This window comes from Trifolium pratense, linkage group LG2 (genome assembly GCF_020283565.1).
Source record: "Trifolium pratense cultivar HEN17-A07 linkage group LG2, ARS_RC_1.1, whole genome shotgun sequence".
Taxonomy (NCBI): Eukaryota; Viridiplantae; Streptophyta; class Magnoliopsida; order Fabales; family Fabaceae; genus Trifolium; species Trifolium pratense.
In genome coordinates this window covers 9,260,816-9,332,904 of record NC_060060.1, presented here as the reverse complement: position 1 = coordinate 9,332,904, position 72,089 = coordinate 9,260,816, and the positions used below count along the sequence as shown (strand labels likewise).

Below are 72,089 nucleotides of genomic sequence, written 5' to 3'. Positions count from 1 at the left end.
CAAAAACCGTCGCATAAAACGACTAACAAACCAATAACACCGCACTTAGGAGAGAAAAACATAAAAAATAATAATTCAAATATATGTGAATAACACTTATTTAGATAAATAACAAGAAAAACGATGAAGATGAGTGGTTTTGAGTCATTAATAACCCAAAATCACCCCTCTATGATGAGCGAATAAAGAAAAAAAGTTGGAGAGAAAAAATTAGGGCAGGCTACTTAAAAGAGAAGAGAGAATTAATTTGTCCTTTCTAAATAACAAACTTTGAAAAACATTACATGTCACCCTGTTTACGTATGATGGCTAACACATTTTTATTATGCAATTATTCAATTTTTTTATGCAATATGGCTAATACATTGAATGAAGAGACTGAATTTTAAGCTTGCTCTAGATTTCAAACCTTATAAGCTGGCTCCGGAAAAACTTTCACAAATTTTGTAGTTTTTTCAAAAATAATTGCTTGATATTTAATCTACTATGTACTTAGAGTTTCTGCAAGGCCAAAAGGTTGATATTTAAGAAACCAATCAAAATCATCATTGACCAGTTTTTTTTTTGGAGTATCTTTTTCCTTATTCTCTTGGCATATGTAGATTTGTACTGTTTTTCAAAGAAGAAAAAAAGTATTTCTTTTTTTTTGGGGGGTTAAAAAAGTATTAATTTCTTTATTGAAATGAATTAAAAAAACAATATTGTACATTTAAAAAGTTTGAATTGGCTTATTTAAATCTTATCAATAATTTACTTACTATTTTCTTTTAAGAAGCCAAAAAATATATATTACTTACTATTGTGCGATTCTTCTCATTAGCCAATCATATACTCCTTCCTTCCGTCTTTGATCTTTGATTTTCTTTAGCATTTTTTTTCCAAAATTTTGGTTATTTTAGAAAACCAACACACGATTAATTCCTTTTGCACCTTTACAAAAACAAAAACAAGGATTAAATAAATAATTCTTTAATTAAATGAATTAAATGTAAAATTGTACGATCCATCTAAATTTATTATATCAATATTTGTACATACTTAAAAGAACTAAAGATTTGAAACGGAGGAGTATGTCATTTAGCTTAGCATATTAGTGTTTTGGACTGGCTGAAAGCCTAATAAACTAAAGGCCCAATTATACATAGGAGATATTATCCACCACGACCACAAATGGAGGAAACGCGCGTATTGCTCCAATACATGTTATATCAACCATCAATAAATGGCTCTCACAGAAGATATTTGTGACTCTTTTCTTGCACATGGAGGACCCCATCATACGATTACTCCTCGAATATCACTATATATACATGCATGAACCCACTCTAAAGGTACACACATGCTACCCCAATTTAGCATCTTCTCTCATCTTAAAGCAAATATTGACTTGAGCGTGCAGGTACTATTTCCCCCATTGGTACTAGAAGATCACACCATTCATCACCAAGTACAGATCTAACCATTCACAATCACCAAAAGAACATTCTCATTTGAACACTAAGTTCAATTAGACATTTTGTTTAAAATCATAAGGGTAGTTTTGGACAAAAATAGTTACTGAATGGACATTAAACAATACCGTAAAGGGAATTTTAATAAATCCTTTGGGATAGTTTTTTTTTTTTTTTTGAACCAAACAAACTTACTGCATTTCATTAATTATCAAAAGTTCAATACATGAAGGAATAATCTCAAATCTATGGAAACTAGTCCAGGAATTGGCCGCCCTAGCTAAAGTGTGAGCAACCGAATTCACTTGTCTCCTAATAAACTTAACTTCAAAGTTCACACATGATAACATAACATGAATAATTTCATCAACGATTGAAAGAAACTCTGAATTGCCTCGCCGTTTGGTACAAATAGCATCAACCAGCACTTGAGAGTCACTTTCAAACTGGACGCTTTCAAAACTTCTACTCTTAGCTTCATTCATAGCTTGCAATAGTGTCCATGCTTCACCCTCATCTGTTGATAAAGTCAGTTGCCGCCACTGCGTAAATCCAGCCATAAACTCACCAGAATTATTACGAAAACAAGCACCCATCGCGGTCCTACCTGCATCGACAAAAAATGCTGCATCTACATTGCACTTTAACCATCCTATACGAGGCTTTTCCCACCGAATGGTGCTAACAAGCGGAACATCATGATCATCGTTACCTCGCAACTTATGGACGGCAATCCACTCGTTCCACTGATCAAACGCAGCCCGGCCTATTTGGTTTGGGCTTCTAACATTATCGTTCCAAATTTTATCATTCCGGTTATGCCATATACTCCATAACAACATAGCCACTCTACCTATAGTAGCGTAATCCTCGTTCCGACACAAGGCAAACACTCTATCTGCTGCACTACCTTGCTGACAAGCTGCGGAACCCAAGACAGATGACAGTCCAGCTGCTTGCCAACTGGATTGAGCAGAGGAACAGGTGAAAAATGCGTGTACATCATCTTCTACCTCATCTTCACATAATGGGCAATGAACATCACAATCAACATGACGTTCTAATAACCGACGCCTCGTTGGAATACATCCCCTACATAATCGCCAAAGAAGATGACGCGCTTTATGTGGAGCATGCGCTTTCCATATTTCTTTCCAATTACCTTTCACATGGTATTTATCATTACGGAAAATACACTTCATAGCAAGCTTGTACCCGGATTTGACAGAGTAACACCCATTTCGTTCCTCCTCCCAAACCATTTTATCCACATAGACCGACCCAATGAGAGGTGTCGCAATGATCCTTTGGGATAGTTTAGAAACCCTTAAAATGAAATTTATGTTTAAAAAAATCAGATTGTGGAAAATGTTTAGTTTTGGACTTTTTACTTTTCTTTAATAAAAGAAAAATATCAAAATCGAGTCTAAGTTTATGCAGAGATAAGCCACGAAATAGATCATCAAAACCAGCAAATATAAGATTATAGTTCTATTTTTTGCCTTGTTCAAAATCGGAACGAATATGAGAATACCCGAATTCTGTTAGAGACGGGAGAAGGAACTTTGGTATAGGATGTGAATGGATATATATTAAATTATGAATTATGAAAAATTAAGGTTTAAATTTTAGAAGAAAGCAAATATAGTCATTGAAAGCTTCCCAACTAATTTCAAAAGCAATTAAATTCGTCGTTGAAAACGTGTTTGTTGACGTGGAAGGACGTGTAAGCAATTAACGTCACATGTCATCACCGTTAACATCTCAAGTTAAGAGATGACTGATTTGATATAACTTTCACAAATTGATAGATGTTTTAGCTATTTTGATAAATTCAAGAATGAAATTGATTTATATGTGAAAAATCAAGGAACTAAGTTGTTTTAATTTATCTTTCTCATATCCTTAATGAAGATTCATTTTCTAAGATAAATAATAATTTCTCTTTTTCATATAAAAATAATTTTTTTTTTTATAAAATAGTTTAGAGATTAGAATTTTTTCATAGAATAAATAAGTGAATATTCCGAATTCAAACCTCAATATTTATATATTGCAATATCTCTATACCAATTAAATAAGTATGTTCACAAGAACATAATTATATCCATAGTTTTAAAACTCGGACCGGTGATCGACCCGGTCAAGGCACTGGGTTACTAGTCGGGCCAGTGTGTCACTGGTCGGACCGCATGACTGTTGATCCGGTGTATTATTCAATAAGAAAAAATTAATAGTTTTTTTTAAAAAAAAAAAAACAATTAAGTTTAAAAATACAATTAACAAGAAAAATAAAATTAATAAGTTTTTTTTTTTTACAATAAAATTAATAAGTTTAAAATTACTAAAGGTGATGGTTAGGAAACAAAAGAAAAATAGATCTTTTTGTAAAAGAAGAAAAATAAATCAAGTGTGAGAATATTGATTTGATTGTTTCTTAATTAGTTTCAAATCAAATATATGGAATATGCATGCATCATAATCACAGAATTTCACCTAGCCAAGTGGTAAGGATACAAAGCTTTATGGAGAGGTTGTTGGTTCGACCTATCGACGAATATTTTGTAATTTTTAGACATTTTTCATTCTATTCTCAAACCGGTTCGGTTTTGTGCAGGTTAACCGATTTGACGGTTTGACCATTGAACCGACTGGGTCACACCGGGTTTCACCGATTTGTTTACAAAACCGGTTCTGCAAGTTGACCAACCCAGCCATCCTTCCTGTTCCCCGCCAGACCGGTCCGATCGGCCGGTTCGGTTTTTAAACATTAAATATAATATTTAAAGAGGGTGCGTAAAAAAAAATATTTAAAGATGGAATGTAAAAAAGAAAAATATATTTAAAGACGTACGATGGAATAAATAAGTATGTACGACTGATATTTTGAGCCTATAAAATCTAAATCATAGTTTATGTATGGCAAGTAGCTAGGACGTTTACTCATAACAATAATTAATTGTGTGCTTAATTAGGTGATTACATTTACGTGTGTTTTGTTAGTGATGAGATGATTAATGTCTTTATCATTGCATCATTTTCAAATTTGAATAACGAATTGTCTTTTTTATAGATTATGTTCTAACTTAGGTGGACAACATAATATAAAACCAACCATGAAATTGCGTGTAACTATTTTATTGTTTACTATCTAATCACCATAGAAAATTATATAATATTAAAGCATAAAACAACACACTTTTATGGTCTTGTTATTTTTTTATGATTTTATAGGTCATTTTTTTATTATACCGTGTTAGAACAATATACCATATGATAATCTTATTAAATAAATTGGTGGATATATAGTACCGATTAATTGAATGAACATAAGTATAAAAATGTATACTTGATAACAATTAAAAGATATTAAACAAGCATGATCTTTAAACGATTTAGAGGTTTTAGTAATTTTAATGTGATTTAGCATTCACCTTTGGCAACACATGACGAGCTTTGAGTGAAAAAGTTAAGGTTTAATGTCTAAAATATGCGTTTGGAGAAGACTAATTACTAGTTGTAATTAAGTGGATTGAGGATTATTGCACACTAAAGATTGAACTTTTTCTTCAACATTTTGCTAACTGCCTAATTATAATGATGATGTGGCATGTCTATGTGTTCACCAACAACGTAAAATATGGGAGGTAATGTAATTGTCATTTCACACGAAAGATTCTATACGTATATTTCACCATATTTAGAGACAAAAGGTAATTTTTAGAGTCAAACAATAATTTCACTTCGATCAGTAACGACAAATAAATTAATGATACGATGGTGACAAAAAAAAATTAAAAAATTGTCAAAAAGATAAAAATAAAAAATTAATGATGCCATGAGACTATTCTAGGCATACGCCAGCATGAACAAGATATGATTCTCATTTTAGTAATCGTATGTTTGGTTCCATTTTTTATTTTTTTAAAGATAGTTTAGTGGTTAGAAATTCTACCCTTTAAATTAATTAGTTGTTGAGTTTTAAATGTGAGTGATTGAGTCTCACATAGATTAGAAATGGAAAAATGTTTTGTATTTATAAGAGATGTAACTTATTAACCTAATGTCTTAAGTTTTTAGGTAGGGATGCGACATCTCCCTCTGTTATGATTTTGGAGGATTTAACTTGATGTTTCTCCCGAGCTCCTCCAAGCTCTCCAACAAGTGGTATCACAACCGTGATTCGATTTGGTAGGAGAGGTAGAGTGGATCATGATATTAGATCAACTATATGATATGAGAACTCATAATTGGAGAGAGGTTGTTGAATTTTGAAGTGTGTGGTTAAATCCGTCTCACATCGACTATTTAAATTTATTTTCCAATTCATTTCTATGAATATATATATTTAAACATAAAACATTTTACTTTCAACTCATTTTTAAGCTCAAAAATAAAATTTTACTTTTATTAAAAATTAATTTTTCTCCTTAAAGAGATTGATACATCAAGTGAGATTCATTTATATTTTAACAAATAATAGAATGACTCAATTTGTATACGTTCCCCACCAAACATGCCTAAAAACCACACAAAAGAGTCAAAGTAGTTCGAATAAGAGCCTTTGCATTATTTATCTTATTTCTTGGCCTATTCTTTTTTTGACAAAAATTTCTTGGCCTCTTCTAAATGTCCTAAATTGGACAATTTCCTAACACGAACCTAAAGTCTGTTTTTATATGTGAATACAAACTATTAAAAGCTGACTTTTCCTTCTTGCTGAGCTGTAGGGTTAATTTGTGGACCAATTTCTTTAAACTCTATTAATCTATCCAATTTAACCAATGTCTTGGCCCCAACTTTGCCATCATAACCTCTTAAGGTATTCACTTGACTTAAAAATTTTAAATATTTAATTTCGAGTCAATAGTGACATCTGTTTTTTATTAAGAAATTTAAATTATGTTTAATATGTAACTTAAGAAATCAAAAACAATTTTTTTTTTATCATCAAAAGAAGGGCAATGTTATTAACTCTTTAATAATGAATCTCTTAATAATAAAAAAAAAATTAAAAAGAATAATCCTTTTGTAAATGGTAGATAACATAGAAAATATTAATTCTTGTAATTAACATAAAACAATATTCATATTCTAATAGTAACAACAAAATACTTTTTTGCTACTTAAAAAAAAAAAGGCTTAAATGCACTTTTGATCCCCCTATTTTTAAAAAAATGAAGTTTTGGTCCCCCTATTTTAAAAACCAACTTTTTAATCCCCCTATTTTTATTTTTTTTGAGTTTTGATCCCCCATCCTATTTTGGGGTTAATTTTGTTGATGTGGCCTTGTAACTAATGATGTGGCAACATTCATGTGGACAAATTTAATATCCATGTCATTATTATATATTTTTAAATTCAATAAAACTTTATTTATAAAATATTTTAATTGTTAGAATTATATATTCAACTGAAATAATAATTGTTAAATCTTATAAAATATGAAATTTGAAACCCTAATTATCAAACCTTCAACTACTAGAATTTTATTCACCGTCGGAGAGAATCCTTCCTTATGGATTTCACTAATCCTATGGTTTCCGTTCAAACTAAACAGTTTTTGGATTTTTAAAAACGAAAAGAAATTAGAGATGATTTTGTGTTTCAATAGAAATTACTCATACTCTTTAAACTATCTATGACTTTGGATGAGTTTGAATGAAAACCCAAAAATTGTTTTAAGTTTGAAGTTTAATTCTAGATTGGTTTTATATAAAGTTGGATGATGATGAAAGTTGAAGGTTCTTGAAACACAAAACTTGCTTTCAATATGCAATTGTTTGATATGAATCAAAGAGGATCATGTCCATGTTGTGATTGTTTGTTTTTTCTTAGGTTTAATAAATTAGAGGTTGTGAATTTTTGGATTTTTTATTTTAATGAACTTTCTTAGGTTTAATTAAATTATTTTATAAAATAAGTTTTATTGAATTAAAAACAAATAATGACATGGATATTAAATTTGTCTACGTGGACGCTGATATGCATTAGTGACAATGTCACATCAACAAAATTAGCCTTAAAATGGAATGGGGGATCAAAACTCAAAAAAAATTAAAATTGGGGGACTAAAAAGTTGGTTTTTAAAATAGGGGGACCAAAACTTCATTTTTTTGAAAATAGAGGGATCAAAAGTGTATTTAAGCCAAAAAAAAATTATTTCTAGTAGAGTTTGAAATAAACTCATCAATCAAATTTCATATTGTACCTTTTTTTCTGTTCATTTATTTTTGTTCGGAAGCCTATCCACTTTGTAATTATTTTTTACCAAAGACAAATTAATATTATATATATATATATATATATATATATATATATATATATATATATATATATTAGGCCCTTTTATTATATTTTTTAATCAATGTTTTCATATATTTTGCATATTCTTCCCTTGAGATATACTATTATATAAATTTTTTAGCCCCAAATAATGGAGGTCCGGCTATATATAACACACTTTGCATGTGCTAGTCGCCTTGCGTATATGTATGCCCTCTAACTCTCTAAGAGCACATCCAATGGTAGTACCTATTAGGTACTTATATAGGTAGTTATTAGGTACTATCATTGGAGCAATACTAATTGAGTTTCTAATAGCTATTGCTTCTCAAATAGGTATTCTATCTCTTTTCATTATAATATATTTTTGTGGGACCTACTTATAAATATGTAGAATGTTCGTCTCCTGCTCTCTATTGCTGCGAATCTATTGATGAGATATAGAGTTATTAGTGAGACTCATTTAGAAGTTTATAAGAAGTGTTGAGTTGGAGGGATTGAGTACTTATTAAATACTATTATTAAAAAATAATAAATGAGTGATGTATACATATGAGGCTCAGTTAAGTACTCAAACTTGGGGAGCTCCATTGTGGATGTTGTAAGTTATAGGTAGTATCTGATACCAAAATGGACCGGCTGGTTGATTTTGTCTAAAAAAAATTACAGTAAGGATTTGTTTGCTAGTTTAACAGAGAAGGAAAGATTTTTCATGAAAAAAAAAAAGAAGGAGCAAGTTAAAATAATAGAGTAGTCTGGGGAGAGAAGTTTTGACATTTTATATTTCTTCATAACACAAAAATCTCCAAATCGGTTGAATTCAAAAATCATATTGAAAGAGTTTTTAAATACCTATATGACTTCTTTAGAGTTTAAATTTAATTTATGTTGTTATAATAATGTCAAAATTAAAAAAGTATATTATTTATTAACTTTTATTTATCATTTTCTATTTTATTTATCACTCCAAAAATGTAATAAATTTCTCTATTATTTCTAGTGATAAAAAATTTCTCTATTAGTTCAAAACTGAAAAATCTTAAAACACTAATGATAAAAATGTGCTAAATTTCTCTATTTTTGTCTCTAACTTCCTCCAAAAATCTTTCAATACTTAAAAAACAAAACCAAAAACAGTTTCAACCTGTTCTGTCATTAACCAATCTGTCTCATTAACCGATCTAAAACAGGGCACGAAAGAAATGGGCTGGTTGATTTTGATAGGTGAGTGTAAATTTCACCCTATTTTGTCATGGGGTTTCTGACTTGTCTCATCAATTATCAATTATAAATATAATAAAAACTTTGTACCATCAAAAAATACAATAAAAACATATAAAATGTGTTGAATTTTATACATAATGACATGTCAAGATAGAAAAAGATAAACTTTTAAATATAAAATGCGCCTTAAACCTCTAATGATAATATCATATTTTGAATTTCCTACGTTACTAATAAGTGGTCTTTATAATTTAATGTAAATACTTTTACAATACATATATTTTGCTTCATTGATATAAAATTATGCAACTCATATATATATATATATATATATATATATATATATATATATATATATATATAGGGATGGATCAAATTACACAGGTGTAATATTTGAGTAATGTTACACCGCTCAATAACGCTTTAACGAATACAAATTTTATAAAATTCACTGTTGGATTGAAAGCTTATATCGTGTAGATCATTTATGTTAAATTTTACAAAAATCTAAAATCATTTGATATGTTATTAAGAACGATCAAGATTAATGATATTTAATAAAAACGCATAAACCGTTAATCTTGACGTGTCTCAATTGTATTGTCAGAAGTGCTTCTACCTGGTAGAAAACTGCTTTAGTAGGGTCCAATAATAGAATCAAGAATCGGCCCGAGGCGGAGAACCAAGACTTTTGTAATAATCTTGTAGACAATGTTGCATAAACTGATAGGTCTAAAGTTTTTAAAAGTAGTGGGTGTGTCAATTTTCGGGATGAGAAATATCAGGGTTTCAAAAATGCAGGGTTGAAATAACTTGTATTTAAGACTGTTTTGACTAGATTGAAGATGTCGTCCCCCACAATGTATCAATATTAGGCTTAAATATGCAAAAGGTCCCTGCACTTACGGGTCATTTGAGTTTTAGTCCCTGCATTTTAAAATCTTTTCATTTTGCCACTGCACTTTCATTTTACTTTAAAAATGGTCCCTGAACCCATTTTTTGTTGAAGTGACACATTTTTTTTATAATGTGTCAATTTTATTTTACTTTTAAAAAATTACTTATTTAAGGGTATTTTGATCGATTCACTGCAAAATTAAATGAGTCATCAACTCTAAAGTTCAGTCAACAGTGACGGATCAGCAAAAATGTGTCATTTCAACAAAAAAACAAATGTCTGGGGACCATTTTTAAAGTAAAATGAAAGTGCAGTGACAAAATAAAATATTTTTAAAATATAGGGACTAAAACTCAAATAACTCGTAAGTGCAGAGATCTTTTGCATATTTCCTTCAATATTATTTGAAGAAAATGCACCGAAAACCATCTAGACCAGGGGCCTTATAAGGCTTCATAGAGTTAAGGGATGCAGCCACCTCCTCTTTAGTGACAAGTCTAAGCAAATATTTTTTCCCTTCTTCATCAATGGTTGGGTGTAAACCATTATAGAAGGAAGAGTCATGGTTGGATTGGTTGCCACTAAAGAAATTCTTGTAATATTGTTGCGCCTTGGGGAACGGAACTGTCAGATAATATTCCTGTTTTCTTTCATTGCCAAACAATTATAGTCTACTCTTTTTCAATATAATAATAATAATAATAATAGTCTACTCCAATGGTGTTGATTCTTCCGCAACCGTACACATATGACTTAAAAATTGCTTTTCCGAGTCATTAATCTTTGCAACAACTACAATTAGCAAACAAATCTAGAAGATTGAGACAATTATATTTCGGGTCCGTTTGGATTAACTTATATTTTATCATATGCAAGTAGTTTATGTAATTTTTATGTATTATTATAAGTTTGTCAAGGTAGTTTATGACAAAATAGCTTATAAAAATAAAAGTTTCACTAGTGTGAACCTAAAAAATATAATAAAATCTAATTTATATTGCATAAGCTGTTTACATAAGCTCAAAAATAAGCTAATTCAAATGGGGCTGAGTATATGAAGTCACCATAATGATTAATATATAATAATTTAGACCTTTTAAAAAATATATATAAATGAAGTCGATATAAAAGTGATATATAACACAAATGGTCCGTTTGAATTAACTTATTTTTAGCTTATGCAAGCAGTTTGTGCAATTTTTATGTATTATTATAAGTTTGTCAATGTAGTTTATTATAAGTTTGTCAAGTTACTTGCATAGTTTTATAAAAAAAAATACTCACTTGTATAGTTGGAAAAAAAATATTTCCTACCCCAACAATTATACCTCTACCCCTACGAATCTATTTTTCCAATTTTATCCTTTACTTTTTTTTGTTAGAATAATTTTACTCTTTATTATTTGAGATTAAAATAAATTTGACTTATAGTGACAAACAAACCTGCACTCACTACAACATTTATAGCCTCTGGCAACACTTTTATAACCAACAGGCAAGAATTGTTGCCTAAAACTGATATAGGCGACATTTTATGATTGTTCTTGAGTATTTGATTGCAACGCCATAAAGCGTACCCTAAAATATAATAGGGGACGATTTTCACGGGTAACCTCATACTCCCTCCGTCCCAAATTATAAGAGAAAAAATCTCTTTTTTTTGTCCCAAATTACAAGGGAATTATCATTTTTAAGAATGTTTTTTTCCTTAGTCTCATAAAATTAAATGCAATTTTAATTTTTTCTCTCTCTCCCCTTTTCTACAAAATAATATTTTTTTTATAATACTAGTAAGAAAGGAAGATTATTGAAAAAAGTTAGTTAGTTTCAACCAAATTTTATGCTTGCACGCAACTCTCTTGATTAAAATATTTAATTAAAGCAATGTAATGAGTCATGTTTGATTAGGTATATGCCTTTGAAAAAAAAGGGCCTTTGAAGATCCACGGTGTAAAAGCAAATAGCAAGGTATCGTTTTGAATAGGAAGGATGCAATAGGATTCAGCCGTCTAATATAAATTCAGTAGGAAGGTATACCTTAATAATTTTAATAATAATATAAAAATATATTTGTAATCAATTATTTTATTATTATAAAAATTATTAAAAATATCGAAGGCTCATTTATGTCAGAGTAGAAATCAAATTTAACGAGCGCGAAAACGTTGGTTGTCACGGGACGTTGATTGTTATTTTTAACCGATATAAAATAGACTTTTACATCTACCCAAAAAAATAAAAAAGTTAGACTTTTACTCTGGTTAATTATAAAACGTATAAAAGTTGTGCTTTTACATTAGTTAATATAACACCCGATGCAAAAGGTCCCATCTCAATCATTAAAAGAAATAACCATTGTAAATTATCTCCAATTTATATAATGGATTAAATGGTATATTCTACGTATGAAAAGTCAATTTAATCGATATAAAATAATTTTTCTGCAGTAGAGCTTGTGCCAACACTCACCAAGAAAATTTAAGTCAATGTGAACTTAATTCGATCCTCCTATTAACCAAAATAATAGTACAATAATATATTTAAAAATATTATACCACAATCAATCATGAACATGCAGTGTGAAACAAACAATGGATAATCTTGTATATTTCCATATATTTTTTTCTTACATATAAAAATTCATATTTTTAAACAATTGGCGATGTAACTTCATAGGAGAATGGATTCTCTTAATTTCTTTTCCTTCATGTTTTTCAATTTTTTCAATCTTCACCTTTCAATTCACCTTTTTATTTCCTTTTCTCTTTCCACCCAAATTAATGGCTCAAAAAAAAAATTATCCTAAACTAACATGCGAGAATTCACTCTCAAATTATAGAGATAAGTTACTGAGAAAAATAAAATGATTTTGTAAAATTGGCTGTGAAACGTAATTTGACAAGTTGGGTCCCGTTTGATTTTGCAAACTTAAGTTTGCTAAAAGACACCTTTTAGTTTTTTTTTCTTTTTCATTTTAACAATTAACAATGTCATTTTATTTATTTTTTGACAAATAATGATGTTTTGAGAAAGTTTCATATGAATAATTGAATATATGATGGAGTAATAAAGTTTTAACTTTGATCTCTACATATTACATGCAATGTCCCTATCAACTGAACTATGCTCACGGAAAATTTGTTGGGTGATGAAATTTTTATTAAATAAAATTATGAATTTAACCGATATGCAATATGGGTAAATACATTTTACTTTTTTATTACGATCGCAAGTATTTTCTTACTGGTCGATCCATCACAATGATAATTCATTAAGAATATTAATTTTTAAGGTGCGTTTGATCTGCTAAAAAATTGAGGATTGGACTAGACCATTTTTGTTGTATATATTCTATTTAATTTAGGAATCAACTATGAAACCGGACAAAATAGGTAATAAGAGACGGGTGTACCTCACTGAATCACGAGACAATTTTTTGTTCATAGTACAACAATAAAAAAAAATGAAAATATCCATTTCAATTTTAAATTTAGAAAATATTATCTCTCTATCTCTTCTGATACAACTTTATCCTATCATATATTCCTCCGTCCCATAATGAGCGACCCATTTTGACTATATACATTATTCATATATCTTGTTTTGACCATATATTCCTACTAATAAATAAAAAGAAATATTAGCATATAAGATATTGGATTCGTCTCGAGCATATAAGATATTGAATTCGTCTCGATGAGTATTTTCAAAATATCAAATTTTTATAATTTTTACTATTATATAATAAAAAATAGTAATCGTGAAAGTTATGCAATGAAATACATAAAACAATCAATTGGGTCAGCAGGTGCAATACTATTTTATTCTATCATATACTATTGAGTGATTGATCATTGATCGTGGTTTTTTATGACAATACAGTAAGATGTTATCTTGTATTTCATTGATCTATAATAATTCATTGATCCATCAATCACAATGATAATATACTTCCTTTTTATAATGAACACTTAGGGCAAAAAATTTGGTCCTTTTTATAAGAAATTTTGACCAATTTTTAAATGTTTTAAATGTTCAATTTCACTTATGCCCTTATTTATTATGAGAGAGAATTTAAAAATAAGTAAATTAGTTGAATAAAGAGTAATTAAATAAGGGTATATATGGAATAAATTTAAATTTATAAGAGTATTAAATGAAAATAATTATGTTAAATGTGATTCCTTGATCTGTGTGATTTTTTCAAATTGTTCCTTATAAAAAGGATCGGAGGGAGTAATTCATTAAGATACTTCTGTCCTTGTCATTGATAGTGGTTTTTTATGAAGGATGAATTTTACTTTACCACTTTTATCCTTTAATAACTTCTTTAGTAATTAATTACTCTTTTAGCTAATAGTACTGCTATACTCTTTCTTTTTAGAGAAATTATTCATGAACATTTATAGCCGACAACGTGTATCAATAATGTCTGTACAATTTATTGATTTTTCATGTTTATTTTGTTCCACCTCGGTTCTTATGCATGTATTTGGAAGAGAAAAATGCATACGGCGTAAGGAAGTTGTCAACAATTAAGTTGTTCAAATAATAGGTCTCTCTTTTTATCTGGTTATTTGCTTTTTGCAATCCTGGTCGTAGAATGTGTTGAGATTTATCAAATGTGAGTTAAGTTTCATATTGATTGGGAGAGTTAAGATTAAGCATTTCATAAGTGAGAAAATTCATAAACTCAATACCTAAGGTTTTGGGTGAAAGTGTGGTGGCAAAGTCATTGTCCGGTTGTTAATGTTCAATGTGTTGATCCAACCTAGTGAAGCTCCCCCCTCACAACCCAACAGTGGTATCAGAGCCCGGTTGGAAGAGCGAGTGGCGATGAATCGTGGACACGGAGAAACTCACTTGAAGAGTATGAACACTTCAATTGGTAGTGAGAATGAATTGAACGTGTACCTGAACCCTATGGTACGTCGTTCGATTCCCACGAAAAGCAAAAACTCTACCATAGAGAGGGAGATAGAGAAGACCGTGAGGTACAACACCGGGATTAATGCCTACTAAATACGTGGAAAAAGGATTCGGGCTGTTACAAGATGACCCATAAACCTAATATTATAAGGTTTTAGATGAAAGTGTGGTGTCAAAGTCACTTGTATAATTGCTCAATACCCAATATATTGATCCTACCCAAAGGAAGGATACACTCACCGATGAACCAAACATCTATGGTGATAAACAAAAGATAAACACACTGACTTCAAATTTGAACGTTTGTTTTACCGAGGCCAAGGCCAAATAATTTATCCTCAAGCATGTAGGTTAAATGCCCTTTCAATCATTCAATCCTGTGACTTAGGCCTTGATAAAAATAACTTTCAATCCCTCTCCCAAAGAGATTAGCCTTGGAGCTTAATGGAGGTCATATAGCTAGAATATCATAACTTTATTATTTTCATTTTAGGATCCGTTTGGTTCTAGGATATGAGATAAAATATTATAATTGTATCATATTTTGGTTAATTTAGTATGTGATGAGACGTCATGATACGATAAGTTAATTTTTAAATTTATCTTATTTTGTCTCTGTAGATAAGATTTCTTATTCTCAATTTGAGTTAGGCCAAAAACCAGCAATTAATAAAATAAAAGTGCAATTAATAAAATATAAATAATAAAATAACTCAATATTAAGTTAAAATTAAAATAATTAATTTTAAAATATATACAATACGGGAGCAGGTTCTCTCCCGTGTAAATTTTTTTTCAGTGAAGATCTATCCCTTAATTTTTTAGTGTTACAAAAAGTCAAAAGAAATAATTGGTGTAGATATAAACTAGACACTCTCCAGTGTAAACCCCATTGGAGAGGATTCGTTCCCTATACAGTACATGATTAGAATCTCAGACATTGATTAAAAAAAAAAAAACCTTAGATATTGAGCTATTAAGCATCATTCTTCCTTTAATTAATATTATGGATGATGGATGATGAATAGATTGAGTTTGATGTTTGATCGAATTTAATTATGTTGTTCATACATGGACTCTAATCAGATGAGTTGTAATAGGTTAACTAGACAGTGATTTGAGTAAATTTAGTCGACAATAACAAGAGTCGTCACGATTGTTGGTGATTGAGGTGCAAGGACTCTTGGTTTTGGGGGTTAACTAGTGGTGGAATGTCACCAAGTGGAGATAAATGTTTCTAAATTCGAGAATTTAAGTAACTTTGATTTGCTTAGGTAGATTCAACACTTAAATTTAATACGTAAATTTGTTGAATTTATCTCATTAAAATAATATTATAATTAACTTATATATGACACACACATATATATATATATATATATATATATATATATATATATATATATATATATATAGGGAGTGTATCAGGTGAGAACTAATAATTATGTGAGAAATGAGAACTATTAATAATAATCATCGGATTTAATAGACGCGTCATAGACGCGTCAGATTAAAATCTTCTCATTCACTTAAAATCTCATGTGATTATATTTCTGAAGATCGAAAAAATCTACCTACATATAATCTTTCCTAATTTATTGCAATTCCTTCCAAAATTTACAAGAATAAACTTTTACCTCTCTCTTCAATTTTTAATACTAATATAACACTAAGTTTTTTTTCTTTAAACCAAAAGCATTATGGTTATTATATACTTCTAGTTCATTTATCATTAGCTGTGTTTGTGTGACAATAGGTTTTGTGACTTCTTTTGTATCTTCAGGCATGTGTATGCCTGTATCAATTTAATTTTCTTTTCCAGAAAAACAAAAACAAAAGCTTCAACAATATAATAACCGTAATGCCTCTAATCATTTCTTTATTTAATTTAACTTTTTAAATAATTTTTAGTAAAATAATCAATTGTATAAATTAGGAAAGTTTATATATGAAGATTTTCTAATCTGCACAAATATAATCACATAAGATTTTAAGTGAGTAGGGAGATTTTAATCTGATGCGTCAATTAAATCTAATGGTTATTATTAATAGTTCTCGTTTCTCACAATAATTATCAGTTCTCACATGATACATTCCCTATATATATATATATATATATATATATATATATATATATATAAAAGTAGAATAATCCAAACTTTCAACTTTTTTTTTTTTTGACAAAATATAAAACAAATATATAGCAGATCATCATAAGTATCAAAATAAGTAAATTATCCCACCATATAATCGATGAAGATGGAAGAGTCAAAGAGACGTCGATGTTCTTTTATGTTAGTTTCACTTGTGAGTTGAAAATTTAAATATTGACTGAGCATCATTTTATTTTCAATTTTCTCTAAGGAAGGAAAGGAAATGAAAGCCTAAAACATTGCGTTTTTTATTTAGCTTTGCAAATTGGACCAAAATTTTAAATTCAAATTCAAACACAATGAGCAAATTTACTAAATTTCAAATCTACAAGAAAATTGATTTCAAATGTACAAGCAAATCTACGTATTAAGTCGCAAATTGGATGACCTTGATCGGAGGTAACAAAATAAGTTTTTTCTTGCAATCAGATCATGGAAGGTCTGATCAAATTTTTTATCCTTGCTTTATAAGCAAATCTATGTGCAAATAGTGGGGTCTGAATCCTGTGCAGGCAGATTTGTGACCATCTGATCTAGATTATACAGTTCAACATTTGAAAACTATCATTTTACATTTTATAAAATCCAAAAATGTTTTTAATATACTGTCTAATCGAGATCAGACGTTCACAAATCTATGACTACATGACTGCACGGAATCACTAACCCCACAAGATCCATATCGCCCCTTTGCCCAAATGAAAGAAAGTCTTTTCCTAATATACATTAGTCTTTTCCTTATATCCATTAGTCCTTTAACCTATTACATTAGCTCTGTAGTAGTAAAGCACATACCCAAGTGTAAGTACATAGTACATACCATGTAAATGTAACTGGATAATATTGAAAAAACCCAAAAAAAATATCATAATTGAATAATACAGTAATTGGCCAACACAAACTAAACGCTGTCATAAGTTAAACATTAAGTTAATACTTAACTTAGCAATAATAATACACAACCAAAAATATCCATTTGTTAGATTTACTAAAATGAAATTGCTATTTGATCTCTGCCTGATAATAATTTGTGCATCTCAAGGGCTCTAATAAGGAATGTAGACATAGGGACAAAAATAAAATTACACATTTGTGTATTAATGACAAGGGAACATCCGAGCTCACAAAAAGATCATGTTTAAAGGACCATCCATGTTTCTTATGAGCATAAATCCTAACTGGGCTATGTGAGTCACCTCTTACCACGAGATCCAGGTCCCCCTCTAGGACCAGGTCCACTACTTCTTGGACCACCTCCACTTCTTGGGCCTGGATACCGAGAAAACTGAAGCCGCAAATGACTAGACTCGGGATTGATTTCATCGACTTTATAGCCTGTGACAGAACCACAAAGTTAGCAAATGACGAATAAATACCTCAAAATCTCACTAATCATTGAGTGAACCAATAATGTTATCAAAGTTCAGGACAGTAAGCATATCATGTCTGTAAGCATGAGCTTGCATTCTAAATGAACAGCAGTTAGAGTGAATCATCTTTTATTTTCTGTTCTTGTCTAGTTATCTAAATTTCAGTTAAATATTGAATAACAAATTTGTTTGCAACAAAAATAAAAGGATGATCTGTTTGTTATATAATTTGAATTGAATTCAAATCCACTGAAAAACAAAGGGGGTTAAAAACAAGTATTTAAAGTTCCTTTAACTATCATTCTACAGTGATTATTGGAAAATTAATATTTCTGGCTATCAATGATAGTAATGGCAATAATATTTCATTGAAATTATTGGTAGAGAAATAGAAAAATAAAAAAGAAAATGAAATTTTGAATAATAATAGAACAAAACATATATGACAAGTAATAATATGGACCCAAAATACTGCTACTGACCCATATTTATACTAGAAAACAGTTTGTTTGGTGCCAGTTAAGGACACTGTATCTGATTTCCTTTGAATCATAACAGATTTCCTTTGTTAGTATCACTATCATGTTATTTGAATCATAACTGATTTCCTTTCTATTAACAGGTAACTATAGAAATGATACCTTGCAAGGCACTCAAAGCAGTTGCTGCACAAGCCGGATTTGCAAAGTCCACAAAACAAAGGATCAGAGGATCTCCACGCTGCAAGCAACGGGTATTTCAGCATAAAGAGGCATTTTAGCTTTCAAAATAAGTAGACATCTGTTACAAGTGATACACTTACATGTTTGGCCTCTTTGCTTACAAGTCTCACTTCTCTATATCCCACAAAAGGGCGGAAAATATCTAAAAGATGATGTTAGGGAATGTATATATATTTAACTGAATAAACATAAATAAAGCTCAAGATTCATAGGTGAAAGCAAGATGATAAAAATCTGAAGCATTGTATCATAACAAAAAGGATACGAGCCACTTCCCTTCTGGTACAATCAGAAGGTAGACCTTCAATATATAAAGTAGGTGAAGCATCTGGAGGTAGAAGTGCTGTCTCAGGTCCAGGCCTGGAAACTGGATCCATCGGTGGCTGAAAACCATAATTAATACCTCGCCCATTTGGTGCCAGATCAGGACCACCACCCCCATGACGCCCCATCATGACAGCAGGATCACCTAGTGAATGATTCGGTAATCCACCGACACCCCTTTGCAATCCGAGACCACCAATTGTACTGGCTTCCCCAGAAGTAAATGAAGAAAGTTGCTTCAAAACCAAACGAGATGGATTTTTCAGCTAACAATCAGTGAAAATTCCCCAAAATATATAGTAAAATAATTTAGCAAACATAAAATGATGAAATGTTACCCCACTCTGAAGGTAGCGATCATAAGCAGATCCAATTGTTTTTGTGTCCTTTACCATTGGGTGACCAGAACGGTCCTCTTCGCGAGCAAGATAATTATGCATCTCGTTGCCTGGAGGCAGACCAGAGGCAGGCATTTCTGTAATGTAAAAGATGGAAATAAATAACAATGATTATCATCTCTAGCAAAGGCACTGAAGCTGGATAACAATATACGGAAAAGATCTCCATATCTTATACAGTATATCAATCATATTCATACACATCTAAACATCAAGTATAATAGAACACTGTGCATGTTACATAAAATTAACTAATCAATCCAATGTCCAACCTAGCCCCAAGAAGAATTAATAAGACAACAAATCAACTTTACTATTATATTAGAAGATAACAATTATGAGAAAAGGAACAATATCATCAGGAAACAAAAGATATCCTATAAAAATAAAATAACAAGGATGCAAGGAGTAAGAAAAAAAACCAAGAACACATATGTTGAACAGCAACTTATTAAGCAAGAAATAGTACGTAGATTGACAAAGATGCATAATACTCATCAATAGTGGATTGGATAAAATGGCAGAAAGCCAATTATCTGCTATGTTATATATAGCAGAAGGTGCATCGGAATTGAAATAAATCAGTTACATACATACAAAAAGCAATCGATCTGTATACAACGATACAAACAACTTCAATTGTTCTAAACAAAATACTGAAATCAAAAACTAAAAATCTATTAGTCATGTTTCCCAGTGGGTTAACAGTTCTACACAATGGGGTCGATAGCAAGATATATAGAGTACAAAACCATTCATTAAAAATTAGTCATGTTTCCCGCAAACCTAAAAAATACCCTGTTTCCCACAATAGGTGCAGCATCAGCTGTAACCACTTCACCAGGTGACTGGTATCAATAACAGGTGACTGTTTGTTTCTTTAAACAAATCTAAAAAATATCCTGTTTCCCACAATAGGTGCAGCATCTGCTGTACCCACTTTACCACTGGTGGTTGCTAAGCCGGTTTTGCAGAATCTGCAATGCAATATTCGTGGCAGTGACTTCAAATCCAATAATGCAATTGCATTATGACCCCACGTTATGGCAGTATTCACAGAGAAATATTTCCTCATTCTTACTCATTCTAGGAATGTGATATCGATTCCCAAGGCAGCAAGCAGAGTAAACAAACATAAGTTAGCAATTTTTAACCATTATTCTCTTATTAAATTTATTTACCCCAGCCTAGGACTATCAACCCCTTTCTTCCACCCAAAATTCATAAAATGCTCATGATTTAAGACAATGTCATTGGCAGGTGAGATAAATGTGGTCTAGAACAGATAAAAACAAAACATATATGATACAGTCAGAGCTGCCAATGTTATGTTGAATGCAGAAGTGGACTTGGATAACTTGGATTGTTCGATCCTACTGAAAATATTAAAATATTTTTTTAGCGGCATTATCAGTTGAGCTACTTAAACTATATTTTAACATATAATGTCGTTAATTAATAGTATTGTATAATTATAATATAAATAAAGTTCAGGTGAGAGTGTAGATATGTAATTATGGTTATTTTATGATACATATTTAGTTATATTATATTAATAATGATTATGACAAGAAAATAATTAACCAAAACAGAATAGATCAGTTCATAATTAACAGATAAGCATATGATTAAAGAGTGGATGTATTTCAAGAAACCCCATCAAGTATCAAAAGCACCCAATCCAACTTGGCTGACGAGTTTTGGGGGAAAAAACACTTTCGAAGAGATGAAGTAGCATCCAAAAGTTATCATACCAACCAGAAGAAGTGAAGCAGTGACCAGAAAAGAACAAGGACAGAGAGAATGAAAATGCTTGCAGCATAGGAGGCAGAGAGAGAACGCTGATTATATATGCTCACAGGTTGTTGCGGCAGAGAAATTGGAAGAGGATCACAGAACAGTGGCACATGGCCGAGCAACAGAAAGAATGGGTCCAAGATAGGTTCAAACTCAAATACTGTCGCAGCAGTCGGAATCATAAGACGCTTGCAGCAGTCGAACTTGAACTCATATACATGTGACCCTGGTCATCAAACTCGAGATCCCACAAAAAATTGTTTGAGTATAGGAAAATCGTGATATCGTAACACGGATAGGAAGATCGCACCAAATAGACAATTATATTTAATTATTTATATATCACAATTGCATATCATAATTAAAGCACGTGAAAATTTTAAAGAAAGAAATGTTAAATATTAAAAAACAAAAGAATTTTTTTACAAAAAAAGAGTATTTAAAAAACGAAAAAGAAAACTTGAAGGTATGTTTACGGTTTTATCATTGGGCCTTAGTTTCTGGATGACTGAACCCATTTAGTGAACCGGGTTACTGCAACTGCCACTCAATTTTAGGGTTTCGCAAAAAATTGTGGCGGTCCCATTGATTACACTGGTAAGATCAGCAATCATTCCTATACAATTTCACCAATTTCCAATCCTGTTGTGATCGAGATTTTTTTCAATGTGACAGATTGTAAGACATTACGAACATACATACAAAAACACAGTTTTAACTACCATTATGAGGATAATAAGATCTAACACAACAACATTAAACCGCTAACATTAAAAGTGAAGTAATCAGCTTCATGAATTTACGCTTATAAAAGAGTTGTCCAAAGCATCCAATTATCCCGGGAGGAGATCGCCTCCAGTGTAAATTTTTCTCGCATGAATTCTCAACTCTCCATTTTTATATAATTACTTTATGGATTAAAAATTAAATATAATGAAAGGTAATGATGGGCGCTTTATTCTCTCCATTGTGATTGTCACTGGAGACAATCCATTCCCAATTATCCCAAATGTCATTGGTGTCGGTGACAGCTAAAAATCAATCCATAAAAAGAGGATTGGCAATCACCTTCGAACATTTTAAGGTGAAAAGAGAGTAATATTTCATTTTTTCAATCTAAACCCTTCAATCCAAACATGCCCTAAATAAATAAGGGGGACTTTGTACTAACACAACTTCGATTGGAATTGGAAATAAATAAGTTTCGACTAACACGGTCCTTATGATCAATATCTAAATTATATCACTTACTAGTAAATTAGTCTCTAAATTACATCACTTATAAGAAAATTAGTCTCCAAATTACATCACTTAATGTCAAACTAGTCGATACAAGTTAACAAAAGTACCAAATTAATACAAGTTACGAATTTAAAATCATACATGCAAAATCAGAAATTTTAACTACCATGATGACGATAATAAGATCTCACACAACAACATTAAACCCCTAACATTCAAAAGTGAAGTAATTAGCTTCCTTAATTTCAGCTTATAAAACAGTTGGAAACATTGTATCTATATAATAGAAAAGCATCACAAACGTCATTGCAACACAAAAGATAATTCCAAAATCCTTGCAGCACAAATTTCAAATAACTAAATCTATCCAAAAAAATAGGATAAGCAATCTCCTAAGAACAACTTAGGGTGATATTTCCAAACATACCCTAATAAAGCATAATTGAAAATCAACAACAACAATAAAGATGATGAATTTTACGAAACGAATTAGAAATTAATGATTAAGCATGAATGAAATTGATTGAGAAGAAAAAGGGAAACGAACCGTAGTCGGAACGAGGTCGTTTGTGCAGGCCGGAATGAGGGAGAAGAGTCTGCTGCTGGCGGTTCCAGAAGCCATCGGCCATGGCGAGAAGAAACCCTAATTTGGGGGATCGGAAACCCTAAGGTGCGGTGGTGTGGTGGTGAGTGATGGTGGTTTTGGCTGTTACTAATGCTTATTTACTCACTCACCACTTTCTCTACTGACACGACTTCGATCGGAATTGGAAAAAAAAATCAAAACATAAAAGAAACAATTTTTATTTTTCTTTTGTAAACAAACTTTTTTTTTTTTTTACTAAATTGTAAACAAACTTTTTTTTTTCTTTTACAGTAGGTTTAATCTGATTCGGACTTCTTGCATCAAGTGTTTTAGTCTCTCCTTATCGCATTTAAGGAAGTAGTAAATTAGTCTTTGAATTATATTTTAAACGACTAGCTGAATTATATTGTTTAGTGTGTCATACTAAATTCTTACAAGTTAATAGAAGTATTCAGTTGCTCGATCACAATCAAATAATTTTTTTTTTGTTTATTCGTAGATTTTAGATGTGTAAATATATGACCCCTATAATTACGTGGAAGAATTGATGAATTACTCGTTTTGTTTTTGTCTTAATCATCATTCTTTTTTTTTTGGCTTAAATGCAGTTTTATTCCTCCTATTTTGAATAAATCGGAATTTTACCCCAATATTTTAAAATCCGAAATTTTAACCCACTATTTTAAAATCCTGAATTTTACCCCTCCTATTTTGAATAAATCAGAATTTTACCCCTCCTATTTTAAAATTCGGAATTTTACCCCTCCTATTTTAAAATCCTTAATTTTACCCCTATTTTATAATTTTTTGGATTTTGCCCCATAAAATTCTGCAAAAAATCTACTTATAAGCTTCAACTTCAAAGTTTCACACAGAACTCAATTTTGATCAATAATTCACCAAACTGATACCAAAATGACATAAGTTTGCATAATAGACGCAGACTGACGCGGAACGCACATGTTTGACCGCTAGTCTTCTATACTATATATAAAGAGGATACAAAAATTTTGTTTATTCGTAGATTTTAGATGTGTAAATATATGACCCCTATAATTACGTGGAAGAATTGATGAATTACTCGTTTTATTTTTGTCTCAATCATCATTCTTTTTTTTTGGCTTAAATGCAGTTGTATCCCTCCTATTTTGAATAAATCGAAATTTTACCCCAATATTTTAAAATTCGGAATTTTACCCCACTATTTTAAAATCCTAAATTTTGCCTCTCCTTTTTTGAATAAATCGGAATTTTATCCCTCCTATTTTAAAATTCGGAATTTTACCCCTATTATAAAATCCTGAATTTTACCCCCTATTTACTCACTCACCACATATACATTTATTACCCGATTTTTTTAAAAATAAAATAAAATATAACTATGTGGTTAAAATCATGAACTAAAGTAGTTAAATGACCTTTCGTTTTTTTTTTTTAAAAAAAATCCTTTTGTTTTCTCTTCTCTAAGAAAAAGAAAACTAGAAAATTAATTGCGAGTTATAAACAAAATAAAAGGTGTAAAAAAAAGAATTTCGACAGTGACAATGAATGGAAAGTAAACTTGGTAATATTTTATATAATTTCTTTTTGCAAAAAAAAAAAAAAAAAAAAAAAACAACTACGAAACGGAACACTAGTTGTTTGAAACACAATGGATTCTTCTCTTCAATTTGAATTTTCTACATACACACAAGTCAAAAATTGAACCCTTTATCACTTGCTTAAGGGGTATAAATCTCTTACTACTTAAATCAATCTAGTATTGATTAGAACTTCATTTGAAAATTAAAAGTAAGATCCTAGTTATAAGTTATAACAATATTCTCAATTTGACTCAAATTAAAAAAGTATAAAATTTTAAATTCTTCTTAAACTGCCAAGGTACATGATTCAAGATAGTTTGCTAATAATACTAAGATAATCTCCATTACAATTAGATAAATAGCACAAAACCTAATACTATTCTACTATAGTGAAGTAAAATAAATACTACCAAATTGTTTTTGAAGAATGAATTTTCTAATCAAGTCGAGGGAACTCCATTCATACTATTTGACAATTCCGGCACAATGGACACCAGAAGAATGATCGTTGAGTAATGCATTTTTTGAGCCACTGCGAAATGCAATCTTTGTGAAAAATATGCAAGCACTTCGTCTTAACAAATTCAATCTTCGAACCACTTTCCAAACAAAATGTGCATTGTTTTATAGAATAACAAGAATCTTGATCTATATCAGCTTTCTCCAAAGAATCCACAATAAATTTAGATGCAAAACATGCATGTTGGTGATCTTCTTGATTCATATGACTATGATCTTTAATATTCCATGTAGTAACATCACCAACAAAAAGCATAATATCCATCTCCCAAGAGTCATATGAAGACATTTGCCTAGCACATTCACCAATATGAGGCAAAATTTCTTTCAATATTGGATGAAATATAGGCAAGGATGAAAAGTAGCCATATAAAGGATTATTGTTTCCCTTTTTTAAGATTGTTCTTCCATCACACTTGCATAAAATGTTGCTAGGAACCAACAATGTTTCATTGGTCACATTGATTGAGACTTTATCATTGATTTTTATGGGCAAATTTTCTTCGATGAAAATGAAATTAATGTGGAAGGTGCCACTAGATGCCATGGATGAATGAAGTATTTGTAACAAGTATGATCAAGGAAGCTATTTGGTTTCAAGAATGAAGTATTTGTAACTTTTTTAGGGTTTGTGTGATGGATTTAATTTGTTAAGCATAGACCATATTTATAGTGTGAATGCTCTCAAAAGAATAAAAGGATAAGTGATATATTTATTTGTTAAACAAATATTTTAAAAAGATTAGATTAGATTTTCTCAAAAAAAAAAAAGAGATTAGATTAGATATTTCCGTAAAAAAAATTTATCAAAATAGATTTTTTTTTATTTAAAAAAAAAGATATTGACAACAAAAGTTTTTTTTTTTTACTCAAACACGAAAGATTGTTTTGACTGGCGAAAGGACTTTCAAATATGTACATAATAAAACCACTCATTGCTTGTACATGTTTTAGTGCCCGTTTGATCTCCATATTTTAGCCTTAAAAGGTACTTTAAGAATAAAGTTGAAAATAAAAGCTTTAAACTTAAAGTTGTTTGCTATTTATTATTTTTTTTTCAACTTAATTATCACTTTTTAGTTAAATCTGTTTGGTAAAATAGATTAATAACTAATTTATCATAAATTCACGATCATCTAAATTTAAAAGATAATTATCCTAATAATATAACAAACTTAAAAAAGATAATAATAATAATAATAATAATAATAATAATAATAACTTAAAAAAAAGATAATTATCGTAATTTTTTTATGAAAATAAATTCTTTTGTTTAAGTAACTTATATTGTGTTTTTTTCATTAAAAATATACACTTCTTATTTTAATAAATTTATCAAAATTGTGTTTGACCCTACTTCTCCTTAAAAGAAGGAGAGAAGTAAAAATAAGGAGAGTCAAACGGGAACACTCAAGTACCTTGTCCACCATTAATATAATGGCTTAAATATGCAAAAACTCCCTGCACTTACGGGTCATTTGAGTTTTAGTCCCTGCATTTTAAAATCCTTTCATTTTGCCACTGTACTTTCATTTTACTTTAAAAATGGTCCCTGAACCCCATTTTTTGTTGAAGTGACACATTTTTTTATGATGTGTTAATTTTATTTTACTTTTAAAAAATTACTTATTTAAGGGTATTTTGATCGATTTACTGCAAAATTAAATGAGTCATCAACTCTAAAGTCCAATCAACAGTGACAGATCAGCAAAAATGTGTCATTTCAACAAAAAAAATGTATGGGGACCATTTTTAAAGTAAAATGAAAGTGCAGTGGCAAAATGAAATGTTTTTAAAATGCAGGGACTAAAACTCAAATGACTCGTAAGTGCAGGGACCTTTTGCATATTTAACCCTAATATAATTTGTTCTTTTATTCCAAAAACAAAAATATCTCAAGTGGCAACACCCAAAGAAAATTTTCCCCCTCCGGCCTTTCCCCTAACACTTTTATGGTCCCGCCGAATTTACATGTTTGCCGTTAAAAATAATATTTAAACTAAAATAGTTTGGAAAACACATTCTGAACTTTTTTTACTTAAAAACGTTTTACTTATATTGACTTTTTTTATACGTTTTACTTAAACTCAATATTTTTGTTTAAAAAATATTAAAAATTTACTTTAAAATTTAAATTGTCCGATCTCAATCTAATAACTAAAGATGAATCAATATTTTTTATTAATAAGTCAAACTAAAAGATTTATCGATTGTCTGAATTCATTAAATTATTGACAATAGGAGATTCGATTTCGTGTTAGCTAAGGACATTGCCACACATATGGACAATTTTGACAAAAAACTTTATAAAAGTAAGGATCAATTTGCAAAAGCAAAGACTTTTAAAATATTGATGGTCATGCAAGACATTAACCTTAAGTAATTAATAAATTCTCCTTAAAACGAATCATTTGAGAGAACTCAAATTTAATTTCTAATAAAAATAATTTTTGTCAGATTTTACTAATTTTTCAGTTGAATCATGAATTATGAGAACCCTCTCTCCTAAGAAGGTTAATTACTCATTGTTGAATTAATGGTGAAATGAAAGAAGTTGGCCAAAATATTTAACCCAACACTCTAACATAGTACATACCCTTCACGTGTTCTTGTCACTTCAATGTTTTTTCTTCTTTTTGGGTTCAACTTTGTTTTCTTTCTCTCGTGATGAACTATTTTTAGACCATAGATTTTTCACTGTGCTTATTACAGCACAAAATCTTACCATTCCTCTCATCAAATCATATCTGTCTCTCTGTACAAACTGCACGTGGGCCCAATTTTACGTGTCTCTAATCTATTAAAGGTAAATTGCCATTTTTGTCCATAGATATGTGACAGACAGAGACACTCTCATAAATAGTTTTTGTTTTTTTAGCCATATTTAGTACAATTTTTTTTAAGACCTGGAACCTCATAATAGACTAATTCAAGAGGATCTATCTCACCGTTTATTTGTAGAGGTTCCATTTAAAGCCAGAGTTTTTTGCTCTGTATGGACTAGCCCACTAAAATTGGCACCAGTGTGAATCGAACCTGAAAGCTAGAGGTGGGAATAGGCTAGGCCGAGCTAGGCTTTGCCAAGCCTGGGCCTGGCCTGTCAAAAAATCTAAGGCCTGAGCCTGGCCTGTGGCCTATCATAGGCCTAATTTTTAGGCCTGAGCCTGGTCTTTTGAAAGCCTGATGTGGCCCGTTCGCCTGTTTAAAAGCCTATTTCATATGAACATATTTAAATAAATAATTATATTTTTTTAAATATACTTATGAACGAATAAACCAATGTTCCTTTTGATATTTAACATGATATTTTAGAAATTTTGACTATATATGTCATCATATTTTAATTCTAGTTTATAATAATACATTTATATATGTTAAAAATGAATGTAGATTAATAAATTTAAACTACTTAAAAAGTTAATAGATTTATAATTTAACCAAAGTACAAATTTTAATATATAAATTATAATCTTAGTAAAAATATCATTCATATTAAGTTAAACAGGCCGGCCTAATAGGCCTCAAAGGCCTTTTTAATGGCCTGCGGCCTGGCCTTTTTAGCTAAATAGGCTTATAAAAAAGCCTTGGCCTGCTCTATTTAAAGAAATAGGCTGGCCTGGCCTGAGCCTGTGTAGGCTGGGCCTTAAGGCCCGGTAGGCCGGCCTGGCCTGTTCCCACCTCTACTGAAAGCTTGAGAAGAGCATACTCCAAGAACTCATGTCAACATCACTAGACCAACTCTAAGTGGGTTAAATAGTAAGGTAAAGAAAATTTGGTTAAAAATATGGATCCTTAATTGGTTAAATGGTAAGTGACGCTGGTTTTAATAGGGAGAATAACAGTTCGATCCTCTATAACTACGATTGAAAGGACACCACTGAATGCCAGAACTAATTCTCGAACCGAATTAGGTGGTGGAAAAAAAACTAATAAAAAATTATTTTCAATAACAAATAAACCTAGATTCTTTCTAAAATTTCATCCTAAAAAGAATTCCTCAACTATTCGAGTGTAATGTTTTTTTTTTACACAATTCGAGTGTAATGTCTTAATTATAGTTTTTTTTAACAAATTTCTTTAGTTAATTGTTTTGATCTTCAAATGTGTTATTTTGTCATAAATATATTTTTTATACATAAACAATTAGCAGCCCATTTTATGACCCGTTTACCTTTTATTCATGTGTAATTATTTTACATATATTAAAAATTCAGTCTCTTCATTAATTAATTTAGTCTCTAAAATTATAAGAAAAAACAAGATATTTAAAATTTATTCAGAATTTTAATACATTCAAATAGTACAGTACTAACACATCATCACGTACACATTCAAAAACTGAAATGATTTTTATCCAAATTGTTAACTATGCTTCACCAAAAAAAGCTATAATAAAATTGTTAGCTATGTGTTTGATGTGGCCCTATCTACTATAGCCAACTTTTAATTATGTCATGAAAACTCTACGTTTTGGTCTATCCACTCATGTACTACATGCCTCATTCATCAATTCGATCCCCTTTTATATGAAGAGACTGAGGAGCAGACTTGGAATCTAAGATTTCAATTTATAAAGTTGTTTTCTTTTTCTTTTATGGTATTTTTTGGTTGAGTGGAAAAAAAAAGAATGAAAAATTTTTTTGGCAAATAATGAATGAATTTGGACTAAACTTTAGTCCAAATTCATTCATTGGTTTTCGTAAATTTTTTTCCTTTGACTTTCTTTCCACACAACCAAGGAAATTTATAATGTAGTGAGTTTTGTTCATATGTATTAGGGATGACAATTTGATCTATCTAGTAGGCATCCACAAAAAATACCCACCGCGGATAGGGTAAAAATCCGCATTTTAGGTACGAGCAAGGATATAGGTAATTTCTCATAAAAATTAGCTGGATTGGGTGCAGATACGAGTACCTTAGTACCCACCCCACCTCATACCCACATAATATATATTTATTTTATTTATATTAATATATAATAATATATGGATATCAATTTAAAAAAATAAATAGCATAATAAGAATGCAAATGTCTATTGAGATTGAAATTCTGTGTTTTTTTCCCTTCAGCTTTTGTTATTTAACAGAGAATCTAACGGTGTTAACCAAAAATGGAGTGTGTCTATTTAATAAAAACTAAAGGGAGGTTAGTGTATGTTTAAAAATTAGAGGGGATGTTTGTGTTATTTAAAGTAACCTCAGGGGATTGTCAAAAAAAAAAAAAGTAACCTCAGGGGAGGTCAGTGTAATTTTTCCTAAAATCTTTGATTTTTTTTTTTAATTCTATTAAAATGATATGATTTCTTATAATTGATCGATTTATTTTTTTTCGAAAAAATGTGGGTAACATGTACATATATGGGTACTTAGGTACTGGCATGATATGAGCACGTGTTCACATGAGCACATGATCATGTCATTGGTAGCCGTTAAATTGATAAAACAATCTAAATTTTGTGATAAGCGATTGTTTAGGATCGTCTTGAAAATAGGTAAAAGAGGAACTTGACCCTAACCGCGACCTGCCGGTAGAACCAAAGTTATCAAAGAAAGTGCGACCCTAACCGCGACCTGCCGGTAGAACCAACACTATAAAGTTCTTATCTCAAGAACAATGTTCTTATCACAAGAACAAAGAAAAAGTTCTCACAAGAGAAACTCTCAAATTAGATTATATTCCAAGTTCTTTGAAAAGTACATTGTTCTTGAGATAAGAACTTTATAAGCAAGTTAGTAGGAATTTTCTAAGGTCTATAATGAATGAATGATAGTGGACAATAAATCCTACTATGTAAGGATATGCTATAAATAGGACTATCATGTACTTCTCAAAGGACAACTGGAAGTTTAATATAATTTGAGAGTTTTCTTGTGAGAACTTTTCCTTTGTTCTTGAGATAAGAACTTTATAGTGTTGGTTCTACCGGCAGGTCGCGGTTAGGGTCGCACTTTATTTGATAACTTTGGTTCTACCGGCAGGTCGCGGTTAGGGTCAAGTTCCTCTATATCTTGATAACTTTGGTTCTACCGGCAGGTCGCGGTTAGGGTCAAGTTCCTCTTTTACCTGTTTTCAAGACGATCCTAAGCAGTCGCTTATCATTTTGTCTCCTTAAGATTAACTCAGTTGGTAGGAACATCACACTATATGTGTATGAGTCCGGATTTGAACCCGGGACACTCCACTTATTTACCTTTAAGGTAGATTTTCTAGCCACTAAGCTAATTGACCAAAAAAAAAATTCTAAATTTTAATCCAATCTTTTATGTAAAAGTAGAAATGTTATATTTAAAATTTGAATTTTTCTGATCTCAATTTAACAACTACTCCCTCCGGTCCTTATTATAAGGAACAATTTGGAAAAAACACACATACCAAGAAACTTTATCTTTCTTAATAAAAATTCTAAAATTTTACAATCTATTCCAAAACTAACCTTAATGTATTAATTTATCCTTAGGGAATATATCACTCTAATGAATGCATAACTTTGGAATGGATACAATTTAATAAGGGTAAAAATGGAATTGTAAGAATAAATTTAATGATTGTTTCTTATAAAAAAGACCAAATTTTTTTTCCAAATTGTTCCTTATAAAAAGGACCGGAGAGAGTATTAACATGGTGGCTAATCCATATTATAAAGTGATATATAATTTGAGGTTTGTATACAATATTTTTTGCATTTACTTATTCATAAATTATTATATTCTTTTGATAATATTTTTTTCAAGTAATCTCTTTGAATTTTTATTTCTTTTTTATGAGTCTAAATGTCTAATTTCGAATATATCTCTCATACACACATAAACATATACTAAATATTGAGAAGTGGAAAATTATGAATTCAAATTTCTGTCATAGAATATCAAATTTTCTTTAACTTTTTATCATGCAAGTTAATTATGCAAGTTAGAAGTAAGTCATATTTAATTTTATCATTTCAGATATATCTTTTATTCAGATAGTTGGTTTGGTATAAATTATTAATGGTAAGTGCTACCGTTCACCCCTTTTATGAGTGATTTATTATGATTCAATGAATTTTAGAAATGGGGAAATACCTATTTTGTTGCTCACTCTGCATTTCGCTATTAAATTGATTCTTGATTCAAGCAAAAATATAAAATAACATCCGATTTAGCGATCTGTTAGTCATTTTAATTTCTAACGTTAACAATGTCTGTTAAGTTTTTAAAAAAGCTTATGTAACACCTTTTTGTCCTTATTAGAAATGATAACGATAGTCAATAATATTTTTGAAAGTGAAAAATCATAGCTCATCATCATTATGCTAAACAGCAATGCTATATGGTACGAAACATGTGTAGAAGAATGGCAAGAGTTTGATACATGCATCATTTAAAAAAAATAAAAGACGGTTATATATGCCTTTAGTGGAAATCAGGCCGCATATGTTTTGCAAATCAATGGCCACAATTATTCTTGTGTTTCGTTGCTCAGTACTCTCGTACTAAATAACATTTCCCTATGCTAAAACAAAATATGATTGATGTCAATTCAATATGTGAAAAATTATATAATATTTTGCCGTTCAAAAAAAAAAAATCAATATGTAGTACTCCTTCCGTCTCTTCTTATAAAACCTATTTTGACAAAAAAAATTGTTTTTTTTTTACAAGACTTTTTTGTAATTGTCAATGACATTAATAATTTTTTTCTAAAACTACCCTTATTTACTTTACATATTTTTTTTGAATAACATTAAATTCTCTTTTGTAATTGGTACTCTATTAATTATAAGTAAATCATTACTAAAGATAAACATGAAAAATCAATATAATTTTTTAACCAATTTAATCTTAAAACAAACCTTTTAATACACGTGTTTTGTCAAACTAAATCTTATAAAAAGGAACGGATGAAGTATATCTTTAATTTATACTATTTTAATCAATATCTATTAAAATCATTATTTTGAATCGTAAAAATAAAATTAATCATTAATTTATATTTTCAAACAATAATAAATATTATGTTAAAATTTTAAATATTTTTTAAGTCTTAATATACATAAACTGTTTACAAAAGGAGAAATTTTCTGGTATACATATTATGTGGATATGTACTGTTATATTTGTTGAGGTGGATGATTCTAATTGACTCACAAATAATATTTGTTGATTTTTCTACATTAAATATTATTTGTGGACTAATTACAATCATCCACATGAGCAATATACCGATATATATTCACATAATATGTGTACCCGGTTGTTCACCATATAAAAGTGTTCCCTATTAAAATTTTCTAGGATGGATTTCAATGTTGCTGTAAGACTTGGCAGTTGGCACAATGGCGTTACAGGCTACAGTTTTAAACTTTCTTTACTCGGCCATTATTTCCCATGAATGGCCCACAAACTCACCTAATCAAACGACAACTTCCCTTTTTTGCTCTCACAAGATATTATTGCACAACAAAGTTTTTAAATAAAGAGACAATACTCCATCCCAACATATATAATATAAGAAAACAAATTAATAAAATAAATTGATGTATTTATGTTTTAACTAAGATATCTATACTTATATATAAAGAATATATAAAATTTTGGTGAAGACTTTTTATAATATAAAAATAAATTATTAACAAACTTACCATAACATATGACATTTTTTTTAGCAGCAAAAATTTTTTATTAACAAATTCACCAATTTTTTTGATATAAATCTACATACTAATAAACACAGACAAACGCGGAACGCGCGCTATCTGGCCGCTAGGTTTTTATAAAAAAAAAAATTCATTAACTTATAATTTTTCTTCGATCGATAATTTTTATGCCCGAAAGATTCTTTAAATATAAAAAGAAATATGCAAATGCTTATATATGATGGTTAATTAGAGTTCTAAAATTCCCATAAAAAGAAATATTAGAGTTCTAAACTCTAAAGTCTACTTGTACAAGTTTTATTTTTAGTCTATGTAAACGTTTTATTTTTTAAGAAATTCAAAAAATATATATTGAGTTTACTAACAATTAGGCTGTTTGATCTATATTAAACAATCACATGTGCATATCATATAAATTGTATTTATGTTTTGACTTTTGCATAAATCAATCGTTGATTTCTAAAGATAAAAAATGTACAGCTTTTAATGGAAAATTATTATTTATAGTATACTAACAAGTGTCTTAAGGTATATGTTAAATTTTCCCTATTTTAATACAATAGTACAATCTATCAAACATTATAGTGACCACTATTTCACTTCAAACTTTTAAAATGAATAAATAAAAAATAAATAAGTAGAAAAAAGAACTGATTAGTCCCATATTCACCAAAATATCTACACAATAATTTGTTTCTCTATACAAAAAGAACTGACTCTCACCAAATAAAATAAAAATAAAAAAAGAACCTATCGACACATGTTGTCTCATTTAATGCTACAAACCACAAAAAACATTACACGTACAATATGATTCCTAATATCCAAATTTTAAAGGAAAATAACATAATATTGCATTTACTTCCCCCGTGTGTTCCGGCACACACATTTCCTTCATTACCGGTACCCTTTAAATTCTTTCATTAAATCATAGTAACTTCCATAAAAACAACTCATCACTACTCTTACCCCTAAAAAAGCACCATATATTTTCTTCTATTTTGCACCATTCATCAATATATTCTTCTCTTTCACAAACCCTCTCCTAGCTCATATACACATTTTTTCTTCATATCTTTCCCTTCTTGTGATTTTCTTAGTTTAAAAGGTTAATCACTTTCACTTATTTTTGCTAAATGGGTAGGAAGCATCTTCATGTAATGCTAATTCTACTTTTTTTGCTTATATATTTTGTTGGTGATTGCTATTGTTCTAGACACACTCAAGCTTTTTATGTGAAGGCAAAGTCTCAAGATTTACATCAAAATTTCTTAGGGTCATTGCCAAAAGCAATGCCAAAGCCACCTTCGGGACCTTCAAGGGCACATAATGGCATTGAATTACACAATTCAAAGGGGAAACCATAGAGAATTATCTTACTCCTTTATTCCATTGATATTTTACATTAAAAAAAAAAGTGTATGTAATTAATGTTTATGTTTTTGTCCTCAATTTTGATTTAACTTTTTGTGTATTATTTAATTTCATCCTATTTTTGGAATACTTTTGAGGTATAAGGGAAAAAATCATTCCAAAAGCGGTCAATATGGTCGAAATTGTGGTTACGATGTTGTTGTAGAGACTTCAATATTCTTTAGTTGAATTTGCAAACCGCAATTTAAAACCATGTTAAAAATATATGAAGCTTCCTTATTCCTAGGATTGACTTCGGGCTTTTTTCTACACAACTTGGGTGGAAGACAACAAATACGGTCTCTTTTCGTGGGGTTCAAGCCATCGGTGAGATATCATTCTAGAAGAACTAAAATTCTAACCTTATATCAAGATGCATACTAGAAAGCATCTCATGTAGACAATTTTTATGGGGCATAGGCCTCCCAAAGATAATGGAGGCATGCAAAGATATCTTCGGGCGAAACAAAGATTAGCCCTCAAGTGCAAAGACAGAAGAGAGTTTGACAACGCATGACCTATCCATCGAAAATGATAGTCGATCTTAGTTATGCGTCAATATCATGTAGGACCCAATTGATGCAACTTAATTTTCAGGTGAATTCTTCGGTACACCTCTTATTTTGATATGTATCAGTACATTTGTTGAGGTGGATGTTTTTGATTGATTTACAAATATTATTTATTAATTTTTCTATATTAAATATTATTTACAGACCGATCACAACTATCCATCTAAATAGTGTACCGGCACATATTCACATAAGATATATCCTAATATCCTAAGTGTTCACCTAATTTTCATTACCGATATTTGAACGGAATACATGTGTTTTAAGTTGATTTACACTTTATGGTTTAACTTAAATTAGAGCTCTTGTACATGAAATTGAAAGCAAAGACAAATAGGTGACAAATTCCGTGAATTCAGTCACGTATCTAGAGTGGTATTCTTAAATTTATTGCAAATTGTGACTTGTAAGATTTTTGTTTGGTTAGAAATACACAAGCTTTATCAAAGAAAAAGAAATACAAGCTGGTTAATTAACTTGTAAGATTTTTGTTTGAGTCAAATGGTTGCCTAGCTTTATCAAAGGACGAATTGTTTGAGAAAATTCGAGTTTGAATTTAGAATAAACTAGATTTTATTTCACACGACCGAATTCTGAATTAAGAGATTGTCTTTTCCTAGAAACCAGAGTGTTAACGCCACAAAAAAGAAATAAATACAAGGTAGTGGAAACAATTATTAAATTACCCCCTAAAAGTCAAACCGTTAATTCCAACATGTGACACAAATGATAGATATTTTGAATTCTTTAATCATTTTGTTTAGAATTCGATCTCTGACAAGTGTAAATTTACTTAAATATTTTCACCCCGAACACATACATAGTGTTTTTTCGAAGACATTAATGAAACTCGAATCGAGAACCATTAAATTCAATGTTTGTTTTTTTATTGCTAGACTAAATAATTGGAGATACACCTTTTTTTGAGTGTGCTTGTTTGTATAAATTAATGTTTGGATTGGGGTAATTGTTTCTCTCTCATCTTGAATTGCTCAAAATTTCCCATTCCATCGAAAGATACTCCTTCTGTCCCAATATATAAGGTCTACTTTGACTAAATAAATATTGTTCATTTATCTTGTTTTGACCGTATTTTTTTAATAACATATAGATGTAAACATTGACATATGATATATTGTTTGATTTGTTTTGGTGAGTATTTTCAAAATATCAAGTTTTTATAATTTTTACAAATAGACAATTAAAAATATTAGTGATCCAAATTGTGCATTGTCGTACATGCAGTGGTCAAATAGGTCTTATATTTTGGGACGAATTTATTTCGGCTATTTGTATTTGAACAACAAGGATGAGAAGAACACTTAGCTTGTATCGGATATTGATCACGAGTAGATAAAATGCCTTGACCAAGTTGGACCAGCATTAGCAGCATTATATCCCATTTGCTGGAGAAGGTCTTCCTCCAGACCCAATAAAGGTGTATGATACTCTCTATAAAAAAAAAAATTGGTATGATACTCTAATTAACTAAATTATTTTAGATTGTAAAAAAAAACTAAATTATTTTAGGTGCATTAACTATTTTTTTTTTCATTAACTAATTACTAATTTGATATAATTATGAAGGCTTAATTGCACTTTTGGTCCCTTATCTTTATTTTAGGTTTCAAGTTGGTCTCTTATCTTTTAAAAGTTTCAAGTTGATCCCTTATTTTTTCTGCAGGTTTCATGTAGGTCCCTTCCGTCAAATTTTTTACTATTATCGTTAAATTTGAACACGTGGCAAACAGAAATCACACTTGAAAATATGACACGTGTCCAAATTTAATGGTAATAGTGAAAAATGTGACGGGATGACCAACTTGAAACCTGCAGAAAAGATAAGGGACCAATATGAAACTTTTAAAAGATAAGGGACTAAAAGTGTAATTAAGCCAATTATGAATTAAGGGACTTCTTTTTTGGTACAAGAATTAAGAGATTTTAAACGTAGTAAAAACACAATGTTTAGTTCCTGTGAGCTTAGCTCAGTTGGTATGGACATAACGTTATAAACATAGCGTAGGAGCCGGGGTTCGAACCCCGGACAATGCACTTATCCATCTTTAAGGTAGTTTTTCTAGCCACTAGACTACTTGACAAAAAAAACACAAGGTTTAAAAATTATTTTTTCAGGTGTGAGAGTTCCACATTACAACGCAAAACCTATGTGGATTTAGATGAGGTGTTTGGTCTTTTTCAAGCCATCAATTGGGTTTAGGAGCTTCAATCATGAAGGGTGGATTTTGCTCTTGATTAAAAGAGAGTGGTTGAATATTTTCATAAAGGGGGACTCTGGTTGGACTGAGTTTGGGGATGTGTGTTATAGGAATGTAATCGAATGTTCAGTTTATTTTTCGTATCGAGTTTAATATGAGACAAACGAAGGAGATAGCTCATGCTCTAGTAAAGGTAGTCCCATCTCTAATTAACTTTAATATTTTCATTTATGTACCGACATGTATATGTTATTTGATTATGAATAAAATACTATAGTCTATAAGCAATATTTTGTAAAAAAAAAAAAAAAAGGAGTTGGGAAACCTAAATACACCGTGCATATGTGTACCATATTGTGCTCTCATGGTTGACCTACATGGACAATTAAAGAGAGTCATTGTGGGAAAACTATAAAAGGAGAAAGGATACCCCAAACATAAAATTTTCACATGTAAAAAGGCCGACTTAATATATTAGAAGACCAAAGATCCATAGACTCGTTAGTTACGTTTCATGTTGGTTATGTTTCACAATCAACCTTCAAGATTCTCTTCGGTATTTTTGACAAATACATTAAATATGTCCGATTTAATTTTTTTTTCTTTTTTTTTTCTTTTCTTTTAACAACAAAAAAGTCTCACACATGTGAGCATGAAACTTTAGTTTACCAAAAAAAAATTATAATACTACCTTCTTTTTAGCTGATTTTCCCAAAAATCTATGACCAAGGGACATACCTATTATAGTCCCCCTTTCCTAATATACTAAAAAAATATAAAAATGCAAGACATGTTCCACATGGTCACCAATCAATAGAGTAATTTGACATGTTCTTGTGAATGTTTTAGCTTCTTCTTATTTTGTTTATGTAATTGAAGTTAATTGGTTCCTGAAAATGATAACTTTGTTGGTTGGGTTAAGCTGCCTCAACTTTCATGTAATGTCTTGATTTCAAAATTTCCATGTGACCATGTGAGAATAAGAGTACATTACTATGGTCATTTTTCAAAGACAAACCCCAAGTCAAAGGTGGATTAATATTAATAATAATTCTTATGGATTTGTAGGTGGCATATTTCAATTTTAAGTGGATTTGGTTAAATTATCGAGGAAAAAAAGTGGATTTTCGTTGAAGAAATAGTCCTTGTTGCTCAGTTTCTACTGGTACTAATTAAGACCTTTCATTGAAATTTAAAGACAATGTCCCTCTTTAATTGGGCAAGATAAAATTACTTTATATTTTTTGGTAACCAAGAGGAGTTATACACATGGCTTCATAAGATAGGATCTGTAAGTTTATATTAAACAATGATATCAAATTAAAGGATTTTTTAAAATAATTTAATGACAAAATTCACAAAACACTAAGTGTAAATAATTGAGTAATATCCTATCTTATATATTTTACAAATTCTTCAATGAAGATCAGTCATTACTAAATGACGGTAAAAATTTCGCACTTATAATATAATAACTCAAAAAGAAAATGATTTCGTAAAAAAAAAACTCAAAAAGAAAATGGAGTAATGTGAGATCAAATTAGTACTCCAAAATATCAAATTGTCTCTACAACTACAAATATTAGTTGCAGCTAATAGAGAATTATTTGAAACATGACTTGTGAATTTCTTATATATGCTATACTCTATTGTTGTATATTGTTTAAGATGTTGACATTTTAGTTATTGAATTATTGTAATGTTTGGCTTAGCATTAGTGGGAATATCCATAACTTTATGTGCAATGTCTAATTTCGCATAAGCACGAGAATTTTGAAGAGCATTAATATTTGAAAAGTGTAAAGAATCAAAGAAAAAATAATTGTTTCAATAGAAAAAGTTTCAAGTTTTAAAATTCAAAGCAGGTTTCACATTCTAGAAGGTGAACATGTAAAATTTTAATTTTGTGTATAGGAGTGTTCTCGTCCTAAAAGCTACTCCCTCCGTGACACTATACAAGCAAAAAACACATTTCTAGGTTCATTGTTTTATTAATGTATTTGGTCTATAATATAGACTAAATACATTAATAAAACAATGAACATAAAAAGAGGTTTTTTGCTTATATAGTATCACGGAGGGAGTAAACTTGAGCAAGGTATTTTTAAAAATGCAGGGAGGGCGCAAGAAGGCTTGGAGACACGAAAGAAATTCTCATGTTCTTTGCATAACATGTTGCACCGCAAGTTGGACTCGATGTTGCATCATTACTCGTTACAACTTTAATGAGACATTCTTATGCCCCCCTACCACTTTCTCAAACAACATCCGCTTCCTAAAATTTCTCATTTTATAACATCCGCTATTAAGTAGCGGATGAATAAAAATAGGACGCATGAAAAGCTCGTAGGACAGCAAAGAAAAGTCTCAACTTTAATAGTCTTTCCCACCACAAATCGATAACTAAGCTACCATAAACACTTCAACACATGCCATTTGTAGTTACGCACTGATCTAATCACATCTCACAATTTAAATATTTTTCGTTACATTTTAGAAAATAATATTACGACATATGCTAATAGTAAAATGATTGAACATTTTTAAAATTACTTTACACTGTCGATCCATACTAATTAAACTCATTTTATTACAATTACATTTTTTTTATAAAAAAGTAATCCCCTCACTTTTCCAAAATTAAATTAAAATTAGAAGTTTACTGTATTCCCTTTCAACTTCAACCATCCATAAAGTTTCATATCCATAAGATAAAGGTTAAAACTGAATCTTCACCAAAAAAAAAGAAGGTTAAAACTGCACCTAATGGCAACACCAAGTACAATATTACCTCTATAGAAATAAAGAGAAAAAAATGGTATAACAATTATCACCATGTATACATTTAATTATTTAAATGCATGTAGTATTCATAAGGTGAGAAAAAAAGTGTGCTAGAAACAAAATAGAACAAAGGAAAGGAAATTGGTATGGGTGATTCCTGAGCCAAACTTACGTGAACTGATTATTTTATTTACACTACACTACAATAGATATATAAAGGGTCCCTTCGGGGACATCCGATAAAATTGAAACAATTCGGAGATATATAAAGGGCATCTGCCAAAAATAAATAAAAGACAATTAATTTGAGGAAAAGGGAATGAGAAGAGAATAAGGATAGACATAACCATGATTGTTAAATTTTTTAGTCAACTTGTATAATTAATTGTCCAAGTCTGAGTCGAGTCTACAGAAGCTCCACGAGTTTACGCAGACTCCTGAGTTTGACAACCTTGTCACATAACCATGCAAAAAGAGGGAGTCGAGGTTTCTTCATATTCGTTTGTGCTTTCCTACAACTTCCTCGTTGTGACAAAAGGGGTTAATGGAGAATTTTCCTCCTTCTACTTTACCTAAGTTTGGGAAGCAGGAGAACCGACGGCCTCTGTCTTATGTGCTGCTTGGCTAGAAGATTTGTCCATGCCATGAACATTGTATTTTTCGTATACCTTCTCCCGGTTCTCTGACCACCAATTCTCGGCTTGGTTTTCTCCAAATCTCCTCCGGCTGCAATTGCATTTACCATTAAATATGTTGCATATAAAGTCCAACTATTATAAGACAATTTAAACATCTTATCTTAAACCAAAAACCATAATTTATGTTTCTGGGAAGCTGCAAACTGTCTATTTAAAGATTAAGTCATGCAAACTTTCCAAGATATAGTATTATTCGCAATGTAATGGCCTGCATTGTCAGAGAATAGTGTAGTCCATAAAATTCCATGATCCCTATCAAGATAAATCGTTATCTATGAAGCACTGACACAAACACATACACAGACGCGACATTGATACTAACACGTACACACTGGTAAGAATATCGTATAATTGAATAGAACCACACCTTCAGTCTAAATTGTTGCTGCTAAATAGACCATTATCACTGGTTAAATATATGTGAGGCTAGACACAGTTCAGAAGCAAAACATAAAAGTAGAAACGGATAAAGATAAATTGGTCACAAGGAGGAATTTTGTTACCTGAAGCGCACTCGTTTCAGATCTCTTGTTCCATCATGCATGGCCACAAGTGTTATATAGACACCAGGTTCATACTGTTCAATCCATTCTGCATCAACTTGATTATTACTATTACTAGCCGGTGCAGCATTTGGCCATTTCAAACTACTCTCGTCATCACGGAAATTCCCAGAATCCCTACCGTCAACAATATCTGACAAATTATTACTGCTCGAGTGAAGCACGCCACCGCCATTTGGCAATTTAACATTTGGATAATTACTGGTCCCGTTGGCGGTCACAACGCCCCGGAGTTGCTGGGGGAGATTAGATCCATAGGATCCTGGCAAACTACTGACTGTTCTTTTGAACATAGAGGATTCAAGTCCTATGGAGGCCAAACTTGAAGCGCTGATTGATTCCACTGTGGAGTGCTGGTCCCCATTTGAATCTGGATAGTGAATACCATTCGACTCGAGACCATTTTGTAGGTAAGCTGTTCTAATTTTCTCAACATCATAGACTTCAGGAGGAAGCTTCTCAGCTAAATCTTTGAGCTGAAACAATGTTAATGCGTCAAACAGACATACTATTCAGTGCTTGAAAGAAAAAGAAGGAAAACAATGTACTCCGAAAAAGACAAGGGTGATTATAGTCATACTTATAATTATTCTCTCTATTTAACGTTGTTGGTTCAGTTCCCTAAGATTTTTTTTCCTTTTTTCGAGAGATCCTCTCTTTTATATATATTTGTGCATCCCCTTTGTGTAATGCAAGTTGATCATTCTAAACTATTCAATTTGGTATCCGAGCCAACAAATAAAAGAATGTAATTTTAAATATACCCGTGAACCAAAATAAAAAATAATGAAAATCATTTTTTAAATTCTATGCAATGCAACAAGATGATGAATGATAATTATTCCTCAAAAAGTGAGTTCTAAATATATTGTTACCAATAAAACAGATATGAACATAAATTCCATATTTTATACATGGTTTCATCAGGATGTCCATTTTATTACAATGAACATGGCGAAAATTAAACAGAAAACAAACCTGTGAAGTAAGCGATTTTATAACTTCTTTTGCAGCTTTGCATTTAGTAGACTCCTCGGTAGCTAGTGCCATAGCTTCTTGAGTCTTTTTTACTGACCTCTGAACCTCTAATTCTTGCCGTTCACATTTTTGTTTCAGGCTCTCAACCTGATAATATCTATAATTAGACTTTTCTTGATACCATAGAAAAATAAAATAAAAATACAACATATATAAGAGAAATAATATTTTGACACACAAATTTGACATCAAACTTTTTTTTTTTTCGGTATTAACCCTCCAGATCCTAGGGGGAAGGGGGCCCTAGTAATTCGGAGTTCAGCCGTGAGGTAAGTAAAGTCTGGCCAAGAAATTGTTCCACCCAGGAATCGAATTCGGGTTCTCCCGAACGATTAGTTCAATTTGACATCAAACTTTGATAACAATTTAGATGGTTAACGCAATTCAAATATGTGGTTAAATTAAGTTCAGTGGATGGTTAATTAATATACCAAGGTGTCGCAACTCATTAATTATGAATACAATTTACCAATGATTTCGAATGTCATTAACCACAATTATCAAATTGATACATGCTATAAAATCAGTGTTAATGAAGGGAACTTCTGCTACTTGATGCACATCAAAAGGAAAACCACAATGTACCTGAGAACGTAACTTCTGAACTTCTTGATTTAAAAGCTCATTTGTTTTCTTCAAACTATCAGCAACATTTTTGGAGAAAGAGAGTCCCGACATTGTTGGAATAGGCGTAGCTGAACGAGGAGGGCTTGATCTTCTGGAGAAAGGGGACCCGGACCTTGAACTTACTCCTGACGGTGCAATCACCGGTCTTGGAGCTGTTCGTCTCAGATCAACAGCAGTGGAGAAGACAACATCTTTCAGCTGTAACAGAGGCATTTGTGAGTTGCGAGCTAGCGAGAATGTATCAGCTTTTTTTCCTTGTTTTGCTGCTTTATTATCTAGTTGCTTTATCAAATCCATATTTGAAGGAACAACAGCCTTGGACGATCTTAGATCACCCTTGTCTAACCTATCCTTGTTTTCACCCGAAAGACGCGGCAAAGAGTTCCTCCGATTATAATTGCTAGCTTCTGCAACCTTGCTCAATTTCACATAACAAGAATCACACACACGGTATGGCTTGTCAGGGTTAGGAGCCAGTGCTGCTCTTAATACTTTCCTTGAACTGCAAGAATGGCAGTGCACAAGTCCACAATGATAACAATTGTGCCGCTTTCGAGTGAAGCCAAATGCTTGTCTACAAGCCGAGCACTGAGACTGCTCAGCACTGGATACCCACTTATGAAGGCATATGGCGGCAGAGTAATTTGAACCACATGCAATATATTTCACATGTCTGTCTTTTAATGCTTCAACCAAAGTCGGCGTTTTTCTATCTTCAACATCTCCATGACCTAATCTCCCATTTGAACCTTTACCCCAAGTATAAACTTCATTTTTGGATGTTAAAACAGCCACATGATATGCACCACAAGCAATTTCTTCAATGGATTCCAACGCAATCTTATCTCCTACCAAGCATGGAAGCTTTCCATCGGATTGAGGATTCCCAAGCTGACCGTAAACGGTACTTCCCATGGTAAAAACTTGTCCGGATGTTGTCAGCCCTACTGTCAAACTATGCCCACAAGCAATTTTTTGAAAATTGTAATCAATAATAGCAGGCACACAAGTTGGTTTAAGCCGTGCCTCTTTGTCCCCGTGCCCGAGGCGATTTTTATCTCCGTCGCCCCAGGTAAACAATTTACCTGACGATAAACTAGCAATAGATTGTGTTGCAATAACCTCTACAACAGCTGCAGTGTGCCACACTCCACATGCAACAGCTATCGTCCTTAACCCCGATAATGATTCCACTTCTCTAGGATACGGAAGATTTTCCCTATCTCCATGTCCCAAGACACCAAAAGTTCCATCGCCAAATGTAAAGAGCTTCCCGGTTGAAGTAATCAAGGCTGTGTGCCATGGGCCACAAGCGACAGATGAAACTTGAAGTCCCTCTAATGGACCCCCAATTCTCTTCGGTATCCAATGACTAAAATTAGACCCATGACCTAGCAATCCAGCATTATGAGTACCGTCACCCCACGTATATAGTTCCCCGGTCATTGTAACAGCGCAGGAATGGAACTCCCCACATGCAACAAAATCAACAGTTGTAGAATTCAATGCTTCAACAAGACGAGGTTGAACCACATTCTTCCCAACACCATGGCCAAGGCGTCCTCCCGATTCTTCACCCCACGTATAAACTTCACCTTGCCTAGTGACTAACGAAGCATGTTTAACACCACATGCTATATGCTGTACATCTAAAACTACATTGGATTCCAATGGTCTCGGGAGAAGCACATCGGCCCTTGGGCTGAAATAATGGACACTTTTGTCAGCACCAACTTTGATGTTTTCACAGATAATTTCCCCCCATATGTATACATCCGCCAGAGCATCGTAATCATCTTGTGCAGATCCATGACTAGACGAGCTGGGGGCACTTGAAACACTAACACGGAAATTATCTGTGCCGGATCCTTTTATTTGCATATTTGTTGACTCTGATGGTGCATGTGACCTTTCAGAATTTAAGGTATTGTCAGGCCGAAAGGACTTTGGTGAAGTGTTTGGAAGACTCACAGAAATGTCGGGAGAACTAATGTCTAGTGACGCACTAGCTGAACTTTCACTTGGACTATTGGATGTTAAGTCTTTGCTATCCTGAAATTAATTGAGAACGAAAGAATTATAAGCAACTTACCATGCAATTCAGAAAACATGCATACAATTAGTTCTTCTTCATGAAGACAAAATCACATCATATAAAAATTAGAGTATGTTAGGATCCCAATTGAGAAACGTGGGCCCAAAGAGTGATGGGGGAAAACATAGGAAAAGGGAGGGAATTAGGTGACGTTGAAGATTTACTGATTCTGTTATAAAGGGCATATACAGAGTTAGAAGTATCATTCAACATAAATTCTGTTAGAACCATATAGGTTGAGTAGAGAGAGTATCATCTTTTCTCTGAGGAGCAATAGCTTTGGTGTTACATGGGTTTTCTCTTATTTTTCTATTTCACTTGATTTTCGGGTTCCTATCAAAATAGGTCTATCACGTTTTGAGCTAATAGATATTGTAAAAAAAACATAACACAAATACACTACTACAATGAAATTTTAAGTACAATTTGATGTATATTTACGTCAAGATTGAGGCCACCATCACTCCATCCGTCAATTTTGGACCGACCACCTTGACCTGAGGATATCAGTTTTTTGAGACCAGAAATCCACACATCTGCCTCAACTTTATCTTTGCAAATCTGAAAAACAACACATAAGTTATTATAATGGAAAATAAAGAAATTGAAAACAACAATAATGGTGTAGTTATCCATGTAGTTGCTTAAACTGTCACTAACCAAATCAAGGGACCGCTTTCCGTTATTATAAATAAGTGAAAAAGACACATAGTCCTTCTCAGGACGAAGGTACCGTTGGAAAACAGCCTGCACGAAAAACAACGAAATTAAAATAGAGAAAATAAGAATGTGCTTATGAAACAATTTTTCACAATAACTTAATTAATCACGGAGAATTTCATGGCATGGTGTCATATCAACTACAATTGCAGAAATTTTACAGTTCTTTGTCCAGGAATGATTCTTGAGACAGAAGATAGCTTCAGACTTTTTTCACCACCACTTGAAATCCAGATTAAAGATGATCCATCCTGCAGTTTCGAATACAAATAAATACAGTAAATTCCAAGCTTACAGTACATGAGCGTTTAACAAAACATCCGACAACCAAGGAAGCACAGTTTGATCATCAATAAAGCTACAATACCACTACTATATAGCATTATTACTAACTACTGAAATGAGAAAAGTAGGCTATTTGAGTAAAAAAACATGTTATCATATACAGGGATTAAAACCAGTGGACATTAGTGAACATAAAAAAAAGGCTTAATTACAGTTTTAGTCCCTTATCTTTATTTTAGGTTTCAAGTTGGTCCCTTATCTTTTAAAAGTTTCAAGTTGGTCCCTTATCTTTTCTGCAGTTTCAAGTTGGTCCCTCCCGTCAAATTTTTCACTATTACCGTTAAATTTGGACACGTGTCATCTTTCCAAGTGTGGTTTCCGTTTGCCACGTGTCCAAATTTAACGGTAATAGTGAAAAATTTGACGGGAGGGCCCAACATGAAACCTGCAGAAAAGATAAGGGACCAACTTGAAACTTTTAAAAGATAAGGGACCAACTTGAAACCTAAAATAAAGATAAGGGACCAAAAGTGCAATTAAGCCTAAAAAAAACTATCTTTCCAAAAACATGATTAGTTTATTACTGTTCAACCAGCTAGAAAGGAAACAAAATAGAGAATCCAAAAACAAAAGCTTTCATTTAACTTACATGTGAGAGCCTAAATGGACAAAATTTTGGCTTTCCCTTTCGACCATATTTAAGAAGTTGAGCACCCTTTTTCAAAGCAATCAACGCCTGTAGGATGAAAAGTAACATTGTAAAACAAAATAAAATAAAATAAAATAGAACAGAATTAATATAAGATATACATTATATACGGAGGAATGAAGAAAAGGAAGAGTTGAAGAAGCCCGTATTTATATATATATTGTAAATACTGGGAAATTTCATATGAAATTTAGTAGATTATGACATCGATTCAAAAGTCTCAGTTCCTTCTTAATATTTTCAACAATACAGGTAGGAAATGTTGTACTACAGACTATAGATATTTCATCAGTGTTGTCAATTGTAAATTGAGAAAAATAGCGGTATGCTCAAATTCAACTATGCTACAGTGCTATAGTACTGTGCTTCTACAGCTTCTATTTGAAAACACATTATACTAAATCGCATATTGCAGATTAAAGCGGTTTGTTAAAGTTCTGCTACGCTTTAGCTGGTTCTAGGTAAACAATAACTGTTGTCCAAACAATAAATAAACACACCTTGCTCAATTTCACTAGATAATTATATTATTCAGCTTCAATTTTGAACTAGTTAATAAAAGGTTTGGTAAGTGTGATCAATTCTTCAGGTATGCAAAACTCAATTTGCCAAAAGTAAATACAATAATATTAATGTAAAGTTCAATATCCCGTTTGAAACAATCCAAGATAACAATAAAGCTTTGTACTAAAACGTTTTATCATGGTCGCCAAAACTCTCTAGCTAACTCACTTACAAAACTGTTTCTGTATAAACTCAAGTAGAGTCAGTAGACTTGCATAGAATCACAAGTTAGAGGATGATTGAATGAGTCTAGACCATAATGGTTGTATTTCCCCAAAAATGCCTAAAATAAAAGTGGTTTAGTGATTATTTTTTATAAAAAAAATACAAAAATGCAACCGCCGAATGATAAGACTCTATAGTTCACAAAATATTAACCTCACAGTTGTAACACTCAGTCACTCTGCATATGAATCTTAATAAAGCCACAAACCAGAAAACATGAACAAATTCATCGTTTGCAAGTATACAATGAAACCAGAATGTAGCATGGGTACTCCTAAAATGGTAAAGTACCCGTACCGGGTACGTACCAGTACAGGATACTCCATGGTACTCGTATGGTACGCACCGATTCTATACCAATTTTTATTTGGTTGAATTATGATGATGAATACGGAAAAAACATATTGGCTGTTGAAAAATCTCTTAAAATATTATAATTTTTTATTATATTTCAATTATATCTCATTTTTTATGAAAATAGTTGAGACGGTGGACCAAAAAAAATTAAATCTTCAAAGCATGATGATAATAATTCACTTAAAAATAATTTTTCTAATATTTTATATTAACGTACCCGTACCTTAAATTTTCTAAAAATATCGTACCACGTACCAGTACCCGTACCACGGTACCGTACCCGTAGCTAGGCAACATAGCAACAAGGTGAATTAGCTACACTTAGAAGAGAAAAAACCTAGCTCTACAAAACAGAAACCAGCTCCATCGAGGGGAAGGGGAACTCAGTCCTACCATGCTTCACTTTAAAACATTATTTTGTGTAAAAGTCTCTTGCGACTTTACGAGTCGAGTTTACAAGTTTGAGTTTTCACCAGTTTACATTAACTCTCGAGTGTGACAACCTTGCATTTTATCATTATAATTTTAACATCATAATATGGCATCCAAAGACATCTACTCCTGTATCCGCGTATCTGCACTCGTATCAGACTATTAGTACTACGTATTTGGGCTTCATAGTTCAAAACCAAGCTAAGACTCCTGTATTCGCGTATCTGTATCGTATGGCACCAGTACCAGACTACAAGTACTACATATTCGGGCTTCATAGTTCTAAACCAATCTATTCAATCACAAATATACATGCTAGTATCTCTTTAATGTATTAAAAAAAGGACAAAACTTAGATGCAGTTCCATACGTCCAGTTTTTACTGTTTTCCAATAAAATTTTGACAACTGAATTATTTCTTTTAATTGATAAACGCCGTTATTTAAAATTGCTTCCAACCTGTTTCCTCTTTTCGATCCATCAATGGAACTTCGTTGCCGACGGTCGTCAAACATCATGTCCTCCGTACTCAACCACCAGATACCAAAAAACCAAGATCTCATAGTGGCAAAACACCACAATGTTATTGATCTATAATATATAACAATCAGATTCATGGTGTCAATGGAGTTGAGAGTTTTTTGTTTTGAATATCAAGTTGGGATTTTGTTGAATGTTGCAGACGATGATGGACTCAAGAAGAGAGAGAGAAGCGTGATACCTTGCTACGTGGTGGCCACACAGTCACTGAAAATCAATTGTCTTCGTTGGCCACATTTTGCAGATACTGAAAAGATGATGATGGGTCTTAGCATTGGAGATGTGTTTCACGTTCGGTGCGTTGCAATTTAGAGGAAAAATGTTTTGTTTTCTAACGGCGTTTATCAGTGAAAAGAAATAACCCAGGTGTTAAAATTCTATTGGAAAACAGTAAGAACTGGACCTATGGAATTGCATCTAAGTTTTGTCCTTAAAAAAAACCAGCAACACTCTCCATTTGTGCTCCCCTGTACTATCCTACAGTGTTGTCAATCACAAATCATACCTGCTTGTTAAAATTCCACTACTTAATAGTGTTATAGACTCTATTTGACAATATTTTGTACTAAATAACATATCGCAAAACAATAGTGACTTGTTCAAATTCCACTATGCTACAGTCGCTGTTTAACAACGTCACTCTCTTATCGCTCAAAGTTCCCATGTATTATTCCAAATAAGCAACACACACACGTATACAATCATAACATTCTTAGCCAGCAAAAAACATCAATCATTTCTCATATCACTACAGAAAAAGTTGAAACTAAAAATCAAAATTGGTAACTTACGCACCTAAATGTGTGAGACAATGTCCCTGCCATCCTTAAATGTATTAGAATTACAAAAAATATCCTCGAATGTATCATCGGTTACTGTTAGTAATGTGATGGAGTATGGACCAAACTGACTAACGGAAGACACATACTAACAGAAGACACATTGAAGGACCAAACTAACTAGCATAAAACACATTCGACGATCAAACTAACTAACTAAAAACACGTTCGAATATGTTTTTATAATTTCAGTAAATTCAAGAACACAAATTCAAGGACCAAACTAATTAGCCGAAAACACATTCGATGATCAAACTAACTAACTAAAAACACATTCGATGATCAAACTAACTAGCTAAAAACACATTCGAATATGTTTTTATAATTTCGGTAAATTCAAGAACACAAATTCAAGGACCAAACTAATTAGCCGAAAACACATTCGATGATCAAACTAACCAACTAAAAACACATTTTATGATCAAACTAACTAACTAAAAACACATTCGAATATGTTTTTATAATTTCAGTAAATTCAAGAACACAAATTCAAGGACCAAACTAATTAGCCGAAAACACATTCGATGATCAAACTAACCAACTAAAAACACATTCGATGATCAAACTAACTAACTAAAAACACATTCGAATATGTTTTTATAATTTCGGTAAATTCGAGAACACAAATTCAAGGACCAAAATGACAATTTACTCCAAACTAATAACCTTTCTAGAGAGAGAAAGAGAGAACTTACTTGCTCAATGTTACGATCAGCATTCCCGTAGTTAACAAGATCTGCCATTCAATGTAAAAGATTCACCGAAACACCGCCACCCTCTCCGATCCCTAACCGGAGCTCCGGTCATCATAAACAACTCCAACCTCTTCTTCTTCTCTCCACAACCATTCACCTTCACATCAAAACCAAAACCTTTCTCTCTAAAAACCAAAACCCACTTGTTATTCTCTCTCTACAACAAAAAAATAAAAACTCGCTGATTCAGTCCTCTTTGCAAAATTCAAAACCCCAGAAACTCCATTGATGATTCCAAGTCAAACCCAGTTGTTGTTGGTGTTTTCAACTCACAGAATTGACTTGGACCGGTGAAAAAAATGGACTTTTAAACCGGTTGAACCGGGTTTGTTGAAAGGGTAGTTGTGGTTTGGTGAGAAAAGGGATTTGTGAGGGAAATTCCGGTGACGAATGGTAGCTCCGGCGAAGGAAACAGAGAAAAGAAGAAAATAAATAAAAATTAAAAATAAAAAGACACGAAAAGAAAGAACTTATATAAGAGAGAGAGAGAGAGAGAGAGAGAGAGAGAGATTTGTAGTATGTAAAAAAGGCAACTAGTCAAAGCTAAAGAAAATTAGGATTTGATCAACAAAAAAATTAGGAAACTATATAAACAAATAAATGAATGAATAATTAGTTTGTAACAAAAAAATAATCAATAATTAGTTACTAGGAAAATTTACGTTTTCATCTTTATTGAATAATTAATGTATTTCGTCTATATTATAGAAAAGATACATTAATTATGTAAATGAATCTAAAAAAGTAAATTTTATATTTTATGAGTATTTTGTTCGGCATACAGCATAAATTGGTCCTTGTATTAATAAGAATTTTGTACCCCTAAAATAGATAGTTAGAATTCGATTCACTTATACATATAGAAAGAATTCAATTAAAAGTGGAGAATTCACCTTGAGTGACATACATACTCTCCAATGGAAATAGTTATTATTTTTTTTTGTTTTTCACCACTAAATTGAGCAGTTTAGATTTCAGGTTCGATATTTTAGTTTCTAAAAAATATGGATTTTTTTATCTTTATTCAACAATTATCAATGTACAGACTACATGAAGAAATGTACATATCGCATGAATGCGGCCGATTACCGACTAGAGGCAATCTGAAACAATAAATAACACTATCTTAACCATTACACAATAGTTGAGAAAAGTTTTTTTACAATTAAATTTGTCGCGTATATATATTCATTTTAAAAAATTATCATTCAATTATTAAGAAATAAAAATAGTTAGTCTTTTGGTTTTTTTAATTTCATTCAACTATTAAGAGAAAAATATTTATCATATAGTTATTAGAAGTATTTTTGTAAAAATGTTATTTTTGCCGAAAAATCCACGGTCGACCCTAAACCCAAAAATCTCGGCTGAAAACTTAAAATTGGCCGAAATCCCAAAAATCGACTATAAACCCTAAAAACGGCCGAAAAAACAAAAAATATGCATAAAAAACCCAAAGTCATTTTTTGGATTTTTCGGTCGATTTTAGGGTTTACAGTCGTTTTTTGGGTTTTCAGCCGATTTTAGGTTTTTCGGCCAATTTTTTGGGTTTAGGGTAGATTTTTGGTTTTTGGCCGATTTTTTGGGTTTTCGCCCGATTTTAGAGTTTATAGTCGATTTTAGGGTTTTTGGTCGATTTTAGGTTTTCCAGCTAATTTTTTGTGTTTACGGTGGATTTTAGGTTTTGGGCCGATTTTTGGAGTTTCATGTCGATTTTAGGTTTTCGGCCGATTTTTTTGATTTTCGGCCAATTTTATGAGTTTCAGGTCGTTTTTGGGTTTACGGTTAATTTTGGGTTTTCGGCCGCTTTTTTTGGGATTAGGGTCAATTTTATTAAGATAAATAAAATTAAGTGAAAACAATTTAATTACATTACCCAAACAAAGAATTTTACAATTGATGGAATTTCACCACTTTTTTTTTTTTAGCAAAATAAGTTGGTAGCAGCAAGCTAACCAACCAAAAATATATAGATAATAAGAAAAAGAGAACAACAAAACAAGATGGAGGGGACAAAAACCAAAACTCCATCAAACACAATATCTAAAGGTTGTAAAACCTTGTTTATTCCTATGTAAGCTAGCTGCAAGAAAATCAGAAGGTTCAAGCCAAAAGGTGTAGGAAGATAGACTACAACCAAGAGAAGCAAGGGTGTCAGCAACTTGATTCCCTTCTCTAAAAATATGAGAGACGATGTCATTCATTTGTTTGAAGAGAAACATTGCATTGTTCCACCTGTTTCTTAAGTTCCAAGTAATCGCAGTTTTAGTGTTGTTAAAAGCTATAATCACAAGGGCTGAATCAGATTCAATCCAAAGGTTATTCCAGCGATTTTTGTAAGCAATTTCTATGGCTGACATAGCTGCACATAATTCAGCTTGGTAGGAAGATGTGAAGCCCAAAGGTTCTGCAAAACAATACACAAAATCAGCAGCATGGTTTCTAAAGACCCCACCACAACCAGCAATTCCAGGATTACCTTTTGCTGCACCATCAATATTGCACTTTGTCCAATTAATCAAAGGGGGTTGCCAAAGTATTTCTTTAATAATAGGGATCTTTGGATGATGAATATTAACATTAAAATGCTTCAGAATCATGAAGTCTCTAATTGAGTTGGAAGAAGTCTTTTTAGAGTTGTTACCCGATAGAGAAGCGTTAGCAATTATTATAGAGATAGAGGATTTCCAGTTAATGATTTTGTTGCAGAACCGAGCTTGATTTCTGGCATACCAAATTGTGTTTAACAAATTGACTATAGCAGAGGTAAGAACTGTCTTACATTGAGGAGACCAATTTAAATCACAAATTTTCCACATGTCCTCCATAGTTGTGAATTGTAAAACCATACCCAAGAAATTGGCAAACCAAGACCAAATTTTGGTTGCAAAATCACATTCAAAGAAAATATGAAAAGAGGATTCCAAATTTTTACAACAAAGGCTGCACATTGAAGGTAACGCACATCCTCTAATCATGAGATTGTCGTCCGTAGAGACTTTGTTATGCATGAGTCTCCAAGTCAGAAGAGATTTAGAGGGTGGAATATCTGGACTCCAAATCAGTTTGGCCCAATGTAAATCTTGGAAATGCTGAACCTTGAAAAGATAGGCCTCTGAAAGCTGCAAGTGCCCTGTATCTGTGTGCTTCCATAGCAATTTATCCTGAGAAGGCTCTAAGGGGATAATGACTTGCTGAACAAGGCAACTAATAGCATTGTAATGCTGAGATAATTGAGTAGGTATATTCCATTGTCCATTGACAATGTAATCACTAACTGTGGAAGTGAGGGATAGACTGATGTGAGAAGGAATGCTAAAAACTTCTGATAAGACAGACCCACACCAATTATCATTCCAAAAGCTAATAGAGTCTCCATTACCTAGAAGCCAGATAGAATTATCCAAGATAACTGAAACTTCCTCCTTGATGCTGCTCCAAATGGAGGAATAAATGTGATGTTGAATTACCTTTCTACCTCTTAAACCTCTAGCTTGAAGATGCTTGGACCAAGAGGCTTTAGAATTAAACAAAGACCAGCACAGTTTAAGGTTGGAAACAGTGTTTAAATTAGCCAAAGATTTGAGATTTAAACCCCCTTGAGCAAGAGGTCTACATAACTTCTTCCAAGCAACTGTAACTAATTTCCTTTTTTCAATATCTCCACTCCAAATGAAATTTTTCACACACTTTTCAATATGATTGATCAAAGATGAAGGCCAAGAGTAAAGAGTAATGCTATAGATTAACATGCTTTGTATGATAGCTCTGACAAGTTGAACTCTACCAGCCATTGAAAGCAAAGAAGCCTTCCATGCTGATAACTTAGATTGAATTTTGTCCGTAATAGGCTGCAGCCAACAAGCTTTAGGCTTACCTTTGAATAAAGGAACTCCCAAATAATTAAAAGGCAAAGTTCCTAAATTAAAATTCAAGAGATTAACAATGTTATTAAACCTTCCTTGAGTAATAGAACCAGAATAAATGGTGGATTTAGCAGTGTTGATGATTTGACCAGACTGAAGAGCGTAGTTGGAAACAAAACTTTAAGCTCAGTGAGGCCAGCTAACTTACCTTTGTAGAAAACCATAAGGTCATCAGCATAGAAAGTATGAGAAGGGACCATGATGTGTCTAGTACCCTTGATTAGATCTACCTTACCATCATGAACAAGTTTAGAAATGCTTCTGCTCAAAACATCCTCAGCAATACAGAAAAGAAGAGGGGATAAGGGGTCCCCTTGCCTAACTCCTCTAGAATAATTAAAATAACCTTCTGATTTACCATTAATGGAAATGGACAAAAAAGCTGATTTGAGAATCACATGAATCCAGTTGCAAAAGACTTCATTAAAACCAAAACTTCTAAGCACCTTCAACAAGAAAGACCATTCTAAAGTATCAAAAGCTATAGAAATGTCGATTTTAAGGGCTAGATTTCCACCAAAAGATTTATTATGGAGCAAATTGACAGCTTCAGATGCAATACAAAGACAATCTTTAATATTTCTATCCTGAATAAAACCCATTTGTTCCTCAGAGATAATAGTAGGCATGATCTTGGCTAATCTGTCAGCAATGATTTTAGAAATGACTTTGAATTTGAAATTAGCCATGGCTATTGGTCTATATTGATGAATAGAAGTAGCATCAGAGACCTTTGGAAGAAGAGCAATGATATTAGAGTTAAAACCTGGCAAAATCCAACTTGTGGTGAAAAATTCGAAAACAGCATTGTAAACATCAAATTTGACACAATCCCAGTAATGTTGAAAAAAGAAAGCTCCAAAACCATCTGGACCAGGTGCGCCATCTTTATTTAAAGCAAAAACAGCAGCTTTGATTTCTTGATGAGAGGGTAACATAGTAAGCAAAGCATTAACATCATCTATAACCAAATTTGGAATAACTTCCTCTGCAAGCAAGGGCTCCTGCAAAACAGTGTTAGTACAAAAAAGATTTTTATAAAAATTCACAACATGATGGGATATTTGGCTCTGATCAACTAGAACTTGTTCACCATCTTGAAGGGACATTATCATTTTGGTGGAGGTTTTGATTTTGGCCAGTCTATGAAAGTATTTAGTGTTTCTATCTCCTTCTAAGTGCCAGTTTAAATTAGCCTTTTCTTTCCAAAAAATTTCTTGTCTGTCCAGGGCAGTTTCCAACTCTACATGAGCTAGCTTTTCTTCATCTAAAAGCACATCAGAAGGGCCATTAACCTGAATCATATTTTGTATTTGTTGCAAAGTTTGCTCGGCAGAGGTCACAGAATCATGAACATTACCAAAGCTGACCTTATTCCAACTCTTCAACTTTTCTTTCACTAGTTTCAATTTTTTGCTAAGAATATACATTGGGCATCCCACTACTGCCATATCCCAACAATCTTTGATAATCTTGTCGCATTCAGGGTGAGTAGTCCACATTCTCATAAATTTAAAATGGGAAGCAAAGGAAATCCTATTCAAATTAAAATCAAGCAATAAGGGAAAATGATTTGATTTATGTTTGGTAAGGGTTGAAACATGTAGGTTAGTGCACATATCCAGCCAAGAAGGATTACAAATAGCTCTGTCTAATCTTCACCACTTTATCCAAACAATGAAATTTAAAAATCAAGGGAATTCAATTGAATCAATTGAATTGCCTGGTATTTAAAATCCCTTGAATTTCTAGAATCTCTCATCCAAACACACTCTAAGGGATTCGAGAGAAACCCTTTCGATGGAAATTAAGGGGTACTCGGGAGAGAGAGGATTGACAGTTGTCTACCTCATAGATTATTTCCAACATGAATATAAACTCCCCTTACCTCTAAAAAAAAATTAAATATCCAATTAAATCTATATTTAATAGCTTAAATAATTTGTATATATCAATACATTTTTTTGAACAAACAATGGGACGCGATATATATATATATATATATACACCAACCGAGTAGTCTCCTCAGCACAAGGCGTGCCGAAAAAGATTGCGAGAGTTTACAATAAACTTCAATAAAAATAACATAAATAACAAATTAGTTGATGTCCAAACAGATAAACGAACTCGACCATCAACTATGGAAGTTCGAGACTATAGTAGGATGCTTTGCCTTCATCCACCAAAAAGAGTAGAGTTTGACTTTGTCCAACAGTTAAGGTAAGAACTACTCTGCATTTTTGAATAATATATATGTGATTTCTTTCATTCCACACAACTCAAACACATAAGAGCCAGATAAGTTACATAAAAGAGCGGCATGCTTTTCAGACCACATGATGAATAAATAAACTAAAGAAAGTGTTCGGATAGGTTTTGAGGATCCACCAATACATATTATAACGTATAAAATCGATTAAATATATTTTTTGTCCAATTTTTTATGTTGTTCCGGTAATCTAGAATTCAGTCGCAAGTTAAATAAAGTTTTATCAAAATATTTATTTTTTATCCTTTTAAAATTTTCTTTACACATTCTATCCTTTTAAATATACCAACTTTCATGTTTTTGTGTGTAATAATCATGTTTTTAATTTTATAAATAATCAAATTTGGTTTAAATATTAAATTAAATATTTAAAGCGACCATTAGAATATATCACGTGTTATGTCATTTAAAGAATGAGTCAGGTCATCAAAATTTAAGGTTAAATACAGAGAGGATCAAATGCCTAAATTTTTAAATAGATGGACAAAATTGTGCCAAAAAATAGAGTACCAAATTGCACATTTTATATAATTAGAGAATTAAAACTGCATTTGAGGCAACAAATACTTAAATTATTCAAAAAACGCGGGCTCCATTCTAGTTCACGTGAAACCTAACGTTAGCTTCACCAAGCCTTGTTTGCCTAAAAATAGAAGTTATTTAATTTGTTTTAATTTATTATTAAGTGTTTGTACCCCTCTATTTTTTTTATTTTTAAAAAAGGTCTTGTTTTCAAAGTTTAAAATAATACTGTTAAGTCTTTTTGTTCTGTCAAAGTTATTTCTAAAAATTTATTGCATCAGGAGAAATACTAAAATAATAAATAGTTAAGAGTGTTGTTACAAATATAAAATTATTGTATAAAAGTGATAAAGTTTAATATTTTTTTAGTATATTTTAATGATTCTTTTTATAAATAAATTTGAATATCATTAAACCGATAATTAAAAAGGTGAATTTTGTCCTCATGAACTTAATTCAATTGGTAGGAATACCATATTATATATATAGAGAGTGAAGTTCAAACTTCGAACACTCTCCTAATTTATTTTAAAGGTAAATTTTTTTACCACTAGACAACTTGACAAAGAAAAAGTAAATTTTGAGTTATAGAAATGAGAAGACATTTCAACGTACCATTCCTCAAATATTTTTCAATATTATTAATTAAGAAAGTTCAATAATTTTATTTTAGTATTACTTTTAAAAGAATTTGTACTTGGGAGGGAGGGAGGCACGTAGGTTAGATAAAGATGTTTTTGTAGCCCCATGGGAAGGTGGATAACATTTAATTAGAGATGTCATGCAATGGAACAAAACTCATGTTTTGGCTAGGTTGGAATAAATAGGAAATGACAAAAAATTCTAGATTAATTTGGTAGAAAGAAGAAAATAAACTTAGCAAAAGAAAAACCTTTTTAAAGCAAAATACATTTAGCAATGTTTGAAGTTATTTAATTTTACTGTATAATAAATTGTTTAACTTTCTTTTATTTTGTTTCATGCAGATTTTTTTTAAGTCATTTAATGTTTTTATATCACAAATGAAATTCAACAACAACAAAAAAAAATTACAAAATGAAACTTATAAAACATGAGAAGAACAATTGTTATGTTTAATGTTAAAAACACAAGTAACAAGAGCATCAAACTAAAGAAGAATAAGAGCAACAAAAAACACAAGTAAATATAATATTTTCAAAATTGATAGCTTCTTTTCCGGTTTCTCATGTTTCTTTTCCTACTAGATTTTACTTTTTTTGTCCATCAATAAAAACTTCGGTTTATATGTTAAAAGTTGGAAATTATTTTGTAATTAAAAAAAATACTTTTATATGTTATATCAAAACAAGCTAATAATTATTTAATTAAAAAATTTAATTTTTACTACAATAAACGAATATAAGTAAACTTTACTTTCCTATAAAATCTCATAAAATTAATCTCTAAATCATTGATATTAAAATCACTATTTTTTTAATCCGTAACAAACAAACTCATATATCTAAGGAAGAATAATGCTAAGAACACACTATTTAACATACACATTTTAATACATTCTCTTTTATTGGTTGAAATTCACATAAATCCCATAACAAAAAATGTAGGTTCCATAGTGAAATTTATAGAACTCATATGAATTTTAACTAATAAAAGAGTGTGTTGAGATTGGGATGTAAGTGTTGTAGAGTGTTTTGTTGCACTCCTCATCTAATAAAAGTGAATGAATTGTTCTGACACAAGTTGTATATATTTGAGTCTTTTAACCATTTGATTGTGAGTTCGATTTTCGACCCGTGCTTATGGAAAAATATTTGTTGGAAAAAGTCAATTCCTTAAATGAATCGCAGTTATTTCGAGGGAGTTATCATATGGAGGGAGTTAGTCTCTGTAGTTGCATGCGGAAAATACTTAAAAAAATAAAACGCAAAAAGTGAATGAATTATAAAAATTATAACACAAGTTGCATATATTTGAGTCTCTTAACCATTTGATCCTGAGTTCGATCCTTGACTGATGCCTATGAAAAAACATTTGTTGAGAGATCTCAATACGGTAGTTTCACGGGGATACTTACAAAAAAAATAAAAAAGGAGAATGTTAACTTGTGCCCTTAAGGCACATGTTAAGGAAGCAAAAATAGAAATTATTAAATGCTAATTTGTGTATTTTGACTTTTGAAGCATTAAATTTCTTGTATCATTAAATGTTGAATTTCTATTTTGGTATATCTTAACATGTGCCCTAAGGGCACATGTTAACAAGACCCAATAAAAAATTATAGGATTAGTATCACAAACCTCCGAACTAACTCTCACTCTCACCATGTCATCATCTTCTTCAATGGAATCCAAAATCTCATCCTCCCTCACTCTCCCTACTCCAAATTCCAACAAACTCTCAACAACCTTCAACGATTTCAACAACCTAATCAACAACTTCACAACCCTAACTCTCACTCCACCTTTCGCCTCAATCTCCGATTCACCTCAACCCCGGTTCAAATCCGGTTCAACCAATTCCCAAACCCTCCTAAAAAACCTAACCGTCATCGAACGCGCTTTCATTGGCGCAGGCGGTGGCGGTATCGCTGGTGCATTCACTTACGCTTGTCTTCATCCTCTTGATACTATCAAAACCAAAATGCAAGCCAAAGGCGCTTCACAAATTTACAAAAATACCCTTGATGCTGTTTCGAAAACTTTCACTACAAATGGAATTTTAGGTTTTTACAGCGGTTTTTCTGCTGTTGTTGTAGGTTCTACAGCTTCATCTGCGGTTTATTTTGGAACTTGTGAATTTGGTAAGTCTTTTTTGTCTAAACAGAATTGTCCTAAGATTTTGATTCCTCCGATTTCTGGTGCTTTAGGGAATGTTTTATCGTCTGCGATAATGGTTCCGAAGGAATTGATAACGCAGCGAATGCAAACCGGTGCCAAAGGTAGGTCTTATGAGGTTTTGATTAACATTCTTCAAAATGAAGGGGTTTTGGGTTTATATAGAGGCTACTCAGCTACATTGTTGAGAAATTTACCTGCTGGTGTTTTGAGTTATTCTTCGTTTGAGTATTTGAAGTTGGCGGTTATGAAGAGTACGAATAAGAATCATTTGGAACCGATTCAGAGTGTGATTTGTGGGGCGTTGGCAGGGGCGATATCGGCTTCGATTACCACACCTTTGGATGTTGTGAAGACGAGGTTGATGACGCAGGCAAGGAATGAGGCGGTTGGGAAGGTTGCCACGGTTATGTATGGTGGGGTTAAGGATACCATTAGGGAGATTTTGATGGAAGAGGGGTTGGTTGGTTTTACGCGTGGAATGGGTCCTAGGGTTCTTCATAGTGCTTGTTTTTCGGCTTTGGGTTATTTTGCTTTTGAGACTGCTAGGATTGCTATTTTGAATGAGTATGTTAAGAGGAAGCAATTGAATTTGGAGGATGCGGTTGTTGTTTCTGGTAGTAGTTGAGTATGGGAATTGGATTCGATTTTGTTACGATTTTGAAAGTTGATTAAAGTTTATTGGCTGGAAGTTGAATTTGGGTAGTTTATGTTATATTGAAGAGCAGTGCTATATGTCGTGATGAAAAACCGTGAATATCACAAAAGCGCGTGTGTCAGAATTTCAGACAAATAAGGAAATTTTGATTAGGCTTTTGATGGAAAACATATCAGTGGTCAATGAGATTATTTTGCGACACTTCGTGATGGTACATTTCGTTACATCAAGCAATTTCTTATAATGACTTGTTTGATTTGACATGAATGGTGTTGGTTTTAGATGCTCTGTGAATGTATCAATTGCTGATTGCAGTTCTGAATTTGTGGCATTGTATTTTATAGCTTAATTGTTATGAAGAATCAAGTTACTTGATTTTTGTAAGGCTTTTTAATCAAATAAGTGGATTTTTCTTTGGAAATTTCAGTTATGTTAGTCGATCATAATACAATTGTTCATTATGGCTAATGTGCCACTAGAGTGCTATATCTAAGCTGAAATCACCTCTTTTTTGGCATCAAATTGCTTGCAATTGCACATTCATATTGTTTTAGATACGGACCATTTGATCAATTGACCGAATGGTGCTTTTGACTGATTTTTCAAAGTTTAAATACAAGCAGTTTGCATCCATAAGTTTGTAGTTTTCTGCTCAAGTAAGAACCATTTGTGGAATATCTACGTTCATATTGTTCATGATGTCTATGTTGATATACCCTGCTACTTCTCCACAATCTTGATGTTGTCCTCCAAGCCTGTCCATTTCCTATATACTCAAAACAACATCTCATGATCAGACAACTTCCTTTTGCGCGTTGTTGCAGATACGGACCAATCCAATGTTGAACTGATAATCTGTAAGTATTCTAACTTAAGATTGAGCCCCGAGATCACCTGACTACATGAATGTGTGTTGGTTCTTACTGTAAGTAATTGAGGTCCATTTAGGTCATTCCTTTTATTGTGTTTGGAATGAAAAGATACCCCTGATTCTAGAAATATATTTCTAAGAATCATATAGATTGAACCTTGTTAATTTATTTGTCTATAGGTATTGTCAAACATCTAACTTATTGGATACTCATAGTCATGACTAAATTGGACCCGCCTTAGTATTCTGAATTGAGATAGAGATAAATCATATTAATATGTATGGTTTCCAAAGTCAATGACTAAATATGTGAAGACACTATGCTATTACTAAGGCGTAATTAATCTATTGGTCCATTTTAGGTTTCACAATGATCCCTTAAAGAAAAAAAAGCCCGGATTGGTCCCTTAAAGACATATATGTTTGTCATATTGATCCTTTCCTTTAAATTTTAACTCCAAATATAACAAAAAATTCCAATGGTTAAAATTTTAAAAATTAATAAGGTTTTTGGTGGACCACTTACACTTAATGACATCCACAATTCAGTCGACTAAAACTAACGTTTTTTGTAAAAAATTGACGGAAAGGACCAATTGAGAAACGAATGTGTTTTTAAGGGACCAATACGGACCTTTTTTCTTTAAGGGACCATTGTGAAACCTAAAATATCTTTAAGGGACCAAAAAACTAATTAAGGCTATTACTAATAACGTGTTTGGAGGGGAAAAGGAAGGAAGGGTTTAATTATTCTGTTTAACCTATAAATAAATGAGAAGTTTGCTATTACTCTTCTCTTATAATTTTACAGGGAGGTAAAGCAAAACTCGTCCAAATTGCACAGGGCAAAACACTTATTAACCCTTTGATATATTTAAGAGTTTTTTTTTTTTTTTAAAGAAGCTAAATTAGCCCACCCAAATTGGCGTCAGAGAGAATCGAACCTCAGACCTCAAGAGGAGCACACTCCCAGGTCCCAAGCTAATACCAATGCACCAACCCAAGTGAGTTGATATATTTAAGAGTTAATTTGTTTGTTGAATGGTTTAAGGGGTTTCAACCTAGTTTAGATGTCTTTAACTATTTCAACTTAGTTTTCTTTTTTTTTTTGCTAAAAAAAATGTTGGCAGTAATATAATTTTGCTGATTAAAAAAAAAAAGGAATGTTAAACCATTCAAATTGAACATAATAATATTGCAAACAAACATTACATCGAAACTACAAAATAACAAAACATTGAATTGAACAAGCTAGCTTTATGGAACAATGATTTTGTTTGTCATTACATTGAGATCTTATTCTTTTGAACTCCAATACAGCAAACATATACTATTCCCTTTCCAGCATCTCACAATGCTTGCTACAAGGATGTAGTAAACTGCAAAATTTAAAGTGCAATACAAACATTAATGATGATGGAGAAACAAATTAGTCCAATGATATTGTTAGTAATCATATAAATTCGATTTAAAATTTAACCAACTAATTAATTAAATATAGAAGTACTAAATACAGTATAAGGCCTAGTTTTTCTTTAGCTGGTATTTTAGTGGTTAGATTCACACATTATAAGTGTGGAGAAGCGAAAATAAAGAATTGTTTTGATTCTTTATTTACGTAGTAACAACACAAAATAATAAACGCTAATACTTTATAAAAAATGCTAGAAGAAAAAAAAACTTTATAAAAAATGTAAGAGCTAATTAATATTATGTACCTGCTAGTCTTTGAGCCAATTTTTGAACCTTGCCACTTTGACTGCCACGAATACATATATATAGTCAATCACTTTGTTCAAGAACCTTAGATATACAATTCTCCAAGGTCGCCAAATTAGTATTGGCCCCATTAAGCCCCAGAAACCTGTGAAATATCCTAGCCCCAAGCTCAAGTAAAATCCTTGATGGAAAACAGAATTGTCATCTTCACCATGAACTTTTTGTTGTTTAGGATTTACTGATATCATGTCTTCAGGACATTTTTTGGCAAGTGGTTCACCACAAAGATTGAGATTTCCTTCAAAACCTTTAGAGCCTAAGGTTTCCAAATGTCTTCCAAAAGGGATTCTTCCGCTAAGAAAATTGTTTGACAAGTCTATATCTCCAAGGCTGTCAATTTGAGTAATAGTTTGAGGAATTTTTCCGGAGAAATGGTTTCTCGACAAATCAAGGTATTCAAGTGAAACTAGATTTCCAGTTTCAGATGGAATTTCTCCACTCAAATTGTTGCGTGATAAATTCAAAGAGACTAATCCAATCAAATTCCCTATCTCTTTTGGTATTTCACCTGTTAAGTTATTACTTGAAAGATCAATGCTTAAAAGTCTCCACTCTGGATTCTGGAACTCACGCTCCACACCTTTCCAATATAAAGTTATTATAGGCAGAAAATCCGTGCTAACACTTTCAGTTTCACTAGTATTGATGGTCTTTTTAGACAATGCAGTAAAATTTCTTAAGCACTTGGGAATTTCTTCTGATAAGTTATTTCTTGAAAGATCCAAAATTTGAATCTTCTGTAAATAACATAGGTGGATGGGAATGCTTCCAGAAAACCGATTCCCTGACAAGCTCAAGATTATCAATTGCTGCATGTTTTCTCCTATCCATGATGGAATATGGCCAGACAACAAATTTTCACCCACATTGAACGTCCTTAAATTGCTGCAATTCTTCAAAGTGGAAGGAAAATCACCATTCAAACTATTCTGTTTTAAAACCAAAGTTTCCAATTTAACAAGGGTGCCCATGGTCTGTGGAATCTTACCCCTAAGATTATTATTTGACAAATCAAGAACCATTAAGTTGTTTACAGATTTCCAACAATCTGGAAGTTGTCCCTTTATTTGATTGTTTGATAAATGTAAAACGGCCAAGGGTGTTGCTGATGGGCTTTTATCACATAAAAATGTAAATAAAGTTGAAAACTTGTTTTCAAAGAGGTCTAGATATTTAGCTTGACGCAAAAAGGATGGAACTGGACCCTCTAATTGATTTGAATTCAAAATTATATATGCATTTTGAGGAAGCTTGATTGAAAAATTTGGAATTGTACCTTTGAGATTGTTGTGAGACATATTCATGATTCTCAAATATTTTTTGTTGTTCCAAATCCATTCTGGTACATAGTCATTAATCCCTGCATTAGAAATATCAAACCATGATAGGGATCTTTGAGTTTCGATCCAACTAGGAAAGCTTGAACCCAACTTGCAAGATGCCAAACTCAAAGCTGATAGTTGGAAAGGAGGTACCCAACTACTTGGAAATGTTAGGGAAAGTGAGTTGTATGATAAGTCTAAACTTTTCAACTTTGAAAAATTACTGAGATGTGATTCATTGATGTGACCTTCCAAAGAATTTTCATCCAAGTTCAGATACTCCAAATTAGATAGCAAGCTGATGGTTTTAGGTAGAATGCCAGTTATTCGATTATATGATAAATCCAGTCGAGACAATATATGTTTGTTGCACCATGAAGAAGTTTGAATGAAGTTAGAAATTTCACCACTGAAGTTGTTATGTGAGAGGTATAAAGTGTGCAACGTACACATATTCCCAAAGAAAGATGGGATCTCTCCTTGTAGATGGTTAGAAGAAAGGTCAATGTATTCAAGAGATTTCAATACATTTCCAAATCCATCTAGGATGTGACCTTCTAACGAGTTACCAGAAAGATAAAGTATCTGAAGATTAGTGGTAAAGTTAAAAATCCAGAAAAATACTTTTGATGATCTCAACGAATTTGAGGAGAGATCAAGGATGAGAAGGGAAGATGAAGAGTTTGATGTGGGAATAGATGACACAATAAAACTTTTATCTGTCAGGCTGCAATTTGTTAGATAAAGCTCTTGCAATTTGGAGCTAAAGTTGAAGTTACCTATAAACTGGAATGATGTTAGATTATTGTATGAGAGGTCAAGGATGACAAGAGAAGGAATGTTTGGATAGAGATGAGATGAAAAAACAATATTGTTTTCAGAAAGATAAAGCTCTTGAAGATTAAGACTAAGATTTGACAAGAATTGAAAGGTTGAGGATGTCAACATATTGCCAGAGAAATCAAGGATGGTAGGAAAAGTGGAATAGTTGGAATGAGAATGAAACAAATTTGAAACATCATTATCCATAAGACCAAAACCAACTAACCTCAACTCTCTTAAGTTCGAAATAATCTTCCTAATTGCTTGGAGCAAATGATGTGACGAGCCAAAAGGAAGAGATTCTCTCAAGACAAGTTTTGTTAACGAAGTGAGTGTAGACAACCACTTTGTATCATCATATGTGATATCAAATTGGCCACCAAGTTTAAGAGTTTGCAACATTGGAAGATTTCCCGTGAGAAAGGGGAGTTTTCCATCTAGACTTGTTCCATCAAGATTAAGATACTGCAGTCGCGAAAGGTTTCTAAGTTCACAAGGGATATTTCCATCAATATTGTTCTCACTTAGATCTAGATACTCTAGCTCTAAAAGATTTCCAATTTGATAAGGAATCCTCCCACTAACAACACGATATGAGAGATTGAGATATCTTAACTTGGTAAGTGAGCCTATGTGTTCTGAAATCTGGCTTCCACGAAAATTATTATAGCTGAGGTCTAAATATTCCATATTTTCCAAGGCAATCAATGAAGTGAAATCGATCACACCTACCATGTATTGTATATAATCACCACGAAGATCAAGTTTCTTCACATGGCCTGTTTCATTGTTGCACTCAATTCCTTTCCATTTACAGCAGTCTCCATCTTTCTCGTCGTCCCTCCATGTAGACAAGAAGTCAAAGTTATCATAGATGCTTTGTTTGAACTTGAGGAGTGCTTGTTTCTCCCACTCTCTGCACTTTGATTCTGCACTTTCAGTTGTTACATTTTTGAATTGGAGAGTGGATTCTGAGTTAAGCAATAAAAGAAACAACAATGCATAAAATATTTTGGGAATATAATTGGTCATTTTGGTTCTGTTAAATGGACTTATCTCAACTAAGAGAAAAATGATATAATAGAGAATTGTGATAAAGCTTTCTCTTTTACTTGTGAAGTGTGAGGAAAACCAATGGATATAAATATAGATTGGTTACATGGAGAAATACTTTTACTGACTAAGGTATCTCTTAGGTCTCATTCAATTTCGAAAACATAATTAGTTGTCCAAGCTCTTTTTCTTAATATGCTAACATATTTTAATACATAACATATATTTTTCTTTTTCACCACCAGTATCCGGCCCACTGGACAGTCCAATTTAATTCGGGAGTCAATTCTGACATCTAGTAGTTCTAGCCCCTCCCGATCGTAGTTGCGATAACATAAAAATTTTAGTACATAAAAAACACATAACACTCCCTTGGATTTAACATAATATTTTGACGTCCAAATATAAATAAAAAAACAAAAACCATCATTGTTATACTTCCTCCGATCTCATATATAAGAAATTTTTTATTTTCTTGGTTCATTCAATTATTAATGTATTTGGTTTATATTATGAATCAGATACGGTAATAATTAAATAAATTTAAAAAATAAAAATTTACTTATATATAAGATCGGAGAGAATATGTGCTTTCACCGTCATTATCCCTATAATCCAAAACAGTGTCTTCTCCGGTGACATAAAGTGTAAACATGCATGTACTATATAAAAAAAACGTGTAAACAAAAAAAATGTGAAAGTAAGTAACTGAGTCGTGAAATTTAGAGAAATGAATTTATCGTACACTTTATCATTTTCCTTGATATTGTGTCAAATCTAAATGAGGGGGGATGAGCTGGAAAGATGAGTGTAAAAACGATTTGTATTGAATTGAATGAACAGAAACTTTATGAAATTAGTGGAGTAACGTTGAAATGTGAGAATTGTTGTACATAAATCATCATATCATGAAGAATGAATCGTGAATCATATGGAGCATGATGATTGTTGTATAGAAATAATGGAGTACAGTATAAATGTTTGGGGTTCTGTACTGTAATCATGAAACATGAATTAATTTGATTTTCTACTTGTAGGGTACACTCACTTTTGGATAGAAGGAAAGAAAGTGGAAAAACAGGTAAACATAGGAATTGATGAATGAATTTAAACTAAATTTTACGTGGTTCAAATTTATTTTTCGATTTTTGTATTTTCCTTCATTTCCACTTTCCTCCAACCAAACGGACTCATTATGCATAGACTTTATCTTATTGAATCATCATAGAAATTTCTAGGTAACTACTCTCTCGTCTTACAAACAAAAGTCAAGATGCATTTGACATAAATTCAGACCGAGTATATTTTAATTTTTATTTATATTTAAAATAAAAAATATTTATAAAAAAATTTAGATAATAAAAAGGAAAATCAACAACATAAATGACACATGCATTATGAGAAATAGAGTTAATATCTTTATGAATCACTGATGGATGATCAGAGATCATGGAAGAACCAACCTGATTGGAGCTTGCAGATTTAGAATTTGGTGTAAGGTTTGAATTCTGAAGGAGTGACATGAGCCTATCACACTGATCTTGAGAGATAGATGGAGGAGTGACTGCAATTGAATCATTAGTGCTTCCCTCAACTGCAGCACTGTTGGCAGATGAAAACTTCTTCATGTGTGTTGGAACACCATTCTTTTTGAAGCAATTTTCGACAACATGATTGCCCTTTCCATCGTAAGAACAATTGCGAGAAGAAGCTTCGGAACCAGAAGAAAATTTTCCAGATTTTGCAGCATTAACCAAGATCTTAGAATCATCAACGTCAGAGAAATTACCTTGACGTTCGTGTTGAATTACCAGAGAAAAAACTTTGTTGATTGGAGGAAGAGGTTCCATGAGCAAGATCTATGACTTGACAGTTGAAAAATGTTCATACAAACCAATAAGGAATCGAATTGTATGAAGTAGAGAATGATTTTTACGCACATAACACATAGCCTCACAAGTGCAATGCTGACGGCAAGTACATGAGGCAATTGGAAGATACAATTCCAATTCTTCCCAAAGAGTCTTGAGATCGGAGTATAAATCAGTTACAGAGCGATTTTCTTGTTTCAAAGCGTAAATCTCTTGTTTCAATTCAGAAATGCAAATCAAATCACCTTGGGAAAAACGTTCGTGAAGATCATTCCAAATATCAATGGCGTTTTCCATGAATATGACCGATTGAGCAATGGACGGAGAAACAGAGTTGAAGATCCAAGATGAAATCAGTTGAGTGCAACGGTGCCAAGCACGATAATCAGGATCAAAATCATCTTCCGGCATAGGAAGAGTTCCATCGACAAAATCAAGCTTCTTTCTTGAGTTTATGAACTCTTCACTAGGAAAAAAATGTTGCACCTTATTTGTATAAAAATTAAATAAGAAAACAAAGTTCAAATTCGAACAAAACAAAATAAATAAATAAAACTGTAAATTCCGTAATTTCTTGGAATTTTAATTTATATTAGTGTAAAAAAAAATAGTGTCTAAGACAAAAGTTGTAAAATTTTAATTTTTAGCATTATTTATTTTCTTCAAACTTCAACAACATGGATGAATTTTTATAAAATTTTGTGGAGTTGATATACTCAATGAGATCTTTGAATTCAACGGCTGGATTGAAGAAATATAATACCGATATCGAGTTATTAAGCAGATTAATTAGTCAACGTAGACTTACTCCTGGAGTCAACGGATCTCTCATCATGTATATATTGGTATAGTAGCCTAGTGACAAGCAATTCCACCTTAAAGATAAATAGTGAAGTGTCCGAAGTTTGAATTCGGATTTTGCATAATGTGCAATTTCCTTACTAAAAAAAAAAATTCATTATTGTCATATATACTTTCACCTTCATTATTGCTACAATCCAGAACAGTGTCTTCTCCCGTGACATAAAGTGTAAACATAAACATGCACTATAAAAAGGAAAATGCTAATTACTAGTACCTTTTGAGCACTTTTTAAAGATTTTATATAGTAAATTTTTATAAAAATTTTATTAAAAAATGTAAGGTGAATGATTGTAAATTAAAATGTTGCTAAAAAAATAATAAAACAAAATAAAATGTTTATTTTTTTAATAAATAATTTTTTTAATTGGAATTTTTAAAAAGCGTCCAACGGTACTCATTAGCAAGAAAAAAAAAGAGAAAAAAAGAATATTCACTGATTTTACACTGTCAACCAATATCAACCATGTTTTCCGCACACCCCACTTTTTTGATTTGACATGACAAAATTATAATTTTTTATTGGGCGATCGTATAAAAATATTTTACATCTTCGGTGTATATCCATTAATCTAAAAAAAACATTATCGTATGACATAAAGTGTAAACATGCATGTACTAAAACGCGTAAACCATCAAATGTTAAAAGTAACTAAATCGTACAATTTAGACCACAGAATTTGTGGTACACTTTATCATTTTCTTTGTTACAAATGAATTGATTTGTCTTCTTTTGTGTCAAATCTTCTTTTGCGCTGGAAAGATGAGTGTAAAAACGATTAGTATTGAATAAACATCAACTTTATCAAATCAGTGGAGTAACGTTGAAATGTACGTGAGAATTGTTGTACATAAATCATGATATCATGAAGCATCAATCATAATCATGAATGAAGCATGTTTGTAGGATAGTAGACTTTAACTTATCGAATCATCGTAGAAATTTCTAGGTAACTACTTACAAGCAAAATTCAAGATCCATTTGGCATAAATTTAGATCGAATATATTTTTATTTACTCCTTCTATCCCTAAATAAATAATCTAATTTTAATTTAATATACTATTCATACGATCTATTTCGACCATATTTTTTACTAATATATACCTGCAAATATTAGCATATGAGATGTTATTTGATTTGTCTCGATGAATATTTTTAAAATATACAAGTTTTATAATTTTTAATAATACATAACTAAAAATATTACCGATCAAATATGTGCATTGACAAACGTAAATGTGATCATGTCATTTATTATGAGACAGAATGAGTATATTATATTTAAAATAATTTTTTTATAAAAGTCGGACGAATGTGCGTGCTTTGAGGGCCGTTCTAAATATTTCATATTTTCCAAGGCAATCAATGAAGTGAAATCGATTACACCTTGTAAGTATTTCGTATCATAGCCACGAAGATCAAGTTTCTTCACGTGACCTGTTTCGTTGTTGCACTCAATTCCTTTCCAGTTACAACAGTCTCCATCTTTCTCACCATCCCTCCATGTAGTTAGGATGCCAGAGTTATCACCTATGCTTTGTCTGAACTTGAGGAGTACTTGTTTCTTCCATTCTCTGCACTTTGATTCTGCACTTTCAGTTGTTACATTTTTTAATTGGAGAGTGGATCCTGAGTTAAGCAATAAAAGAAACAACAATGCATAAAATATTTTGGGAATATAATTGGTCATTTTGATTATGCTAAATGGAATTATCACAGCTAGGAGCAAAATGATATAATGAGGATTGTTATAAAGCTTTCT

General features: G+C 31.7%; 7 protein-coding genes across 8 annotated transcripts; 1 reads left to right on the top strand and 6 right to left on the bottom strand.

Moving 5' to 3' along the window:
• Window positions 1–895: 895 nt before the first annotated feature.
• Window positions 896–2,713, bottom strand: LOC123904127. Its single transcript, XM_045953819.1, has 2 exons — window positions 1,921–2,713; window positions 896–930 (listed from the first exon to the last, which is right to left on the bottom strand). The coding sequence occupies exons 1-2, from the start codon at window positions 2,711–2,713 to the stop codon at window positions 896–898; spliced, it is 828 nt and encodes a 275-aa protein (XP_045809775.1).
• A 15,145-nt stretch (window positions 2,714–17,858) lies between these two features.
• On the bottom strand, window positions 17,859–23,582 carry LOC123905793 (RNA-binding protein 1). Its single transcript, XM_045955521.1, has 6 exons — window positions 23,341–23,582; window positions 19,695–19,831; window positions 19,298–19,592; window positions 19,113–19,174; window positions 18,952–19,030; window positions 17,859–18,275 (listed from the first exon to the last, which is right to left on the bottom strand). Exons 1-6 carry the CDS (start codon window positions 23,420–23,422, stop codon window positions 18,133–18,135), a joined length of 798 nt encoding a protein of 265 aa, XP_045811477.1. The 5' UTR covers window positions 23,423–23,582; the 3' UTR covers window positions 17,859–18,132.
• A 1,840-nt stretch (window positions 23,583–25,422) lies between these two features.
• Window positions 25,423–26,028, bottom strand: LOC123904126. The gene has a single exon (XM_045953818.1). It carries the CDS (start codon window positions 26,026–26,028, stop codon window positions 25,423–25,425), a length of 606 nt encoding a protein of 201 aa, XP_045809774.1.
• A 15,208-nt stretch (window positions 26,029–41,236) lies between these two features.
• LOC123905792 (PH, RCC1 and FYVE domains-containing protein 1-like) lies at window positions 41,237–52,117 on the bottom strand. The gene is made up of 9 exons (XM_045955520.1): window positions 51,496–52,117; window positions 47,784–47,870; window positions 47,011–47,100; window positions 46,790–46,876; window positions 46,571–46,690; window positions 43,993–46,086; window positions 43,348–43,494; window positions 42,310–42,845; window positions 41,237–41,834 (listed from the first exon to the last, which is right to left on the bottom strand). The coding sequence occupies exons 1-9, from the start codon at window positions 51,541–51,543 to the stop codon at window positions 41,681–41,683; spliced, it is 3,363 nt and encodes a 1,120-aa protein (XP_045811476.1). The 5' UTR covers window positions 51,544–52,117; the 3' UTR covers window positions 41,237–41,680.
• Window positions 52,118–60,527: 8,410 nt separating this feature from the next.
• On the top strand, window positions 60,528–62,204 carry LOC123905791 (protein MITOFERRINLIKE 1, chloroplastic). Its single transcript, XM_045955519.1, has one exon. The coding sequence runs from the start codon at window positions 60,577–60,579 to the stop codon at window positions 61,714–61,716; it is 1,140 nt and encodes a 379-aa protein (XP_045811475.1). The 5' UTR covers window positions 60,528–60,576; the 3' UTR covers window positions 61,717–62,204.
• Window positions 62,205–63,783: 1,579 nt separating this feature from the next.
• LOC123905790 (receptor-like protein EIX2) lies at window positions 63,784–68,202 on the bottom strand. 2 transcript variants are annotated; one of them, XM_045955518.1, is made up of 3 exons: window positions 66,633–67,763; window positions 64,336–66,560; window positions 63,784–63,996 (listed from the first exon to the last, which is right to left on the bottom strand). In XM_045955518.1, exons 1-2 carry the CDS (start codon window positions 67,570–67,572, stop codon window positions 64,339–64,341), a joined length of 3,162 nt encoding a protein of 1,053 aa, XP_045811474.1. In that variant the 5' UTR covers window positions 67,573–67,763; the 3' UTR covers window positions 63,784–63,996; window positions 64,336–64,338. The 2 variants fall into 2 exon arrangements, with proteins under 2 accessions (XP_045811474.1, XP_045811473.1); XM_045955517.1 differs by having other exon boundaries at window positions 64,336–68,202.
• Window positions 68,203–68,344: 142 nt separating this feature from the next.
• Window positions 68,345–69,875, bottom strand: LOC123904125. Its single transcript, XM_045953817.1, has 3 exons — window positions 69,534–69,875; window positions 69,057–69,452; window positions 68,345–68,389 (listed from the first exon to the last, which is right to left on the bottom strand). Exons 1-3 carry the CDS (start codon window positions 69,873–69,875, stop codon window positions 68,345–68,347), a joined length of 783 nt encoding a protein of 260 aa, XP_045809773.1.
• Between the last annotated feature and the right edge of the window lie 2,214 nt (window positions 69,876–72,089).

Bases quoted from the DNA above. Each gene is read 5' to 3' on its own strand.
- LOC123904127 (XM_045953819.1), bottom strand. From the start codon at position 2,713: ATGGTTTGGGAGGAGGAACGAAATGGGTGTTACTCTGTCAAATCCGGG. The intron at 931-1,920 runs GTAGAAGTTTTG...GTTTTTGTAAAG, and splicing joins AGCTATGAATGAAGCTAAGA to GTGCAAAAGGAATTAATCGT.
- LOC123905793 (XM_045955521.1), bottom strand. From the start codon at position 23,422: ATGGCCGATGGCTTCTGGAACCGCCAGCAGCAGACTCTTCTCCCTCAT. The intron at 19,175-19,297 runs GTATCCTTTTTG...ATCATCTTTTAG, and splicing joins TACCAGAAGGGAAGTGGCTC to ATATTTTCCGCCCTTTTGTG. The intron at 19,031-19,112 runs GTAAGTGTATCA...CGTTGCTTGCAG, and splicing joins TAAGCAAAGAGGCCAAACAT to CGTGGAGATCCTCTGATCCT.
- LOC123904126 (XM_045953818.1), bottom strand. From the start codon at position 26,028: ATGGCATCTAGTGGCACCTTCCACATTAATTTCATTTTCATCGAAGAA.
- LOC123905792 (XM_045955520.1), bottom strand. From the start codon at position 51,543: ATGGCAGATCTTGTTAACTACGGGAATGCTGATCGTAACATTGAGCAA. The intron at 46,877-47,010 runs GTAAAATTTCTG...TTTTTCGTGCAG, and splicing joins TCATTCCTGGACAAAGAACT to GCTGTTTTCCAACGGTACCT. The intron at 42,846-43,347 runs GTTTGTTTTCTG...ACATTGTTTCAG, and splicing joins TAAAATCGCTTACTTCACAG to CTCAAAGATTTAGCTGAGAA.
- LOC123905791 (XM_045955519.1), top strand. From the start codon at position 60,577: ATGTCATCATCTTCTTCAATGGAATCCAAAATCTCATCCTCCCTCACT.
- LOC123905790 (XM_045955517.1), bottom strand. From the start codon at position 67,572: ATGACCAATTATATTCCCAAAATATTTTATGCATTGTTGTTTCTTTTA.
- LOC123904125 (XM_045953817.1), bottom strand. From the start codon at position 69,875: ATGCCGGAAGATGATTTTGATCCTGATTATCGTGCTTGGCACCGTTGC. The intron at 69,453-69,533 runs GTGCGTAAAAAT...GTCAAGTCATAG, and splicing joins CTTGTGAGGCTATGTGTTAT to ATCTTGCTCATGGAACCTCT. The intron at 68,390-69,056 runs GTTGGTTCTTCC...TCATCTTTCCAG, and splicing joins AATCTGCAAGCTCCAATCAG to CTCATCCCCCCTCATTTAGA.